The 70,072-nt window shown below is 43.6% G+C and overlaps 1 protein-coding gene, 1 long non-coding RNA gene and 1 other non-coding gene across 4 annotated transcripts in view; 2 read left to right on the top strand and 1 right to left on the bottom strand.

The window, feature by feature from the left end:
- The first annotated feature begins 22,846 nt into the window (after positions 1–22,846).
- On the top strand, positions 22,847–33,007 carry LOC130143363 (uncharacterized). The gene is made up of 3 exons (XR_008819728.1): positions 22,847–23,411; positions 26,652–26,749; positions 31,756–33,007. It is a non-coding gene; the product is annotated as an uncharacterized LOC130143363 (long non-coding RNA).
- A 27,133-nt stretch (positions 33,008–60,140) lies between these two features.
- LOC130143423 (small nucleolar RNA SNORD45) lies at positions 60,141–60,225 on the top strand. The gene has a single exon (XR_008819729.1). It is a non-coding gene; the product is annotated as a small nucleolar RNA SNORD45 (small nucleolar RNA).
- A 6,127-nt stretch (positions 60,226–66,352) lies between these two features.
- The window catches only part of LOC130143361 (casein kinase I-like), a 7,420-nt gene continuing 3,700 nt past the window's right edge, over positions 66,353–70,072 (bottom strand). Inside the window, exons 2-5 of one of the 2 annotated variants that reach the window (XM_056326056.1) lie at positions 68,464–68,527; positions 67,368–67,443; positions 67,053–67,201; positions 66,353–66,547 (exon numbers count right to left, since the gene is read on the bottom strand). In XM_056326056.1, coding sequence (XP_056182031.1) covers positions 66,539–66,547; positions 67,053–67,201; positions 67,368–67,443; positions 68,464–68,527 — 298 coding nt within the window. In that variant the 3' untranslated portion in view covers positions 66,353–66,538. Of the gene's footprint in view, positions 66,548–66,645; positions 67,202–67,367; positions 67,444–68,463; positions 68,528–70,072 lie in introns of those variants that run through there. The other variant, XM_056326055.1, reaches the window with a different exon arrangement.

The raw sequence follows: 70,072 nt of genomic DNA, 5'->3' as shown, positions 1-70,072 counted from the left end.
CAGCTAATTTTGTCTATCTGCTGCTAAACTTCAACAAAAATAGTCTTATTAATAAACTGAATTCCTTTCTGAAAACAGATATATCTATAAAGATGCCTTTATTCCTGCATTCTCACTAATCTGTCGTTATGGAAATGTTTCCTTTGGAATGGTGAAGGTGGATCTGCACTAGCACATGTGCAGTCCCTGACTCACTTCTAATAATGCTTGGTGATAGCCATAGAGAAAGGTATAGAGTAAACGGCACCACATTCAGAAGACAATATGGTGCTGAAAATATCTGGACATGGTCTAACAACTAGTTCCTTTTGTCACCGATGGAGCTGATGATCAGTAATTTGTAGGATTTGGGGCTTTTTTAATCAGTGTTGTCAAACCTGGGATGAGGTGGAATTTAAAACTCTCTCTTATCCAGACCAAATGTTATGATACACCACTTGAGAGACTGACAACATTTTTTGCCTCTGTTATCTTCATACATTAGCTGGTTCCATGTGTGGCAGTGAGTTACCTCACTGATTGCTTATTTCCTTTCCTCAAGTCCAAGCCCTCCTAACAACAGCTTTGAAACTTGTCATCCATTTCTGGTGTAAGTGCAACACAAGGTTTTCTCGAAATCTGACCAGAATACTTTTTTCTCTGTGTGGAAACTATTCTGTTTTGGGGATGAATTCCATTGTTTCTATGGAAAGCTTGAGTTTTCTGAGGTGGTAGCGCCCAAGATATCATTTGAAGCCAGTAAGAGCTGCAGTTCTCCGGTATCACTGAAAATCAGGTTTATGTTCCTCTAAAAATACACCCCTTGCCTGCAAGAAAGATGATGATATTTTTGGCTGTTTAGCACACTGCTGATGTATCTTTAAGAGCAGTGATAGAAGCAAAATTGCAAGAGAGGCCCTAACAAAGAATGAGCAATTTGTTAATGAAATTGCATGCTGCAAGACTGTAACTCTTAAGCTAACCCACAGAACTTATGCTTGAACTTGACATTCCAAAATTAAAGGTACTGTGAGCAAGGCAATGAGGAACCACAGGCATGAGAAACACATGTACTGAAATGTGTCATGTTTTTGCTGTGTTCTTCACAGTTTTTGCCTGTCGGCTTTGTTTTAAGCTCTTTCAAGAGGTGGTTGTCTTCTTACCCATGTGCATAGTACCTCGGGTACTAGAATGTGAGATGTTGAGTGCTGATGGTGAAGTGAATTTTCTTTTATCAGGTATTTTGCTTACTTCATGTCAATATACTTCTTCCTTCTGCCTTCCAAGAGAATTTTTTGGTTAGTCCAACCAGTAGTTTAGCTTTATTAGACTAATTATTTAGCCTCATTAAGCTAATTATTAGCTTTATTGAAATTGGCATTGCCCTGAAGAGCACTGAAAATGAGAGGAGCCATAGCAGACCTGAGGCACTGGCAGGCATTGAAACAGGCCAGGGCACACCAGAGCGTTGTGCTTAGAGCTGAGGAAATGGAATTGCTTTCCTGGACAGGCTCTCTGATTCTTGCCTAGGGTTGAAGTTCCAAGGTGTGGGCCTTTCCCACAGCAATGGTTGCCTTGTTGCTTCCTCTTCACCACAAAACAAGACAGAGCCATCCACCTTGGCTCTTCCCTTCATCTCTGTCAGTTCTATTCAATCTGATTTCTTCCCCCTTTAAGTGCAGACAATGTTAACTGCTAGTTGATGCACTTGTGATCATACAACTGATGTCTAATCAGAGCCGTGCTTGCAGTGTTCAGAGCCCTGGGACCAGAAGTAAGAGTCCTGCACAGGTACTGGGGAAAAAAGGTGGAGGAATTAAACTTCGATATGTCTTTGATCATTCAGACTCTGAAGAAACTCGGAACAAATCATCGCTGCATCTTTCTGTTTTCAGAACAAGGTTTTTGAGAGCAGTCAAATTCAACGATTACTGTTCTGGAAATTTAAACAGATCACTAAAATACATTAATATTTTTGCTTCCTCCTCATCAAAGTATTTGATTACCATTTGATGGTTGGAGGACTTCACAGTCAGAAACCTTTTGCCTCTCACTGTTGTATCGTTTGCAAAGAAAAAGTAGAGTTCAAGACCTGCCCCAGAATTCATGCCTACTTTCTAGCTCCTTTTGAGAGGTCGAGGGGTGTTAAGAGTAGCACATAGCCTACAGAGGGCATACACAGAAGTGATACCAAAAGGAATGTGAACTGTTTCTGAAATGTCTAAGAGCACCTCTGATGCGGAGCACAGTTCTGAGAATTAGGGCATGCTCTTCTCTACAGTTCTTTGCTGTGGAAGAAATGGACAAGTCAGTGGATTAATTATGTAAAACTTGTATTTAGTTTTGCTTCCCATTAATGTGATGAGGATAGCATGCATGGGAATTTATTTTTACATTCAGGATGTCTTACAGTTAGCCTATTTTACCAAAGTTAAGATTCAGTCCATTCTCCGTCTGACTTTTCTGTTCTTATCAGCAATCCTGACACTTTACTGATGAGATATAAATATGAAATGGAAGACTCTACAAGCTCAAATGCAGCAAAAGAGCTTTTTATAGGGCTGTTTTCCCCCTTAAGCTGCTCTGTTCTGCCTACCCTAAAAAACAAGCAAGCACCAGAAGAGAAGAATTAACAGCAAACAAAATGATATAAAGGGAGACATTTTTCACCTGTCCTTTTTAGAGGGGTAATTGAAAGAGACAGAAGTCAACTAAATTTAGTACACTAAACCAATGTACAGTGCTGTGAGTTCCTCAACCTAGTGGATCAAATACAGTTCTTTAAATCCTTCCCATTGCAAATGCAAGGAGAGAGAATAAAAAGAGGCTTTGTTTTCAGAGTTGTTAATCAGTTAACTGTAAAATAATTTCCAAAGATAAAAAGATGTCCTTAATGCTTTACACAGTGTGGATTCAGGTTGGAATCTTTTTGTTCTGCAAAAAGTTTCCATCACCAGAATCTCTTTTCTTCCTTGTTCAGGCATTTGAAACCCACATTCAGACCTGTCAAGTCTTACACTTGGAGAATGAGACTCATTCAGTTGATTCCTGTCTCACATGTTTCTATAGATAGCCTGGATACCAGTCAGAGAGCAGATTTGCTTTACAACAAAGTTAATCTAATGGGTTCATGGGGTCAGTAGCACAGTCCTGCTTCCTTCTGCTGCTCCCTAGTTACGTGTTCCTGCCCCCTTTACCGTGCCAGTGTTGCTCATTCAAGCCTGTGGTGAGCTGGCTAAACCTGCTGAGTGTACATCCCTTTTTTTAAACAGGGGTCAGGGTGGTGGTGGTGTTTGTTTTCAGAAGGAAATTTTAAAGGCCCTTTTTATCTAAGAAATAAATATTTTTCCCTGGCCCGTAATACTTTAATGTCATCTGTTACTGGACTGGACGTGAACCATTCTGGTACTGGCCAAAAGTAGTTGTTGGGCAGCTCTGAATACATGTTCTGTCCTAAGAGCCCTACACTCTCTGAGAAATTCCCTTCTGCCTTCAGACAGTAGAGAATTAGCCAAATACCTGATCAAGCTGCATCATTGCCCCTCATCACTGCTATTTTCCTATTGAGAAATACACATCATAAGTTGCATGTGAAAGTCAATTATGGAAAGCAAACTTAGGCAGGCCGAAAGAAGAAATGAAATCCCCTCAATTACCTCCATTTTCTGGCATTGCTTGTAGTACTGGAGCCTCAAGCATCACTAGGTGTTGTCACTCTCAGCATGGCACTCGCACCACACTTTGCTGCTCTTCTGCTAAGCAGGTCACAGGGTTAACTCCAGAATGTCCATTTCAAGCTATTAACTTTGTAATCAGAAGTGTTGGGGAATATGATGAACTGGTTTAGAAAAATTTCCAGGGCTGTCAAGATGCACTTGGCTTGCCCCATGACTCCTAGAGACATGCAGTGGAAGCTGAATGATTGGGAGGGACAAATTGGAACCAGTTTGCTTCCTGGCTACCCTGTATGGGTTCTTGTATTATAATAAATGTATGCTTATACAGTGGGTGGATTTGATTTTTCATGAAATGGATTACCAGTAAGTCTATGAGGTGGTCATGACATTATCTTTTACAGTAACATTGAAAGGAAACAAAATACACATCCCTTCACAGAAAAGCAGTGGTCCCCAGGAAAGTCTTTTTGTGTTGGAAGGATAATGAGATCCTTCAGAATTTTAGGCCTTCACCTCAAATGTGCGTGCCTGAAGCTTTGTGTGTTATAGTTATGAAGGGAAGGCATTCTTCCCACAAGTGTACTACCTGTTGGAGAGAAAGAGAAATTACAAAGAATGTGGAGTGTAAAATCAGTCTTGATGTTTTAAATAGTATTGACCAGGGACTCTAAAGATTTCCATGGACTGCTTGATAGAGTAGAAGGAGACAACAGAGAATTTTCTGCATGCTGGCTTTGCAGAAACATGTTCTATATTTGAGTGTTTTATTGAGTGCAGCAACAGAGTATACAAAACATTTGGGATCAATAATGATTTCGTACACCTTTCTTCCAACGTTCCTAAGCTATTTTTCAAACATTGAGCCTTATGGCCTTAGGAGGAGGAACTCATATCTAGGTCCCAGGTACCCTCTTCCTTTTAAAGGCAGGGAAACGGGACCAGCAACACTGTTCATATTGCGCAGCACTACATGCTAAGTCAAGTGGTAAACTGCATATGAAATCCCCACCCAGCACGTGCCACTTCATCTCCTGGTCCTTCATACAAGTCCTGAAAAGCATTTGTTCCTTGTTCACTGACCAGCTAAATTATTTAGGAGCAAAGTTAGTGCCCTGTGGAGGCCTTGTGGAGTAAAACAGCCTCAGTCTGTTCAGTCAAAGCTAAGGAGCTATCTGTAGTGGAAGTTATACAGGTTCTTCTCTAAACTCCTTTATCTGCCACGAATGAAGAGCAGTGTGGGTATGTCCTGCATTATTTCTCTTGGTCAGTTGCTCTTAAATACCAGGGGTTGCATTGAACTCATCATGTGGCCTCCCCTGGGCTGGGAATTACATTAATCACCTTAAGATAGTAAATGCATGTGCTGCATCAACCAAGCATTCACGTGGCTGACAATTTCCCTTTACAAAAGCCCTTTAACAGTTAAAATATAATTACCTGGGCAGACATGAGATGATTGACTGACTAGGTTGTATCATCACCTTAACTGTAATTCTAGGACTCCGCTAGCGTTATGAAGGGCAGAAATCAGCACATTTCTGCCTCTTTATCTGAGGGAAACTTCCTAATGCTTACAGCAGGGTGCTGGGAGTCAGCATGGTGCTGGTTTCAGTGTCTGCCTCTGTTGCTGAGACTGGATTTGGTTTGGAGCTTTTCTCAACTCTCTTTAAGAAACAGGGAAAACTCAATAGTCTGTTTCCAATAACTTTGTACTTTATAGTGCAAAAGCAAATTCTGATTCTTTAATTATTTGCAACAATAAGTGCAATCTCTCTCATTACATTCTTGAAACCTTCCTCTTTGTATGAGTATGGACATTGAGCTGGTATATATTTTCTTGGCATTTTGAGGATCTAGTCTTTTCAAAATGATAGCTGTTATTTTATAGGAAGCTGCTAGTACATCATTAATAAAAGATCAGGTATGTTTACCTTTCGAAATATTTGTTTAAAATTTGTCAGTTTTCTAGTAATTCTATGATTGCAATAGGTTCATAAGTTTGTGGGAAGAATTCTAAATATATATTTATAGAGGATGTTTTCTCAAAAAGGGAAATAACAATGCTCAGCATAAGGTTAAAAAGCAATAAAGGTCTTCCGTTGTTTTTACAAGTCTGATTTAAATGAAAGGTGTTTTGTAATGCTAGTAAAAATAGCTTGAGATGTACGCAGTCTGAGCCTCCTTCTCCACAAGGAGCATTTACAAAAATGTAGCTGTGGGCCTTTGCCTGCATAAAGAAATTTCTGTCATTGCTGGACTACTCGCTGACCTTGTAGTCTTCTGTGCCACATTGCAGAAAAGCAGTGTGCTTATTTAATAAATCTTCACGTGTATTCAGGACTTAAAGCCAGGTCCCGCCAATAAACCACAGGCCTCGACTGACTCCGGTGGGGACCAGTGGTGTAGTGGAAAGACCTTTCAGTAAGCTGAGAAGAGCCCAGAGCGGGGGTCAGGGCCGAGTGGTTGTACTGACGGGAGTCTACATAAAGCTGTAGAGATGTGCCACGAGTCGGGTCTGCAGAGAACTCCACTTGCAGCCAGTTTGTGGCAACGAAGAAGAGGAATTTTGCTAGCAAGTAGTAAGAAAGGAGCTACAAACTGTTTTCAAAAGAAAAGCAAGCTTTAAGCAAGAGGTCTTAGTCTTCCGCCAGAAGGAAGAGGGCTCGGTACTGGGTTGGCCCAAGGCCTCAGGCCGGGCTGCGCCCCCCTGGCACGGCGCAGTAAGGGGGCACACAGCTGCAGTCAGGAGCTTCTTGCAGGCCTGGACCTGTCGTGGTTTGAAGGTGTGTTTTTGAAAGAATATTTGCGCTCGCAATTAACCTTCTCAGCTTCTTGCTTCTCTGTTGCGTTACCTCTGAAAGGGTTAACAGGGGAAGGAGCTACACAGCTGAGAGACTTCAGAGGGAAGGGGGCCCCAGGGCTGGGAAGGGCTGTGCCCCCCAGGAGGGCCTGGGCAGAGGTGGGGCTCTGCCAGCTGGGTCACTCATCTGGGAGTATGGTTCAGAGGCCCCAGGCCAGAAAGAATAACCGCCTGCTCGTCCCGTACCCCCTCCTTTTGCCTTTTCAGTGGCGCTAGGGACCTGTTGAAGCCCTGGAGACTGAGGGGTGTCAGCGCAGAAGCCCGTGGGCTGAGCGACGCCATAGGCGGGCAGCATCAGAGGCCTTTCAGCCTTACCCCGCACACATCCATGGAAGAGCTCCTTCTCTGAGGCCCTCTGCACCCTCCCTGTGCCATGGGTCCCGCCACCCTGCCATCGGCCCTGGACACCGTGTGGGAGAGCCAGGCTCATGGGGGGACTGCTGCGCCCACAGCCCCTGCCAGCTGCTCACTGGTCCCTTGGCAAGCACTGCTGTTCTGGAGCTAGTTTGGGGGGTCTGGGGGTTTTTTTTCTTTTGTCTTCAAATGCCTTCAAAAGATAATTACAAGGAGTTAAGGCCATTCGCTCAAGTTACTTTTAATCCTCACAGTGGTTATAATGAAGTGAGTACTGCACATCCATTTTACTAAAACAGGGTACGAGGACACACTTGACTTTCTCTCTGCAGGCGAAAAAGGACAGATCGTTAAGAAAAACAGATCTGCTTTGGAAGAGCTGCAGACTGAGTCTTTTAGATCAGCTGAGATCTTCGGTAAAGGGCTTTTGGATGCTTCCTTTCCCCCCGTTTGGTGCTGATCCCAGCGTCATTGCAGGTTTTATCTCAAAGCAGACGGGCTTACTTCCACAAGAACACCAGTAAAAGCGTGCTAGTGAATAGGAGAGATGTCCATAAGAGAAAAGGAGGTAGAAACATCCCTTACCATGAACAAACACTTTTCTGAAGATTTCCACTTTGCAATACTGGCAGGTGCCATTCCCTCATGGTTCAGGTGAGTGTTGGGGATTTGGGCGTTTAGGTGCTGGCTGGCTTGCCTCAAGCTGAGTGCCCAAGGTACTGGTAGAGGACAGATGTTTTCACATTCAGATCCTCCTTTCCCAGTTCTTGACTGCTCAGAAGTGGCAGCACACACGCAGATGCACACTCACTCACTATTTCCTGAAAAATTGGCTTCTCAGAGCTGCTCTTGAAGGAAGCGTTGTCGTGCAGTCTCTTACAGAGGAACCAACGACAGGGATTTAAATCAAGCCCTTCCTGTGTGTCGGAAGAGTACGTAACTCCCTATCCAGAGTGCATTTTGAAGCTGAGATTACATTGCAGCTTTCAAGCTAGATATGTTTTATATAAAATAATTATGCGGTCTTGTGTTTAAGATACTCACTCAAGTTTCAGCCTTTGGTCTAGGAAATGCTTATTTCCCAAAGTGGAACAATGTCCCTAGGAGAGATTCATACCTCAAATAGCCTTATTGCTTCAGGGCTGGGGTGCTGTCCTGGGAGACTGAAAACAGGGCTGTTCCATTCCAAGTGATCTACCCAAGCACTGCAATTTGTGAATAGAAGTCAGAGGTGACAATGGGGCAGGTTGGCATCAGCACTTTTGTAACAATTTAGACTTTCATTTTCTCTGCTCTTTTTTTTTTTTTTTTTTTTTTTTAAGGGGGTGGGGGGAAGTTACCAAAATGATTCATTTCAGTCCAAACAAAATGCAGTGATTTTATCTTTGCTACAGAAAACACAAAAATATATTTGGTTCAGATGCATTTGATTTTTGTCTATTTATTCTTTTGTTTTGGTTCACCTGGTAAATAATATTCTCAAATATGATTAGAGGAGTTATGCAGAGATTCATTGAGCAGAAACTGGTTCATAATTTCATAAATCTTTGCTCAATTGACTTGGAATTGTCTGTCAAAGCTTTGATTGACATGACAACATTATGATGCATTTTTGTCCATGGTGACTCATCCAACACCCTTTGCTAGGATGGAAGAGAATTACATTGCTTTTTCATATCTACTGAGGGGTACAAACACCAGGAAGGGATGGGGATAAATTACTAATATGCATGAATCTTTTGCTTTTGTGTCATCCTGCCATCCATCATGTCTTTCCCCAAGTTTCTTAATGTCAGGACTCACTAGGATGAAAGTCTTAAGTTAAAGGTAACTGGGGATTGAAGCTCTTGCATCACCTTAACACAAAAGCACCATCGATAAGGTTTTGCTTCACTGTTCTGCAATTCAAGGGGACTTTGAAGTCCACGTATGTAAATGACCTAAGTAAACTCTGAATGACCACTAAAAATAAACCTGTTTGCTATTTATTATTTTATAGCACTACTGAATATGTTTGTTACTTCAGAGATGTGAAAAGAGAAGACCTCATCCTTAGTTGTCTCTGCAGAGCATTTGCAGACAAAGAAGTCAGCATGCACTGGTACGATCCTTATTATAATCATACTACTACTCCACTACATTTTCAGAGTAATGAAAATATATTTTCCTTTTGGAATGACGGGATTCAATCCTTTGCCCTGTGTTAAACAGATAGTAGCTCAGACTAAGTGGTTTTAGTAATCCTTCATCCTTTGAAAAATGTTAACCAAATCTACTACTACGAGTTACAAAAAATGCCATGGCTGTATTAAGGTGTTTCACAAAAGAACTTTTGAACTCTGGATTATCATGAAAAGCTCATTCAGAAAAGAGCAAAATAGTTAATTTTGCAGTGAGAGTGAAACACGTTCTTTGAATTTCCCAAAGAAGGTTTTCCTGTGGTAAACTCAGCCAGGTGAGATCTCAGGAGGAATAGTAACCAGAAAGTGATTCCGGTGATGTTTAGACTTGCAGTTTGCTGGTTTGAAATGTGCCACATAAACTGACTGACAAAAATGTTTATTTTCAATTAGGTGTCACTGATGGAGCATCTGTACTTCTTTGAGAGGGTGCAGTGCACTCCAGTCCTGCATTGTTATGTTCTGCCACCGTTAATTCAGAAGTCAGTGCTGATTTCTGCTTCACGTTCTCCTATGGCAGCCTATTTAAGGCTTTAATTTGCCATGACACAAGACAGGTATCAGTCTATTTCCTTTCCTTTCTCACTGTATCCCAACTTGAACTGAGCTTTTGGTGGGCTCACCCCGTGCTTCCCTTATTATCACATTTAAGGCATCCAGGTGGGGAGACAGAATGGAATAAGACACCAGCCCTCCATCTGTTAAAAAACAAGAAAAAAAAGAGAAATGAAATAGAAGGGTTTATTGTTCTTTAAGTAAGAACAGATACTGTCTGCATGTCAAGGCCAAACTATATGCTACTAAATCTATCCTTTGAAGTCTTCCATTGGGCTGACCAAGGATAGATGGCAAACTGTTATCATTTGATATGGGATTAGGTCAAGTCGAAGTTCAAGTTTGAAGGTAACAGCGAGAGTCTCAGTTCAGCTGTCAAATGTATTAGTTTATATAATGAATAGCACATAGTCAGCATCTTTGCTACTGTTCTGCTAGTGGGGAGATTCATTTAGCCACAGATCTCCACACTCTTTAGAAGTCTAAAATGGCAATACGTATCTGTTCTAACTTAGTATCTGAATATCAATGCAATCTTTATTCTTTTGGAGAAGAAAAGAATTTAGGTCTAGGATGTACTGGCCTAAAATATAAGACAATTATTTTTTGATGCATTTTCATCAGTTGCCTCTGTGTTTCTGTTTTCTTTGCCTATTTGCCAAACGCCTATCACGTGAATTTATCAGGACATTTAAGCTTTTGAAGATACTTCAAGGACAAAATGCTTAAAAGTTTTTATGATGGCTGGATGAAAAGTGGGATGATGCAAAAAACAAGGGTTCCTTTTGTCACTTTTCACTAAGCTTGTAGAATGTAAGTTATACAGAGATATTATAAAATGGCGCATATGCATAGCGTCTTAACCATAATGGAAAATGTGTGTCAAGGTAACACAGTTGATTTGGTAACACATCTGTAGCGAGAATGATGTTGCTGTCTGCTGGGAGAGGGAGGGAGGAAGACATTCTGCCCCTCTACCCCTTGCCCTTAACATATTCTTATCATGTCTGAGACATGACCTCCCCAGAGGGATTCAGGTAAATCTTTGCATTTAATAGCTCAACAGGATTTCCTGTCCAGGCTTTTACACAGTGTCCTCTTGAGATCGTGTAAATGGCCATCATTCATAGCATCCTACAGCAAGGCTTTCCACCAGTTTAAGTACATATTGTATAAAGATTCACCCTGTTTTGTTCGGTGTGAACTTGCCTCCTGCGAGCTTCATTGGCTGAAACCTAATTGTCCGACAGGGAAAGAAAATAAACGATAAGCTTCTCTGGCTATTTATGCTTTTATATGCCTCTGTCACATATTGGAGCTTTTCTGGGCTGAAGAGTCCTGGTCTGCACAGTCTTCCTTCACATGGAAGATACTCCATACCCGTGATCTTTGCTGTTCTCCTATGAGCTTTTTCCCACTCTGTCTTTATGAGATGAGGCAAATAAAGCAACACATTTAATAACTGGGTGTAAAATACATCTAAACAGTTTCTCAGTTTTGTTAGCAGCTTCTGCAGTTCTTGACAGTTGCTCCATCCTGAATAACTTCATATTATTTGTAAAGATTGATACCTCATCTGTCATTGATACCTACTCCTAAGTTGCTTGTGAAGGCGAAAAACGGCCTTCTGACCATTTACTGAACGTTTACCCTTCTCTTCTGTTCCCTGTCTTTTACCCAGTTATTTAACCATGCAACTGCCTTCCTCCTTATAATGTCTGAATTTCCTTAAGAGCATTTGGTGAAGGACCTTGCCAAAAGCCTTCTGGAAAACCAGCAGTCAAGCCCGTATCAATATGCTTGTCAACTCCTAGAACCTGCAGGTTGGTGAGACAGGACTGCTCATCACAAAAGCCACACGACTCTGGCTCAGTATCTGATATAATGGTCCAAATCTGCATTAGATACAAATTAAACTTCTAATATAACACCAAAAAGTCCCAGACATTTGATGTGCGGAAGGAAGAAGACAAACAGGGCAGTCAGTAATCCTATTGGAGAAGAGTGCTTCAGCAGAGGTGGTGAAAAATTATGGAGGATTAAGAAATATTTCAGAGGGAAATAGAAGTAGCAGTGATGAAATTTAACTTGGAGTAAGCAAACACACATTAGCCTAAAATAATCCCATACTTCAATTACTGAGCACAACTACTGTGCTCTGAGTAGGCAGAACCTTTCCATAGGAGCAACATAAATAGCAATATCAATTTCTGCCCAGCCTCCACCAGAAGTTAACAATACAGATAACGTATTTTTTAAATGAGCAGAGCAAAATCAAACATATGACATCTTTATATTCTTCAATGCTACTGTTGTATTTGAAATTATTTGCTAAAGCAAAGATTTTAAGACAAAGGGACTAGCTGAAATGGTAGCAGGAAAAATAAACTTTAGAGGTCCTTTTACTGTAATATTTAGCAGTGTGAATGGAGGGAAAGAAAAGGAAAGATGCAGCGTGTTTTACAATTATTGGGAAATATATTTAACATGTGTAAGTAAACTGTGGGATTCACTGCTGCAGGAGGCAAAATGTCTGTGATGACCTTGAATGATTAAATGACACATCCCAAAATATTGTGAAGGAAATCATATGGGCAAGGCCACAAACAGGAGTCAGAAAAAATTATTCCACATTAATCTGTAATACTAGAGAACTGACTAACAACAATAGGAATTATTGGTCTTTGAAGAACTTTCCACTGGATGGATCAGAACATGGTGGGGGGGTATTGCAAAGTAATAAATATGAAATGTAAAAAAAGTTTCTATTTTTCAAATGCTAGCTTACCCCCCCTGTGGATAACTGGCTAGCTGAAAAGGGTCACATAGACATAGTCCAGCTGGCTGGACAAAAATGCACATCGCTCTCAGCCTATCTGAAGTAAAGCAAAATACACTGTCTTTGGCTGTCCTTGTTACGCAATAACAGGAAGATTTGGGTGGGAAAAGAATGTTGCAGGTGGGAACAGAAAACTACAGAAGAGAAACTAGGGGTGGGCTTGGTATTTAGGCAACTAACCAATAATGAGCGTAACTTTTGTAATATGTATGAGCTAATTATAACAAGGCATAAAAGGTGACTGTAAGGTTCAATAAACGAAGTCTGCTGATCACTCATATTGAGCGACTGTGTCTTCCCTCCGTCGCAACACCCCCCCTAAATTATAGAAGCAGCTAAGCCAAGCAATGTGTGATCAGCCAGCTAGCTGTCTGCAATATTTATGGGTGTCATGGGAATAACAGTAAATGTCAGAACTGAATGTATGCTGTCATGGCCACTAATGCAAAGCCACAGCAACTTAAATTTTTCCGGTCTTCTTTTTAGTGATACAAGGCTTTAAATGGTTTTAAAAGCATTTAGAGAGTTCTTTGTTAAAAACCTTATAAATGTCCAAATTCTGGCATGTTTAAAAGATTTTGCATTAACCTATTATGCTAAACTGTCTGAGAATGGCTATGCATCATTGTAAGTATCAGCCTGGCTTATTCATCTCCCAGACACTGTGAATTTGGACAATGAAGCCAAATCCAGATTTCTCATTTTGTTGTACCTGCCCTGACTTCAGTGGAGGACCTTCTTGAGCATGATCACAGGATTAACTGAATACAGGATCTTAAGAGCACATTCTGCGTGATGGTGAACGCCTTAACTTGGATTGATTTCAGAGGAAATTAACTTTAGGAAGAGCTAAGAATCCTCTAGGGATGACCTCTTTAAAAAAACCAACCACCAAACCAACCACGACCCCCCACCCCCCCAAATACAAAATCAGACAAAATTCCTGACAGTATGTGTGTAGAAGTCCTGATTTGGTCATTCTACAACCTTGGCGAAGAGTGAGCTACCAACTCTTCCTTGAAGATGATCATACTCTGATCTTACAGTCATTGATACATGAGAGTTTCAAAGATGTGTAAAGAGAACAATGAATTTCACTGCAACAATGATGTAGCCAGGAGATAACTTTTAAGGACCAGATTATATGAGCATGTAACAAAGCCACTGACTTCCCTATTGTCATATTTTGTTTGTCATTTTACATATTGTCATATTAAAATAATGTTATCGATTTGTTAATAAGTTAAGATTGATTGACTTTGATTGATTAATTGATTTTATAAAATTGAAATATAGAAGGATAAGAAATATTTTTAATGAAACTTATAGCTGCACAGTAAAAGCTGCTATGAGATCTTCTGTACATCCTGTACCAAGGCTAGAAGAAGGGGCTGGAACCATTGTTAAAACTTAGGTAATGACTTTAGGGTTGAAAGGTTTCTTTGTATTTAACCAGTCTTCTGTATGCAGAGGTGTATTGAAATGTCAGAATATGAGATGAATGGGAACTGGGGAGAGTCGACTGGAACAGCTTGTGGTTACCTGCCAAGAAACCGTGAACTTTAGTAAAAGGTAATTCCGGCAGGGGAGATCGCGACCACCGACTCATACACCACCTACCCAAATCGTACCCCAGACCCATTTCTAGACCTTTCTAAGCTCTACTGCGCAGAATCGGATATAGGAGGAGAATATGTTAATGATTTACGGGAAATATCATGGTTATGCATGAATACTTAATGAATAGGTATGAATAAGTTCTATATATGGTGTCTAATTTTGGGACCTGGCGTGCGTTGATCATGAGAGGACTCGCTCATGCACCCGGCCGTTAATAAAGAAGTGTCTGCTTATCTACATCACATTGGTGTCGATAAGTTTTTCATTCCGAGATTTCGGTAACAATAACGGTAATTTTTCATTTCTGTGATTGGTTTGTGAGGAACAAAACTTTGGGTTTATCTTGCCTGAGGTAGTTCAGATATTTACCTACCTGGATCTGAAATACCTATGTTCTTATGATCCAGCCACTTGTCCTACTCTTGGGAACACTTCAAAATTTTGCCAAAGTATGTCAAAAAAGACGATCTGTTTGAATGAATAATTACAAGAGACAGTCATGTAAGGCTTGTCCTACCCTTAAAACTTTTTGCATCAGAAGATGCTTATCTAGCCAAATTGCCTTGCAACTCTGGCTGACCAGAACACACCTGTGGCTACCGTAGCCAGCTGACAGATAGTATCTTATTAAGCTGCATTAGCTTGGTGGATTAGGACCACCGACTAAATTCCTGCGCTCCGCACCCAAAAATCATGAGAGTAGTGCATGAATTTTTGGGAGCATGAATTTATAGAGCACTCGTCTTGATAAACATCAAAGTCATCAACCCTCTTTCCTCCACAGACAATGGAGTAGAGCCCTATGCTGGGAGCCCTCACCAGCATCTTCTGGTTCTCAAATGCTGACTTAGGGGGGCTGCCTGTCCTTGGAGTGAGTGTGCCCTGGGCTTGGGGGGTGTCACCTCAGTACCCTTCCTGCCCCCCCCCCAGCCCCGCAGACTGCTCACCCATCAGACCCCAATTCACAGCACAGAAGGGTGCTGTCTGCATCCTGCTGACCCCACACCAGGGAACAGCAGGGAGTGAAATGAAACCAGTTTTATAGGGAGTGCAATTAAAGGAAGCAAGAAGTTCATCATCCCCCTTAACAGGTGGTGAGTTTAGGTAAGCTGCTCTGATGACAGAACTGCTGTGCAGCTGGATAGCCACAGACTTCTGAACTTTGTGGAAGATAGGTCTTTGGTTTACATTTTGGTCACAAAGGATTTTTCTTCCCACTGAAAAAACACCTCAGTTATTTGTAATATTATTTAAATGCAGTCATTTTAGTACTGGCAAACACTGCAACAGACTGACAGCATGATAGTCTTAACAGGTCTATCCTGTAGAAATCTTTCTCATTTCTCAGAATATATTTTACAGTATTTCTTAGCGTAATAATATCATCTTAAACCTCAGCTTTTAAAAAGTTTTTTTTTAAAAAGAAAAAAATAAGGAAAAAAAATCCTGCCACAAAAATAGAGAATTCTAACATGTTTTATGGCAACAGTTTTAAATTAAACTGTTTCAGCATTAAAAATCCATTAAAAGTGGAACAAAACCTCCCAGCATAAAGACAATTATCTAGGGATTCAACTACTGAAACTGCTTGCAATCAACTTATTTCAGTGGAATATCCTTTTTTCAAGCTTACAAGAAAAAAAAAATATTGAAATAAATCAGAGAAGTCAACACCAAAGTTTCTCTACATCACAAAGCAATAAGGCAATTTAATATGGTATTAACACATGAAACAGAGGTTAACTATGCTTTTCAAAGATCACTTAAAACAGAACTGAGAAAAATGGGCTGATGATATGTTCTTAGGCTTCCGTTCTAAAATTGTCATGTTCCATAGTTTCAGATGAGTCAGCTGAGTAGGAAAGTTGGTTGTCTTGTACTATGCTCGTGCTTCCGGACCTAATCCCATCCGTAATTAAAAATAGAGATTATTTGTCAAAATTTGTCAAATCTGAAAACAGTTTTGAGTTTCGCCTTATCTGACTTATTAGCAAAGCATCTAGGTCCTTCTTTCCTTCCTAACTAAGATGACATGGATAGAAATACTCAACGTTTACTTATGTTGACTCAGAACAAATTAAAATGTAGTAGTATGAGACTCTGCCTTAGCTGTGTTACAAGAGGTCTGGAGCTCAAAGGTTTGTACTGCTATACATCAATAAGAAAATAATATCCATCCTTCTGTACTAGCTGATTATTTCTTTAGCTAGAAAAAAAAAAGTAAGAAAAATCACGTTTTCTTCCAAAATGTTAATTCTCTAGGGAATGTTTTTCAACGGTTCTTTGTTATCTTCCTAACAAAACTGAAACTAATTACAGCAACACTTCTTACCACTCACAAATCTAACATGCATATAATCATGGTAAGAGCAGTTATTTTCCAGCTTTATAGTATATATGTACATTCCTCTTATGCATTTAGAGGTGGACTTTTTCAGCCCAGGAAGGGTGACTGTACGTAGTGTGTCTGGCCTTCTTCAAATTACAGGCTTGATAATGTAAACTGGTCGCTTCCTCAACTAACTGGTAGCTGAACAAAAGCACACATCGATTTAAATTTTCCAGGTGATGAAAAATCCTCCACTTAACCTGGTAAGACCTTCCAGGGATTAAGTGCTGCCTTTACTAACAGTAGTATGTCCTTGGATGGTAGTCAGGGTCAGCACACCGCATGGAAATGCAGCTGTCCTTGCCCTGACATGCAGTAGACAAGCTAACAATACCATTTTTGTTCAGCTCTGCAGAATCAGTTTGCAAAATGTGTAATTTACATCGTTCAGTTGGTAGGGGTTTTTACTATATATATATGTATAAGCAAGGGAAACACAGAAAACTAGGAGGTTATTACAAAAGGTTGGAATGGAGGTTAAGCACTGGCAGGAGAAGAGGATTATGAATTTCTGGCAAAGGCCCACCTTCTCGTGTGTAAACTAGGGACATCTCTGGTGTCCCGCAGCAGGGAAGGAGGAAGAAAGCTAGCTGCAGAGAAAGGCACAGCTGTGAGAGAGGCAGACACCAGAGAGTAACTGCCATGGTACATGGCAAACAGGGGCGTGCGGGCTAACAGCAATTTGAGTTCACATGGGTGAAAAAGAAGGAAAGCACTGAGTTCATATGTCAATGACACAAATTAGTAATAAGCTATTTCTTCTTGCAGCTCCCATCACCTTTGGCTAATAACAATCTTTGACAGCAAAGTAACGATTAAAGTCCTCAGGACCAAATTTAACCCACTGACCATGAAGTGGCAAATGAATCCGCTCTTGTGGCTGAAGTCAAGAATGGCCAGTGGTACCAAAGGGACCGATGTTTCTGTGTGTTGGTTCTAGGGAGTCATGCTCTGCATTTCACTTATGGACTACGTATTGCTGGCTCTGCCCTGAGTTACGGATGATACACTAAAAACCTCACCTGTCCCACCATCAGGTAGTCATGGTCTTCTGGCACTCTCGCTGCACAGGGGGAGAGAAACCCAGATTCATTTCACTGAAGTAATGCAAAAGACAACCTCAGGAATGCCGAGAAGAATTTTTTTGAAGTGGACATTTTTCTGGATTTTTCAGATTTGCATTCAGTATGCTTTACTTAAGTTTTAGCTGTTTACACTGAGCAACATAATTCTTAATAAATTATTACCGAGGGGAAAAAAATTGCAAAGCCTCTTGGGAAGATGACAGCATGAGCTTACTAGAATCGCAGGCCATTAATTCCTTGGGTAAAGCAGCATCCTTCTGTGGTGCTGGATTTAGCTTTGATGACAACATTGACAAAATTTCTGCTTCTGGTTTAATTTGAAGTGTGAAACTCTGTTAAGCAACCCAATCCAAACATCATTTTCCTCACTTCAGCTATGCGGAAGAGCAGAGGGATATTACTTTCAGTTTAAAAATAGGAACAGTTTCCATCAGTTTATTCAATTTTGCCCCCTTTCTGGAACTTACTGCGCTTTTACTTGCCTTGGTGGTTAGGAGCTGTGCTGTAAACCAAAGCAATAAGGACGACTTTAGTTAAAGAAGAGGTTTGGGTTTGTACCTTCTTGCTAAGAAATCTTACGACAACTCCAAGGTAATGTATTTGAGGTCACGAAACACACAGGTGCTCAGTCTTCTCACTCCTGCCTTGCTTTGAGGGCAGCCAAGACAGAGGAATGTCATTTTCTTCTGCCACTGCTGGTGACCTGTGGGCAAGATGCAAGCAGAGAGAGATCACCGCACTCTTCCTTCCCCGGCTCCCTGCTCTTCTTTGCCTTTCGGTTCATAGCAGATTCCTGTTCTGCAGCGCTAAGGATGGTTCTGCTGGTTCCTGCAGTCTGCCTGCAGTCACAGCTGACAGCACAAGGCAGAGGAGAGGGCAGATCTGCACCAGTGCAGCTCAGGCACCGCCTCAGAGCTGTGCCAGCGCACAGTGCAAGCACTCGCAGTGACAAAGGTGCCGCTTAAGAGTTCTGGTCTTTGTGGATATAGCTAATCTTGTTCTTTTTCTTTTTTCCTCTCTCTTTTCTTCACACACACGCACACCCCCACACCCTCCCTTAGCCAAGTAACATTGTGGTACCCAAAACATCCTGTGGCAATTAGTTCCCCGGTTTCCCTGTGATTAAGTACCTGATTTGATTTCTCCTATTTGAAAACCTCCATTAGTCGTGCTTGCCTCCTTTACACTAACTACAACTTTACTACCTATGTTTTTATACAATAACCGCCCCTCTGAAGATTCCTTCTTCAGTATTTCCTTCCGCTGAAGCTAGTTCTTACCCTCGCTGCTGATTTTCTCTGCCCCATTTTAACCCCACCTGATCTGTTCTGGCGTGGGGATCAGAGCTGCACAGGTCTGGGGGGTTTTAGGGCAAATGTGACACAATTCCCGATTTGTTCCGCGTTCCTCTGCGCTCCTTATAAATTTGCTTTTCCTTTTGTGAACTGCCAGTGGTTTTTAAGCCGACACTTTGCAACACCTGCTCTGCCGGCAGCATTCCTCCCGGCGGGGTAAGCACCAGCCCGGTGCACCCCCGGCACATGGAGCAGCTCCCCAGCCCCCCGCTGCCCGCGTCCCCCTCTGTCCCCCCCGTCCCCTCCGTCCCCGCCGCCCGCACCCTGCGGCAGCGCAGCGGCCCGGGCAGGTCCGGCTGCTCAGCAGAACCCGCCCCCGCCCCGCCCCTCCCTGGGATGCGAGGTGTCACGTGGCCCTGCGGCCCCGCCCCCTTTCCCGCGCGCGGTCCCGGTGCGGCGGGCAGCCATGGCGGGGCGCGGGGCTGCGGAACGCGTGCTCCCCGCTCTGCCCCGCCTGCAGCCGCTTTCCACGGCCCGGCGCCCGCCCGCGCCGTGGTTCAAGGACCTCCAGGCTGCCCCTGGGACGGCTCCGGGCTGGCGGCGGGGCCGCCCCGAGCTTCAGCCGCCCGGTCGCTCACGGAAACTACGGGGGATGCTGGTGGCAGCGGAGCTGAGGGGTCGGCGAGGTGAGGGGACCGGCGGGGCGGAGGGGGTGGCCGAGGGGACCGGCGGGGCGGAGGGGGTGGCCGAGGGGACCGGCGGGGCGGAGGGGGTGGCCGAGGGGACCGGCGGGGCAGAGGGGGTGGCCGAGGGGACCGGCGGGGAGACATGTCCCGGCTGAGGGGACTTGGGGATCTGAATGGACGGGGGGAGCCGAGGGGGACGGCGGGGCTGAAGGGGGGCTGAGGGCACCGGGGAGCCGAGGGGGACGGCGGGGCTGAGGGGGGGCTGAGGGGACCGGGGAGCCGAGGGGGACGGCGGGGCTGAAGGGGGGCTGAGGGCACCGGGGAGCCGAGGGGGACGGCGGGGCTGAGGGGGGGCTGAGGGGACCGGGGAGCCGAGGGGGACGGCGGGGCTGAGGGGGGGCTGAGAGGACCGGGGAGCCGAGGGGGACGGCGGGGCTGAAGGGGGGCTGAGGGCACCGGGGAGCCGAGGGGGACGGCGGGGCTGCGCGGACCAGCGCCGCGGCGGGGCTGAGGGCCGGGGGCCGCGGGGGGAGCGGAGGAGCGGGGCGGCGGTTGAGCGCGGCGTTGGTGCCACCTACCGACACGGACGCGTCGCAGCAGCCCGGCCCCGTCAGTGCCGACACCTTCCCCGCCAGGCTGCGGCGGCTGGTCAACAGCCCGCGCTGCCGCTCCGTTCGCTGGGATGCCTCCGGCCGGGGGCTGGTCATCAACCAGCCGCGCTGTGAGTGCGAGCTGCTGGGCGCCGGCATGGGATTTGAAAATCAACACTCCCCTGAGGGAGAAGGGTTACCTGTCCTTGCCGGTGGCATCTCAGTTCACCTGGTGTAGGGAAGCTGTTGTCGTTTATGCAGGTAGATCTGCTGCCAGTAAGCATGAGTAGCATGGTTCACGTGTATTTCAGGCTGCCTGTAGACTATAGTACAGTCTCCATTGCGTACTACACTAAGAACACCCTTGCCCGATCTCTGTGGAGCTGGCACAGCTCTACCAGGTGAACGTTACTGCTTCTTGCCCGTCGGTAAGGATGCCCATCAGTAGGGGTGCTTAATAAGCTGTCATTAAATGTGTGCGAGACAGTGAGTCATGTGAAGTGATAACTAGAGCATCCTGTTAGTTTTGTGCAAAGGAGGCAAGGCCTGGTAGTAAGATTTTTGTCAGTTGTCTCCTGAAAAAGAATTCACAAGCTATGCAGTTTTTAAAACGGATTGCATGAGTAGGTGAGAGCTAATTGGAAAATAATACTGCTGAAAAGCCCTAGAGCATGTTTTCTTTCTTTCTAACGCTCTTTGAGAGGATCTGAGTTTTCCCAAGACAAGTCTGAGCCCTCAGGATTATTCCACACATTTTGTATCGGCCCGAAAGCTTTGTAGCTGGCGCTGTGTAAGGCAGATGTGAATATCTCGCTTTGCAGTGCTCTTGGGCTGCTCTAACTGTGGGCTGCTGCCAGAAGAGCACTCTGGCTTCCCATTCCCTTGGTGGCATGTTAACTGTCATCTTCCTTGCAGCTGATACAGCAACGTGTTGGTTCAGCGCAACGATCGGAGAAGACTTTAACAGCCTTTTTGTGGCTGGCTCTTGGACCCGGGTGATGCACCCCATGGGTGCAGAGCTGTAAGGCGCGGTGTAGGAGGAGCGGCAGGACTGTGCGACCAGGAGAAGGGGAGAAGCAGCTGACGGTACTGCTCTCTGCAGCACCGGCTGGCATTTAGAGCAGAGTAGGGTATCACCATGCTCTTGGTTACTGTGTCAGGGTAGGAACTGTCATCTAATTCAAGTGGTGTTTTCCGTGATGTGTGTGGAACTGCACGTGCAATACCAAGACAACAAAATGAAGCATCGGAGAAGGGATGGAACTTATTTCGGTAGGGAGGCTAGGAAGCATTTAAATTAATGATTTGATGTGAACGTTGTTAACGCTAAGATGAGTCATTGCAGACTTCAATGACATGTGGTTTGTCTGATGTAATGCAGACAATTGGTAAAGGAAATTATTAGAAAGAGATGTTCATTTTTTGTCCTCTGCAGTTTCAGAGCTTTTGCTCTAGGAGTCTCATTTTCTAGAAAGACAGAACAAGGAAAACATTGGGGTTTCTATGCGGTCAAGTTCTGACAGGCTGACGATGCACTGTTGCGCTCTGTACTGACTATTTAGGGACACGTCTTTGCTGTAAATGTGAGGTGATTTGATAGATAAGAGATACTTGTGTTTGCAAAGCGTCAGTCTGTTCCCAGTGTCTTGCAGCATGTAACGCTGTGTTAAACATTCAGGAGCAATTCCTGTACGGCAACGGGAGGTGGGTAACTTGGCATCCTGTGGTGTCTTGTTTACGTGTTAGAACTAGATAGTCTTCATGTCCCTATCCAAAGGTAAAATATAAACAAAAGGATTTTCATACCCCTGTTCCTTCTCTGTTTATAAATGGTGAAAGTACTGAACAGGGAATAAACAGTCCTATACGTTAAGTCTTAGCAAATCTTCAGGGTCAGCTGGTATTTATTTAGTGATTCTTAACGGTTAAATGTGAACTTGCAGAATAATGACTGTATGTTACTGATTTCTTGAATTAGCTTTCGTCAGAGGAGTGCCAGAGGTAAATGTGAGGCTATTTTTAAAAAAAAATCCTTTTGAGCGAGAATTGGAAACTACAGGTCTGAGAGAGCCTGGCTTCTAGATCAACCCTATTGACGTGAACCATCCTGAAACTTGTAATTCTCATGGCTAAATGCAATCCTGCAGGGGAGTCACAAATGCAGTAGTTCTTAGAGAAATCAATGAGCACAGGCGTTCGGGGTGTTACTGTCAGTGTTTCAAGAAAGGCACCAAAACAGAAATTGGGCTGGTCATGGTATAAAAGCAAATACCATTTCATGAAACAGTAACTGTCTGAGAGAGGAAACTGTAAAATAATAGAGAAGAATGAAAGGACTATCTAGGAAATAACAAAATGGCAAAGTCTGGGATATTTTAGTCTGCACTGAACTAGTTGAGCTGACTGAGGAAAAACTGGCTTTGAATTTTTTTTCTTGACCAAATAAATGACTTGTCATAAAGTACTTGCAAAGTCCTTTGGAGGATTTTGACATTGCCCTTCCCTTAGCTGTTTGTGAGCTGTCAGTAGTGGAGTTTGGTAAAATCTTGCTTTATGATGTCCCTTTTTTAAAATGTATTGTCTGATTTAAGACACAGTACTTTCAAAATTGCTTTTGTTTGGTTTAGTAAGTTACTACACTTTCCGATGTATGGCACATTTCTAAATATGGGTAACTCGTTACTGCCAGTTGAAGGAGATTGAATGCTACGCAGACACCTCTGTGTTGGCGCTTCACTCGTGTGCCACACAGCAGTTCCTGCATGCTCGGGTCTAAGAGTACAGTCTCCTTTCTGGGTTAAGTATGCTGGAGCAAAGGCAGTCTTCCCAAATCATGTTGTAGAGCCTTGGCTCCTCATATTGCCTTTCTTTGCCTGTGAAAACTCCTTTCCTTAACACTTGTTTCGCTTTATTTTGTACCCACTGCAGGACTGCTGACTGGAGGACAGTTTCATCAACTTTACGGTCAAGGTGTTTTCCCTCCTTACTCCTACACGGCAACCTCGTGCCGAGCCCCCAGCACTTCACCGGCACAAAGATTAGATCCGACTCCAGTCCCTTCCACTTGGATCCAGCAGGGGCCACTTGGGTTGCTGCCAGGGCAAGGGGCTTCCCCAGCTTTTCCAGATAAAGGGGCTGCCTTTCCGGTACTCCAGACGCTTCCAACGGGAGCCACGTACACACTCCAGCCTGTGGCTTCTCTTCCGCCACTTCAGCAAGGGACTCAAAGCGTTGCCGCATCCATTGCAAATTGTAGTACTCTGCATCTTCAGTGCCGTACTCACAAGCCTGCTATCCAACAGGTATGAAAAAAAAGTTCTGCATTTGCTTTTCAAAAATGGATTTTAAAGTGAGACTTTCAAATATTTTTCTACAATACTCTGCCATGTGCATATCTCAAGTGAGAATTAGAAAGTGTCCAGTCTAAAAGGAAGATGGACCTTTAAAGCAAAAGGAGTTTCTGTTTGCTATTCGTGTCCTTCCTCCAGATTTTGTGTGTCCCCTGGTGACTTTCTGGATAGCCTTTCTGTTGAGGTGAAAGGGCGAGGAGAAAAACATTTGTCCAAAACTAGTCGGTGTGAGGCTAAGTTTCATTTTTGTTTTTTCAATTAAGCAAAACTTGGACAATGATATTAAAGCGCTGAGACCTTGTTAAGAAGTAGTATCCTAGGCCTTGGTCTCATGTTTTTCCAGGTTAAGGTTTTAAACCTTAAAGATCAGTCAAACGTATTGCGCAGAACAGGGGTCCTCAAACTTTCTAAACAGGGGGCTGGTGCGCGGATTAGGTGGCAGGAAGTCATCTGCGGCTGCTTGGTTTCCCCCCCCAACCCCCAGCAGGGTGGTGGTGGTGTGGGGCTTCTGTAAATACAGGGGGGGCGGATTGAGGACCCTGGGGGGCCATATCTGGCCCACGGGTCGTAGTTTGAGGACTCCTGGTGTAGAATATTTCATTCTGCTCGTACTATTTTTGTATCTAAATTTTTTTTTCTTGCTTAGCTTCTTTATGTTGTATTTTTTTATGCACTGAAGACTAGAAAGTACAAAAAGTCTTGGCTCCTTTCTTTTTTCTAAATTATTTCTGCCACAATTGTCAGTCTCACTTAATCACTTGATTACAAAATAAATCAGTCTCACTTCAGTGTTTTTATTCCTCAGAAGAGGAGTTGAAGCAAATTACTGTTCTTTTCCTTGCCCTTACCTTGAATTGGAAAAATCCCATGATGGGTTATTTTCTGGGGAGTGGTGGTCTGTTTGTTGTTGTTTTGTGGTGTTTTTTGTTCAATTTCCCTAAAACTTCTGAAATTCAGAACAATGACCCTTTCCTTGAACAAACTAAAGCTCAGTTACTATTCTCTCCTTCTGCCTGCTCCTCCTTTGGCAGCCGCACCTTCACAGAGACAGCTAGCTATCCCTGTTTAGAAATCCTACACAGTGAAATCATTACATCTTTTGTGCATCTCTTCTGAGACCTCTGCTGAGAACATTTCAGACAATAATCAACAGTTTCCATAACGTCATTTTTGTCAAGGAAGGGTTCTGAGGAGCTGCGCGTTTCTTGTAGACACACTTAAATGTTTAAGAGACAGGCAACTTCTGCCTTGTGCCCCTTATGCAGAGATTACTGTGGTGGCCAGAGTGTGGAGCCTGCCTCACCAGCTGCTAACTATCAAGTCTTCTCCCAGGAGCAGGTGTCCTGAGAGTCATAGAATGCTTTGGGTTGGAAGGGACCTTACAGATCAGCAAGTTCCCCCCCCCCTGCCGTGGGCAGGGACACCTTCTATTAGTCCAGGTTGCTCCAAGCCTCATCCAGAATCCTTGCTTCATTAGGGTGGCAGGTGGGAGGTGGTCCCTGCTTTGCGTTTCTATTGGTTACAGAGCATAGGCTGAAACTCATCATGATGAATTGTAGTTGTCTCTATCTCAGCTAAGGCCCCAGCCCTCTTCTGTAGTCAAGGGAAGGAAAGGGGCGTCTTGGGCGCGATTCACGTTGCTCGGTTTAGAGTTTGTCTTGGGGTGAGATTACTGGTGTCCTGGAAGTGCCTGTTTTGAAGTACTGCCTGTAGGGGAGCTGAGGGAGACCAGCGTAGATTTAGACATGAATATGGAGATCTCTCACTGGATGACGCTCGTTGCTTTAAGTTTAAAGGATAACTTGGCTATGTTGCTCAGGTAGAATCTTCTGGGGTGGGAGGTGGGTGTGAGAACGCGGTGAAAACATACCAAATTTTGCAAGCTGTAATCAAAACTAAAATACAGAAACTTAGGGAATCTGAGGCGTTCGAAAACTCCAGTGAATTAATCAGCGTTTCTGAGAGTGTAAGTGACATTTCACTGGAGTATGCTAAATCTTTTAATTTTCACTCTCACTCTAGGACTGTCTCAGTGGTTTTACTTCTGTGCCTGTGTATCTCTTAATCTCTCCGCTATCCTTTCTTCTGTCTATTATAACATACAGAATGCTGAAAGCGTGTTTCTTCAGATGTCCACATGAAGAAGTCTGGTTTCCTTCATCATGAGAGCACAGCAGTAAGATTAGTTTGTTTGGAAAGTGATAGTTAATTTTAAGATACGTATTTAATAAGTGAGAGAACTGAAGAATGTATGTTCAATCTTATTCTTGACTCTTTTCATTTCACTTTTGAAGTCCCATTAAATGAAATCAAAGTAGAACTTTCTGAAAAGATTTCTTTTTGTGTGTATTCAAACTTGTTTGTTAACTTCCACGACAAAAAAATTTCCCTGGTTTTTCATTATGATTCTTCTTGAAAAGTCAGTAACATAAAATATGCTCGTCTAAGTCTTTTTTTCCCCACTAGCCTTAGACCATAATTAGTTTAAGGATTTAGTTCTGTTTACTTTCAACTATCTGCAAAACCTTTGACAGTAGTAGAATCGCGTCAAAGAAATGCGTTGAAGCTTCATTATCTGAGAGTGTCTAATAATGAAAAATCAGTCGTGGAGACCATGTGAGAAATATTAGTTATTGGTGCCACCTGACAGTGCAAGTCCAGTCGCACCTTTGGCATACATCTGTGCCTGTAGGGTTCATTTACATATGAAAACCTTTCTGGTGAGTGGTAGTTCAGGAGTAGTCATGATATTCTTCGGAATGACACACTCTCGGTTAAGAGAATTCATTTTCTTTGTAAGTCTTAAAATTCACATGGTCACAAGTGTGTATGTGTGTATGAACACCTAGGCTCAGCTATGTGAATACACTTTCTGTGGTGTATTGTGACAAGAAACTCAAGCAGCCAAATCAAAAAGGTGATATTAAGACAGAAAAGATGATGATGAAGTTTCTGCATGTATGTGTGTGTTTTATCAATTTTGCAATATATATTTTTAATATATCTATACTATCTTAAAATAAGTATTTTTAAGATTAAGAAATTGGTCTTAAAATCACTTGAGAGGTAGCAATAAATTTCTGGAATTTCATTTACTGTGTGATTATTGAAATGTTTAATCAAAGTAAGCAATAGAACTGCACAGCAGACACAGGTTCCGGCAGTCTGATAGCTGTGTTTGAATTCTTGCAGCCACACCACAGAGCTGTTCAGCAGCAGCCCACACAGATCCTCTGGCTGGCTGTGCTGGTCCTGCTGCTTCAGCGTGCACCCACGACAGCTTTGTCCAGGTGAGCGTAGCCTACTGAAAGGAGGTGAAAGCGAAGGAGACCGTATGAATGAACTGCAGGTTTGTACACTTGTGAAATTAAGGATATAAATTTGAAAATTGATCTGCTTGATAAAGTGAAAGTGATGTGGTTTACAAATACCTATTTCAAAGAACCACTGAATGTTAAACGGGTAGTTTTGTAATTCAGGTTAGGTTTCAGGGTAGCAGCATAGTGGGTGTCCTCATCAGTGGAGTGTTTTTTTGCTTGACTTCACCAGAATCACTTTTAGTTAATGAGCCTGCATTTGTATTGGAAGAATGCTCTTGCCTGGACAAAAAGAGATTCTTTAATATTATGAAAATACTGAGAAGCAGCTCCACTTCTTTGTCACAGATTCCTGCAGTCCTGAGTTTGATTTGATGAACGAGAAAAATTAAGGTGACTTTTTGGAATGGGCCCCACCTCGGAGATCTCTTATTGAAGATAATTCCAGTACTTCCTGTAAACGCTTTGTGTAATTTTAGTGGAAACTGCACCTTATTTGGAGGGCCTGGCTTATCAGATATCAGAAGATCTGAAGTAAGAATGCAAGAGCTTCCTTTTTTATTACAGCATAACGCATATACTTTTTTCCCCCTCACAGAGGACAAGCGAAGCAAGTTATGCTTATGTGTGTTGAAAAAGGGTTGACCTACTCAAGCTTGATCATCCAGTTTCCTGTCTTGCAAATTTCAACCTTTGTCTTTTATTCGTGACTTCTTTTAAAAAATAAGCTTATCCAAGATGGGCAGGTTATGGCCTGGATAACACGTTAGTGTAAGGCTATAAATAGCCAACGGCCAGTCATGCCGTTGATATTGTAGTATTTATTTTTCACACCGTGCATCTTTGTCCTCTCACTTTGATCGTGAGCTGCTTTTTTCATCCAGGACGTGAGGATCCGTCTGAGCGATGGGAAGTCACAACTAAATAGCTTATCTCGGAAGGCCGAGATCCATGGGGTAGTAAATCATTCCAAAGGAGTTGTCAAAGGTGGTGTTGTGGCTAGATTGAAGGATAATATACAGTGTCCAAAGGGTCTAGTAAAACTCAGTTGTTTGGAGAAGCAAGTCCGTGGGCAGTGTGTGGAGTCAGAAGAGCTTTAGGCCACTTGCTAGTGGTTGCTTTGTTTCCTGGAAACCCCCAGCAAAAAGCTGCCGAGCATCTGGGCAGACTGCGGGAAGGCGATCCTCTGCGTGAGAAGGCCAAAGGCGAGCAGTGCCCTGTATCAGTTCCACCAGGTCAGTAACCGGCTGTCTCTGAGCAGGGTAACACAGCTATCGTACCGCGTGGATCAACGGGACTTCTAGAGATTTCTGAGTCTTAGCATAGCATAGGTCATTTCTCCTGGAACGTGGTGACAGGCTGTGCAGGTGGTACAGAAGACAGCAGTTTGCCTGCGGTTCTTGCTGAGCTGTGGGGAATAATCAGTTTGCCTTTTGTGTGTTCTGGGGCATATACTTCCCCAAACGTCTGCTGGGGGATGTGGCAAGCTGCAGTATTGAGCATCCTGCCCTGCTGGTGTATTGATCATCCATCAGTAACCACTTGCACAAATCCTCAAAAGCGGTAAAATTCATCAGCCCTGGCTGACTAAGCATTTTTGTTGTTCCTCACAAAAAATAGAACTATTGCATGGTGTATTTCCTATCGTTCCACTCAATACCTTCCACCAGTTGCAGGAATTCAGTGCGATGCTGTTGAAGCGTGGTTTGCGGGGCGTTTTAGGCTGTTTGGTCCCGCTGTGTGCTGCTAGGTAGGAGTGGCAGAGCCTATACGAAACTGCTGGACCAGTCCCGAAGACAGCGAACCGTATCGGCGCACTAGCAGTCAGCAAGCTGGTTACCAGCCCCGTTTCTGTTGGATCCAGACGGTGCTTTGTGGTCTCAGAAGGAAAAGCTGGCACTCTCGGACAAGGAAGCTTAAACCTTGTGCTGTTCCTTACTGGGTCTTGCAGAGAGCATCGCTTTTAAGTTTAGGAGAGATTAAGACAGGCGGAGTTTCTGGGTCTTGGAGGCCAGCTGCTGGGCTTGTACAGTACGCACCTGAGCTGCTGAAAGTGTTAGGTGGCCCTGCCTGGAACACAGGCAGACCAGGCCGGTAACTAACTGGTTGGTTGGCTGCAGTTTGCTCTCCAGGAAAAGCTGCAGAGAATTACTGCGTGGAATGGCAAGGGGGCATAGGTGGTTATACCCAGACATGGTGGCTGATGATGGTGTATCTCACCAGGTTTCTGAAATCGGGGTTTCAGAGGTTTGTATTACACTCTCATCACAGTTGGTTACAAAACAGGGAGCTCGGGTACAACTTCTTACCCATTTTTCATTAGGGTTCTCTTAAGTGGGGTTTGGATTAGTGTGATGAATCAGTATCCTTGGGTAGGAACGAGTCTTTTGAGAGACCTCCTGCTATCTTCTGCAACAGCAGTGCTGGCAGCTCACAACCATTAGCTCAGTACTTCCCCGCTGCTTTATCATAGATGTGAACTGAGGCTACATACTGGATTTCAGCAATATTTTTTTTTTCTGCCCCCACCTCGTTTTGTTTTTTTTTTAATAGCAGCCCTGCTGTTTGATTATTGCTATTACCATGGTTATTAAGCTGTCAGTATTTCCTTGTGGAACTGAAGCAAGAGGTAACAGGAAATGGAAGAAATAAACGTGCAAGAAAAAAGAAGAAAAACTTTCTGACCTTAGTTTGCTTTTATTTGTAATAAGGAATGATAATCAGCCATGTTATTTCAAAAAGAAATCAAGTCTGAACTAATTCCGATGGCCCAAGCACTCAAGCCAGATTTGTGTAGTGCTAGCAGTCCCTGAAAAGGTGTGGTTGTGCTTTAATTCCTGCTCACGCTATGCTAATCTTATAAGTGAAATGCCCATCTTCTCTTTCACCACTTCTGCTAAGTCAGACCATTTTTCCTCTTGAGCTTGCATGACCAGCAAGCTATTAGTCTTTCAGGCCCTGACTTCTCAATCTTTTATTGGTTTTCCTTGTTTCGTTGCTGCCTCCCCTCATCCTTGTCTGTCATATCTTCTCCAGGTGAACTAAAAGGATTTAAATTGTACCTTTGTGTTGCCACTTTCTCCTGTTGGAAATACATACGAGATCCTGTAGTGCATCCAAGAAGACAATATGTGCTATAACAGCTTCAAGCTGAGGTCCCCTAAGAAGAGGCAGAAGAAGATTCAGTATGGGTGGGTGGGTTGGTTGGTTGGTTTTTGGCAGGGATGATCTTATTCCTGGACGGTTTGGTAACCCAGATCTTAAAATCCTGACTACTTATGACAGTAAACAAGCAGTGCAACAGAAATGAAACACCTTGTTAACATTTTAAAAAAATAGAACTGAAAAAAAAATCAAATGAGAGGAATAGTGTTTGAACCTATCTCATAAAAACATAAAGGTGGCTTAGCCTTTAATGAAAAGATTTAGCTTAACCGAAATTTCTCAAATTCCAGGTTTTATTTCCCCCTCCGTTTCCCCCCACCCTCCACAGTTTCTGGCTATCTACAAACTGGCACATCTACACGAATCCACACTAGGACTTGACTTCACACACCCAGAAGACGGGATCTCATCTCTTTGTGGTATCTCCATCAGGGAGAGGCCAAGTCCTTCACTGGCATTTGATCTGATACGGCTTTCCTAGTAGGTGATCCTGTAGCTTCCTGTTCTCTAATTTACTTGTCTCTGGAAGTAGCTTTTCATTAACCATGACCTCAGCTAGAAGGTCTAAGGATAGTCAGGCACTAAGGACTAATCCTTCATACTGGATCTCTTCCAAAAGAAGGCTGTATTTTAAATAGACCTGAGTTTCTGTTCAACATCATTGTATGACTTGTATTTGTCAGAAGAAATGACCCTTCTAGTGTCCTTTGACAGAGTCACTTCCGGAAGAAGTAGCAGTACAGACACTGGCTGTTAAAATGTCATCTATCATTTCACTTGGGTGGGACTTGCTGCTTTTGAAAAACTCTTTCATTGTCTTTGTTCTGTTTTAAAGGTTATTTGATATATATGAATGCTACTAAAAAAATCATCACTGGATTGCTGATTGTGTCCTGTCGTCCTGTGATGTCATTACAGTGAAAAATTTTAGTAGTGTTCAGACCTGATCTGTGATGGCAAAAGCAGTCTCTGTAGGTTCTACAAGAAGGGTTTCTGACCTGAAATTCTGTCAGGTTTTTATGCAGATTGATGCAGACTTTGGGTTGTGCCTTTGTGGGACCCTGTCATGACAGGAGAGTCCAGATGTGAGGCTGTGACAGGCAGGGCAGTTTTACAGTATTTGCTGTCATCGGTATTTGAACTCCCACTCCTCCTGGGACTGGGGCATCCCTGGGGGGCACCCCTTGTGTAGATGTGCCTATATAGGGACAATCACTTGAGGAGGAAAATGGTATTACTGGTTAAGAAGCGGTGAGTTCCTCAAGTTGTGTTGTCCATATGCACATTTACAGCACGTGGACCTTTTTCTTTTGCTTAAAAATGTTGTGGTTTATACTGATTTATTTATACTACAACAACAGGAATGCTTGAGTTTCAGAAGGAACTGAAGGCAGGTGGATTTTCTCTCTCATTTTCTATTACGTATGTGGCAGGTGAAGAGGGTGGTTCTAATGTACCCCCACAGGTCCTACTAAGACCAGAAGTCTCTGATTTGAATGCTTGGGTATATTTAACACCTGCGGTGCAAAGGGTGTGCAGACAATGCATCTGCAGGCATACACCAGCTCCTGGTAAGTAACCTTCTCTCCAGGATAGACCATGAATAGAAGAAAGGAAGCGTGCCAAGAGTAAGGTGGTTAATGAAAACCAAGACAAAGTAGCAGTTGTTTTTTTTCTTCTGGTTAAACTTGCTATTTTAACTGAGAATAACAGACAATCTTTCAAGCTTTTGGATAAATGGATATACAGAATCAATACACATCCTGTCATGGTAATTTTTTATACAAAAGTTCACTGTATTTTGTTTTTTCCAGAATCCTCCAATGCAGTCATCTTATGAAGCTGAACTGATGCCGTCTGACTGGCTATGTAGTACATCTGAAGAAAACAAGAAGGCAGAAGTCAGTCTTGAAGCCATGTTTCAGGTTGCCGCTGAGGTGCATTCATCATGCAAAGCTGAAAAGGTGGGAGTGGCACCTGTAGAGAGCCAGAATTCAATCCTGGAGCTTAATGGAAATCAGGCACTGCCTGTTAATAGTTACACACCTTCTTCAACTGAGGAAAGCCAGCTGGAACGTCTCACTCCTGTAACTTCAGACAATTCATTTCTGGTGGCAGCAGGTGGAGCACTGGATTTGTCTCCGTTACAGCCTTCTGACATTCTTTGTGCTGCCGATACCACTCTGTCTATAGAAGCTGCTGCTGCTGCTAAAATACTACAAGAACTTCTGACCACACAGGAAGCAGATGAAGAACGGAGCAAAGAACCACATCACCGCGCAGCTGAGTTCTCCCTCATGATTTTTCAGGAAGAATTGTTCAGTCCAGAGCAGGTAAGGGGTAAAGGGAGGTAAACCAACATCTTTCTTGAGCTAACTATATTTGATAGTAATGCTAGGGTCTGGACCGATAGCTTTTCAATATTGTTGCCTGCTTAAGAACCGAAGGCTTCTTTAATTAAGCTTTTAATGGACAGTGAAGGGTTTGCTTGGTAAAGCAAGATATAAAAAAGAAGACGGAATGAAAAAGTATCCCATGTTAATGAGCATGACATGTGTCAGCCTGTTGGCCAAGTTAGGGTGTTCATTTGCATGGGAAACATGCGTAGTGCAGGTGTATTCGTGGTGATGACGTGGATGCTTTTTTAGGTTGTAACATACCATCTTTAATCTCCAACAAAGAAGAGTATTTTGAGAATTGCCACTGGAGGCAGATTTTTGCTTAAATTTAGATAAACGGTTAGATTGTTTCTGGTAAATAGTTGTTAAGCTCTGTTTTCTGTGGAAAGTATAGTTTATTGACATTTGACTGGTATAAAGCATCTTCATTGGCTTATACCTTGTGGTGTACAACAAGTTGTAATTGTACTTCAGTCTACCTGTAGCTGGTCTTCCCGGTATGTAAAGTTGTAAGTCTCATGAGGAGTGAGGGGCATTCTAGATGTTACTCTGTTAAGGCAGCAAATGCATGCTCTGCTTTTTTTTGGTCTTATTTTGAAAACAAAGTAAGCTCAGGAGATTGACTGCATCTGTTTCTGCTGCATGAGACCTACCTTGCATGTAGGCACTCAAAATCTCATTTTTGTGTATGCATTGAGGCTACTGTTTTATTGCTCTATCGGTAGCTTGACGCCTTCACTGAAGTTTCTAGATCGGAAATCATCAGCTGGTGCAAACCTCCCATTGTTGCTTTCAGCCAGCGTTATAAAGATTAGTCATCTTCCTCTTGGGTATCTTTCTAGAAAGGGATGTGTATTCTGATCAAGCCTCTGCATAGCTCAAGCCTAGACTAGACTGTTCTGCTCCGTACTGTGTAGGGAAGAGCACATCCCTGTGCTAGTGCATAGAGTTGGCAGCACTCCTTAATTGGTGCCCACTCAATATATTAAGCGTTGACCGCACTTTAAATGTTGTCAGTTTCGAGAATTTTTGAATTGCATTTTTAGAATGATAGGTTGTCCCTTGTTGAAGGCCTTTGGAGTCCGTGACCCGAACCTCCTTGTCAAGAACTGGGGGAATTAAGCGCATGAACCACGTAGTTGTTTGGGAGGGAGGTTTTGTATATTTGTGAGAATCCTGATGTTGGTCCTGGACTGTAACTGGTTAAATAACTGGCCTCATTTTTTGAGCAATTGAAGAGCAATTCAGGGACTGTTGAGCGTTTTGTTTGACAGATTCCCTCTTTCTGTTAGAACTACTCTTTAACTAGTCTCCTCCTCCCAAACTCGGGAGAGGGAAGGTTAACTTAACCCCTTGCTTGTCCAGAACCTGGGGTCATGCTATGGTGCAGAACTCTCCAGAGGAGGCTTCTGTGCCTGTACTCCTCACATCAGGCTCCAGCACAGTTTTCTTCCTCATCCCTGAATCTGGAAGCACTCAGGCTTTCAGTGGCTGTTGGTACCATGTGTTTTAGAGCAAGCTTGTGACAGAATAGTGGGCGTGCGCAGAGACCGCTCTGTTCCTCTCTATAGGAGCAGAGGGGGAGCAAATTCCTCCAGTGTTCGTACAAGAGCATCAAAACAGCTCTGCTGGGTCAGATCAAAGGTTTGTCTTACCCAGCGTCAAGTGGAATGAAAAGAAAAGCCGCCTTTGCTCCCAGTTACAACACAGAGAAACACCCGTGTCTCGTGCACGTGCCTGCACCTTTTCTGACAGAAAATGGCTTTGGGGTACTATGGAAACTCCTGGGGAGAAAAAAAAACCCAAACCATTAAAATAAACGCTGCTCAGCTGATGTTGGAGACCTTGGTATTAGACACCCAGACCTGTTCTCCTCCACGCAGCTGTCACTCCTGCACCAGGAACTGCTTGCTAGTGGGTGAATCTGACGGCAGCAGCTCCCAGGCAGAGCTGGGAGCAGCCCCTGGGGACACCTTTAGGCTTTACAGCAGTGTTTGCTGCCCCAGCACGGGTCCCCTGCCCCCTGCAGGGACCAGGCAGGAGGCTGGAGGGAAGAGTCCCACCAACAGCTTTGGCCTCCAGGCTGGAGAACCCTGTCCCAGGCTCAGGCACCGCTGCCTCCGGGCTCCCCTACCCCATCCTGGGGCAATAAGGCAACTCTCTTCCTTCTACAGAACAACACTCAAAGCTTAAGGGGAGTTTCCTCTTAAGGCATTTCCTCCCTAATGCAGGTTTCCCCCAGGCCTAGAGGTTGCCACAGGGCTCTATGGTCAGTGTTCAAAGGTGTCTCAAATGCCAAAAGGAAAGTGGCTTTTCGCAGGCAACAATGCAGTGAGATTTCTGAAGCTGTGTAAAATAACGTGTTCACCTTGCCCATCAAGTGCGTTATCGTGAGGACCTGGCAAGGGCCCTGCTTTTGTACAGCAGCAGAGATGCTGTTGTAGCCACAGGACTCCAAGTTCTGGGGGCGTGAAAGGAACAAACTCAAACATCTCAGAGCTCGCCATGACATCAAAATAGCTGGCCGGGAAACCCTTCTTCGAAGCTGCTAGATGAAATGACAGGGCAGAAACGTAGAGGGAGCAAGTTTTCTCAGGAAGGGAAAGAGAAACCCCACTTTTTTTGAAACACAGATTTAGCCCCCTTAATATTTTTTCTTGTTAGATTGTGTCAGCAGTCAGACTGCAAGCACGTGATTAAACTGTTAAAACACCCAGATACTTGAGGATTATTTCCTGTATTAAATCCTCTTACAAGCAGGGCGGTCTGTTGCCCTGCGGGTAGGGTAGTACAGTGGTATGACTGGCATGACAGGCGATTTTCCTTTCCTAGTACAAGGATGCATTTATGAAGGCAACTCTGGGGTGTAAGCGGTGCCGCACAACAAAGCAGCCTGTGAAACCCAGACGTTAGCCGTTAGAAACAGGAAGAAGAGGCAATGGGCCTTTGCTTCAGACTCGGCAAAAGATTTACCAAACCCGAGGCAGGTGACAAAAAGGGAAGAGTTTCCGTGGCGTAACTTTGGTGTGGCAGGTGAGGTTTCCATCCATGTTCCTCATGCCTCCGCCTCGTTTTGTTTGCAGATGCAGCGTTGGATCAAACTGCAAGACCAGTTTTCTTTACTGCACATGCTACTGTAGTGCAAATACCCTGTGGTTTCTCAGGACGCACCCCTAGTGCCTGATGGCTGAGATCCCCACTGGCTCCAGTAGCTGCACTCGGACCCCCCCTCACTCCACTGGCTGCACTGGGACACACACCAGTAGCTGGCACCACAAGCCAGAGCTGCCTACGGCCTCGCCTTGACTCCAGTAGCTGGCACTCAGTCCACCCCCGCCACGTCCCCCATAGCAGGCACAGAGTCCCTTCAGCTCACAGACAAACAGGACAGGGAGTGAGATTACACAGAGAGGTCATTAAAAGAGGTTTAATGAGAAGCTCTATGAGAAGACAGGACAGACGTCATCTATGCCCTGCCACCAATCACTTGTCTCTGGGGAGACTGTGGTGTCATCAGGTCGCCCGTCACCTGGAACTTCCTCAACGAGATTAGAGGGGATCAATCCCCTTGTGCCGTCGGTCAGCTCTCCCACGTACCAACCGTCTCCATCCACGTCTCCAAAGATGTAAACGTATTGTCCAGCAACTAGCGGAAGCTCCAGCTCAGGCCGCTCGTTGGGACCGTCGAAAGGATCATAGCTGTAACGAGCGATGAATGCTCGAAGCTCTGCCGGTTGTTTTCTCATAGCCTCCAGCAGGACGGACTCCTTGTCTGCTCCCAGGTTAGCCTGCTGCGGCTCGGAAACGGTGCTGTTGGATCTTTCTCCTCCCAGCCATTCCAGTTCCTGAAACAGCTGCTGGCAGCATTTCTTTAGCTTCTCAAACCGATCACTCAGTTCCTTCAGCGGGGCTGGAAACGCTCGCAGGGGTTCTCTGTGCTCCCTGTGGGCCAGCTTTGTCTCCTCATGTTCCCTCTCCAGCTGTTGACTCCTTTCTGCCCTGTCCCTCATGGCTGTCAGCTCGCGCTTGGCCGCTTCCAGTTGGGTAAAAAGACAGATGGTTGCTTGGATGGCAGAGTCTCGCTCCTCTGCCAGTCGCGCTAGCTGCCCTTTCAGGTTGGCATTTTCAGCCTGAACCTGTTCTGTCAAAGCCATCTGCCCACGCAGGCGAGCGTTTTCTTCAGCCAGGTGGGTGTTTTCATTTGTCACCTTGGCGAGCTGCACCTGCAACTCCTCACAAGCTTGCCCGGGGGTGCTCACATCAGAGGATCCCTCTTCATCTGCGGCTGCTCGGGCCTCCAGCCCCTCAGCTGCCTTCTGTGCCAAGTCGTGCCGCTTGTCCCGTGCCAGCAGAGCTCTGCTGGGCTCTCCCATTTCTCCACCCCTGGGCTGAGGAAGCAATGGCGGGCACAGTTGCTCAGCGGAGCGCTGGATGGGCAGTGGCCCGCGAGCATTGACCAGGCGATGGATGGTCACCTGCAGCTGCCTGGCTCGCTCTCCCAGCCGCAAGGTGAGGGCAGCTAGTTGAGCATTCTTCTGCTGCAGTCTCCCTGCCTCCTTGCACGCTCTTGGAGAACCGTCCTTTCCCAGGAGGCGGCTCTCCATCTCAAGGGCACTCTGTTGCCTCTCCAGGTCTTTCAGAAGACGCTGCAGGCGTCTGCTCTGCTGCAGGAGATGGCTGTATGCGCTGCCAGGCAGCATCAAGTCCTCCCGCTCCATCACCCGGAGCTGAGCACCTCTCACAGCCTGGCACGTGGCTTGTGGCCCAGCACTGTGGCTTTCTGTTGGTCTTTCCTGCAGGGCCGCCAAGGTGTGGGGCCTGTTTCTGCCAGAGGAGCAGGAGCTCTGCGTCCCCTGATGGCCCTGGTGGCCAGGAGAGCCCTCGGGCTGGGCCGTGCAGGGGGAGGCAGGCAGCTCGCGCTTGAACCGCTGCAGGATGGGTTGGGTGGACAGTGCCATCTCCTGCTGCAGCTGGTTCTGGAGGCAGCGGGTGCGGGTGGGCTGGGAGACAGCTGTGGCATTGGCTGCAGGGCTGCGTGGGGCATGGCTCCTGCTCTGCCCACTGGGGGCTTTCCCCTGCTCACCAGGGATGCCCCGAGTAGATGAGTCAAGCTGTTGGTGTCTGCTGGCTGTGGTGATGGTGGCCATCTGATCCTCCGTCTTCCCTGATGGCATGGCCACATGCTCCTTAAGAGCCTCTTGGTGCTCCCGCAGCGACTTGCCTTTGCAATTGGTCTTTATGAGAGACAGCTGTGTTTTGGGGTGTGGTACTGTAATAAGTAACTAAAGGTAATTTGCTGATCGACCAAGGTAAGCAAGAGGAAGGAACCCATCGTGGTGGCCTTAAGAACGTCCTGTTTAACAAGAAGAGACGTTTCCACAATGTTATCTTGCTGCACCAAACATGGGAACGTCCTGTCTGACGAGAAACCAGGATAACAGAAGCAGCAGAGGGGCTACTGAAGGTGTCAGAAGCGACCTCGGGGAAGAGAAAAAGAGCTGCTCAGCTTGCTTGAATTTGCGCGCCGCTGGTGGAGCAGGAGACTCCCCGGCCGCCCAGCGCTGTTTTGCTTACTTGTCGCTTGCTTTAATAAATCACATTTTCTAATTGGCCAGTCTCTGTCATTTCATTGGACAGGTAAACTCTAACAATTTTGGTGCCGTGACTCGGATAAGGGCAATCTGGCCTGAGGTCCGTGGCAGGGGAGGCGCCCCGCTGGATAAGCGGCCCTTGTCAGGGTGCTTCTACGCCAAATCCTTTACTGACGAACCTCAAATGTGACAGTAGGCAAATAAAACCGGTTACCCCATAACCTTTGTGCACGAAGCCCGAATGAAGATGCAGGACGCGTGAGTATAGGCCGGTTCACCGTTCGGTTGGGGCTGGGCATCCTGAAGCGTGCTTGTGTGCGACGCCCAGGGAGGGCGAAGTGAGTGCGGACCCTCAGTAGTGCGGTTTCCAGACCCCGCGAGGGGCTGCGCCACGAACCAGGGGAAGCGAGTGCGTGAGTGAAAGAAGGCGCCTCGGAAGACGGGACAGAGGAAAAGCAAGCCCTCTGATCCCATGGGTGGTTCTGGGGTCCAGATTAGGCTCCCACAGATACCACCGGAGAGTCCGCTAGGACTCATGGTAAAATTTTGGGATGCGTACCCTTCTAGGCAGGGTAAGAGTAAAGTAAGATTGATACACTACTGTATGGAAGTTTGGGGTGGGAAACAAATCAGGGGCGACCACCTCTACCGACCAGTCTTCGGGGCACCTGAAGACTGGATATGCCGGGCTTTGAATATATTTGTGAATTCAAAAGACCCCTTTAGCCCGGAGGAAAGTGAGTATGCTTCCTTATGGGTAGGGTCTGAAACTAGGGCCCTTTTGTTCCCGTTAAAAGAAAACAACGGGGGGGAAAAGAAGAAGAATAGAAGTGAGGATGAGATCCCTACCTCTCCCCCTGCGTATATACCTCCACCGCCCCCCCTGCCCCCCCCCCGCAGCAGCCCTTACCACCTCCCTCCCTCCCCTCCCGCTGCTATCTAGACCCTGTGAAAGTGTTAAAGTATCGGGGTGAGTTTGTACAAAGCCCCGTCGCCCCTCGAAGGTGCGGCTGAGCCCTGCGGGACGCATGGCAGGGTGTTTGCTGTTTGCCTGCGAAGGCATGGTATGTAAGAACGCAGACTTAAAGCAACAAGGAGCAGATTTGCATTCAGGGTCAGAAAGAGTTAAAACAGAAGTGCTGTAGCAGAGGCAGGCTTGTGTAACCTGCAGAGCAGGAGGAGCATCTCCTGCCCCGAACCCTTCTGCTGGTGGGGAGGAGGGGGTTGCTCTTGCTGACAATTGAGCAGAAGGACCTGACAATGTCACCCCGATTGCTGCAGCATTTGCAGCACAACAGGACCGGTAACGGCCCCTCTAGGGCAGGCAGCGGGTCTGAGGAGAGTAAAGGTGAATCTCGGATGGGGAAATTTAGATGTTGGAAAGTTGGTTGTGAATAGGCCTGGATAGAGGTTTGAGTTGATTTTTACTAAGGTAATCGTGATGTAGAAAAGTTGATAGAAGGAACAGGGAACACGTATAGAAGGTAAGAGAAGAAGAGCTGGGCAGAAGTGAAAGAGTGAATCCCTCTCCTATGGGATTGGATCACTGTGCATATTGTAGGGAAAGTGGACACTGGAAGCGAGATTGCCCTGAGCTAAAGAACCAGCAAGGCGTTCTGGCGAACTAGGGACTAGGAAAAATGAGGTGGAATTTTTAGTGAATGCAAAACCAACTTATTTGATGTTAAACTTCAGTGAAAAGTATTTGTTACAGTTGTGGGGGAGCTGCTGGCCACCAGGAAAACATTCTGAAACCTTTAAAATACAAACTAAGAAAACAATAAGAATGCTAAATTCACCAAAATCTTTGTTGGGATGAGATTTATTAGAAGATCTGGACGTTTAAAGAAGGAGAAATGAAACTAAAGGCTAAAAATAATCAATTAATTGAAATCTTGAGCTTATCTTTAATTCAACAGAAAAGTGGAAAAGAAGACCTCCCTGAAGTAAAGGAAATCTATAACCAGGTATATCTGGAAATAAATTCCAGGTAAGGCAAAAAAAATTCTTTACCTGCTACAGTAAAAATGATAAGGGGAAGGCCTGTCTAGTTCAGGTAAAACAATATCCCTTGGTCAGCAGGGCTGTAGGGGATATTGGCATGAAAACTGAAATAAAATACACTCTGTAGTAGTTCTACTAATGTAAATCTGTGTGTTTTGCCATGACAGTGACTTGTTATGGGATGTGCAGATGAAACTCTGCATTGACAACGAAGTCCAAGGAATAAGGTTGGTCAGGTGCCTCCTACCATAGTCAAGGGCAAGACTGGGTTGGCCTCTGTGTTTGCCACCAAGAAGAATCTTGAGCTCCGCTGTTGGCTGCAACCCAGTAGGCGTTGAGCAGTGGGAACATGTGCCATGCCAGACCTTGATGTGAGGAATGGCCCCCGCTGTTATAAGAGGGTCATCCAGGAAGGAAGAACGTAAGATGACCCATTGAGGCACTGGTTTGGAGATTGGAAACTGCCTGGCTGACCACGAGGCCAGACGAGCAGCAGAGAAAGTAGGAAAAGAGGAATTACCCTTAATGCCAGACGGTAAATTCCAAACTGTAAGTGCAGATCAGGAACCAAACTATTCTAAAGAAGACCTAAAGCTAATTCAGGACATGAATCGTAAAATAAAATTAAATAAGTGGGCTTATTTGGCAGATGGCCGTATAGTGGTACCATCCAATTTAATATGGACCACAGCCCTAACAGAATATAATAAGACTCATTGGGGAGCAGATACTTTATATAAAAGGCTAAATCAAAAATTGATAGGGCAAAACTTATACAGTACAATAAAGCAGGTGACTCAGCAACGCGAAGTGTGTTTACATAATAATCCCAATGTAACAAATAGAATAAAACTAGTGAACATTAGTAGACGAAATTATCCAGGATAACAGTGGCAAGTTGATTTTTCTGAACTCCCAAGAAAAAGGGGGGTGCCAATATTTATTAGTTATGACTGATACATTTTCAGGTTGGCCAGAAGCTTTTCCTTGTCAAACAAAGCAAGAGAGGTAATGAAGGGATTGTTGAATGAGATTATTCCCCGTTTTGGGGTACTGGCAACAATCTCTTCTGACAGAGGCTCACACTTTTGTGACAAAACAATACAAGTGAGTACAGTGTTAGGAATAGATTGGCAATTACACACTCCTTATAGGCCTCAAGCAAGTGGACAAGTTTCCACTTTTCCAAAATGAACCGTTTAATTAAAAACAAATAGCAAAAATAAGGCAAGAAACAAATCTAACTTGGCTACAATCTCTCCCTTTAGCATTATTAAGAATCCGAACTAAGCCAAGGACAAAGGAAAATTTAAGCCCTTTCGAAATAGTATACAGGAGACCATATCAGTTACAATTTGCTGAACAAGATCTGAGACAGCTGGGAGAGGGATATTTGTGTGAATATGTGAAGGCCCTCCAGGGACAATTAAAGGTTATAAATAAACAGATATTGGGAGCAAGGGCCAGGGGGTTAGATCAACCAATCCACTCCTTTAAAACTGGTGACTATATGTATATAAAGACTTCTTCAGGGAAACCTTTAGAAGAAAAGTGGGAAGGACCCTATCAGGTGCTGCTGACAACCTTCACCGCCGTCAAGATAAGAGAACAACCAGCCTGGATTCACTACTCTTGGACAAAGAAGGCTTCTGAGAAATCACGGGCTGTCACCTCAGCAGGACCCATGAAACTACGATTTATTAGATCATAATTGTAATAGTAATAATTTTTTAAATTTTAATAACTTCTAGAAACACAATGGACTGTCAAAAGGATCAGGGATATTTGTGTAGAGTTATTCTGATCTTAATTGTAATAGCTGTAGAGATGTTAGAAACTGAAACATGGATAAACAATACCCGTCTTCAACACTCCAAAGAATTGTTAATGCCACGAAAGCTAAGGAATGCTGGATACGTACCTCTCTTCCTAAGGGAGGCCTGATAACACCCCTGTATGGGGTGGCCTCCCAAAACTGGAATTATCTAGATGGCAAATGGCCTACATGGCCAGACTTTTGGAAAAAACCAACCTATGGTGGAGGATATTACCTATTTGATAATAAAACTTATAAGTTGGGTCCCAGGTTTGATTTACAAATATTAAACCTAACCACCACAGTAGTTATGAAAAGTGATAATAACTGTCATTAGAAAGCTAAAACAAGACAGGAGGAACATGTCCTGGAAACCCAGGACAAAATACTTGTTCCCAATCTGATGGATGGAATGATTAAACAGACATCCATAAGATATGGAACACGGTGCAGATCCTGCATGAAATTACTAAAGACAATTTCTCATGGAGTTTTGAAACTATATGGAACAAACTGACTTCGTGGTTACCTAATTTGGAATGGTTAAAGCATGCTTTTGTTATAATACTTATTGTAATAGTTTTAGGAATAATATGTATATTACTTCAATGTTTTGTTTGGTGCTGTCAAGGAATGATCATAAGGCATAATGATTTTTGTAGTTGCAAAAGAATTTGCAGAAGTTGTTAGAAAAGGGGGGAATGAATAGCGAATGCTGTACCACTTATCTAAAGGATGACGCACCTACGTTTAGTTAAAAGTCGGGAGATGTCCGAGGACCCTTACTGCCACATGACGGATGCACAGACTGCTAAGTCCTTGGGTTGGTTATCTTCAGAAGGGACATTCTGTCTTAGATTCCTGTTGTACATGCAATGTGGCGAAGACAAAGACTTTAAACATGGCCCCTGAGGAATAGACTCTGCAGGCACGAGATACGTAAATGAATTCCCAGAATTGGAATGAATATGTAAACAATTTCTTGGAAAACTAATGAAGACGTCTGAGTAGCTTGTATAAAGGGGGGACTGAAAAGTCACCTCGGGGTGCATGACTTTGGCGGAGCGATCCCCCATGCACCCAGCGCTGCCGAATAAAGATAACCTCCGCTCGCCTGCGTATTGCTGACTGATTCTTCAAATCAGTAGCAAGTCTGGTACTGCCTCTGTCTTAAATAGAGGACACCATGGTCAACTCAATGTCTTTAATCAGCATTATGTAAAACAAATCCAGGAAAATATAAATTATTTACTAAATTTTTCCATTTCCTGTGTTTTCTGTTTTTTTTAATGATGAAAGCTAGATTTAGATACACCATTTACTTTCCTTTGTAAAGGTTGCTTCCAGTTTGTTAGGCTAAACCACAAGCAGCCAGAATATGAGAGAATGGGGACTTCCCGATGATGACAGCTAAAAATTTAGTTAACAGAAAATTAGTTAAGTGAACTGTCACTCAGTCTGTCTCTTCATTTGTTAAGCTAAGACAGAACATACTGATAAGCAGCTTTTTTTCCTCTTATTAACTCATAGGATAGTGGTACATTATTTAACTTTTCATTAGCCCAATACTGTACTTTTGTGATAGAGTCCACAGTATAAACCAAATTTTCCACTCTGCGTGTTTAAGGGGTTAAATTCTATGGTGGAAAGATTCTAGACAGCAACCTTAATCCTAGAAAAAAAAAATCTAAGCTTAAATTAAGCTCTGAAATTCACAGTTAAGGTACCTAAACAACATTTGAGCTTCGTAATAATGAGTATTAAGTCTACTATAGTAGCAGCTACTAAGAAGTTTCAAATGCTATGCCAGGTACTTACCTGTCCAAAAAAGGTTGTTAGACAATTATTTTTTAAAATCTTTGTTTACATTGAATGCCATTAATTACCACCTTCTTCTGCAGATATACTTCATGAAACTAAAAAATGGATTAACCATTCCTGCTCAGCATTAGTCACTTGTCCAAAGGAAGATGAATACAAATTCCATGTTATAATCTTAATGAAGAAAAAAATTATATGGATTTATGGTCAACTGTCAATTCCCATCTTTATTAAAAGATATGAGAAGGAACAAACAGATAACATTTAAGATCTTATCAGTTGTAATCCCATACACTCCATACAGCCCCTTGGGGTGGGGGATGGATGTGTGGGAACAAATGTTTTCCTCTAAGGTGCAATTTCAAAGAGGGAACAGCCCTCATTAACCATTAATCAGATGGCGTAAAACCAGCCTAGATAAAACAAACATTACATCACCAGCCTAAAAATCAAGTTATAGAATCATAATATCTAAGGGATATTAATTTTTATTAATGAGAATGTTCTGATAACAGGCCAGACTGACAGAAACCAACGCCTAGGCTGGCAGACACATGGTGATTCAGACATGCGCCCAGGCACCAAGCTACTCAAGGGGCTGTTCTTTTGTCTCAGTATTTTGACATGCTGTTGGAACGGAAAGTAGTCTTAAATGGCGGTAATGGCCAATTTTTTAAGAATTTTTCTTTCATTATTACATCTCAGCATTTCCACCCTACCAGAATTAAAATGTACGATACGAGGCTGTTTCTGCAGGTACATACTTGTTCCATATCAAAAAAGTACTGCACAGATCATGTTTTTAAGGCATTACGATTATTGGAATGAAACTATCTTAAAGCCTTGTCCTCTCCCATATTTACTTTCCAATCCAGGCCTAACTCTTCTTTCCTTATCTCCAAGACACCATCAATATGCATTGCTATGCGTTTGGCATATTCCAGGCACAACACTCTCCAAGCTGCTTGTACCTCTCTACTGCACCGCCAGCAAGGGGATATATTATTACATGAGCTCCTATCCTCACCACTGCCAGGTGAAGCCAAACCACCCCATAATTCTGCCATAAACACCAACACATTTTACTTTCCTGAAAATGCAAAATATTTATCTATATCTTGTCACCTGTAACTTGCAAGGTACTTCTAAATGCCGCACTGCGTATTTACTTATATATTGTACCTATGAGCATGTCTACCTTTACATGTAGCACTTCCAATTTATATTCACAAGGTTTTGTATTAGGTCTTTCGCGTTAGGTCATTTCTCCCTGTAAATACCAAGAAAATGTTACATTCCAATACTACCTTCCTAAGCCTCCAATATTTCTCCCAAGATAATACCATGTACATCGTTATTTCTTCACACACATTATTAATGAAATTACAAAATCAAAAGAAGGTGAAACTTTTCTGCTTCTTTAATTACCAATAACATATTTTTCATCACCATGTTGACTAGGCACAAAGAACGTGCCTCACTATGCTAAACACTATGCAACAAACAGGTAATCCCTGGAATAAAGCAATCCGTATACACCAAAATAACAAATGGATACAGACCAACACATACACACACACACACACATCTTTGAAAAGTGTACTTTATATTTTTTTGTATATCCGCACATCACTAGTCTGAGATACCAAAATTCACACATACAGAAACAGAGACCCAAGAGCAACTAGTATGTGAACTTGCAGCTTATCTGTTGCCACACTGCATTGGCCTACCTACATACACTCACTTTTTTTTGAAGAACAACTAAGGAAATCTGCCTCATATTTGTAAATGAAGAATTCAGCAATCAGACACCTTTGTTATGGCACTTGCCAACTATACAGGTGAAATAACTTCCCATCCACCTTCACACAAACTGTTTAACATTGACTTTTGTCTGATGTTAAAACCCAAAAGAAGCAAACAACCCTTACAGGCACTTACTGTGTTTACAGATGGATCAGGCAAATCACATAAATCTGTTCTCCTATGGTGGGATGATCAACGGAGACGATGGGACTCGGACATAGAGACAGTCTCCGGTTCACCTCAAATAGTAGAACTGAATGCAGTTGTTCGTGTTTTCCGAAGATGGAACGTACCACTCAACCTTGTTACTGATTCCGCTTATGTTGCAGGTATTGTTACACGAGCCGAAGCTTCTGTGCTGTGGAGTGTTTCACATTCACAACTTTTTACCCTGTTACAGGAACTTGTTTTCCTTTTGGACTCTCGATCTGCGCCTTATTTTGTTATGCATATTAGATCGATCTCACACCTCACTACCTGGTTTTCTTGCAGAAGGCAATCGACGAGCTGATCTATTGACGTTACCAGTTCAAGTACTGCCAGACCGCATTGCACAAGCTAAACTAAGTCACTCTTTTTTCCATCGAAATGCTGGAGCTCTTAAACGACAGTTTGACCTTCCTTCTCAACAAGCGTCAAATATTATTGCTGTCTGTCCTGATTGTCAAAAACATTCTTTCCCATCAGTTGCTGCAGGAGTTAACCCTAGAGGATTACAAAGCCTACCATTATGGCAAACAGATGTCACACATTATTCTGAATTTGGTAACCTTAAATATATCCACTCTTCCACTGATACATTTTCAGGTGCCTTGTTTGCCTCTTGTCACACAGGAGAAAAGGCACGAGATGTTCGTAGACATCTAATGCGTGCTTTTGCTACTTTGGGTATTCCCTCAAAGATAAAGACAGATAATGATCCAGCTTATATTTCAACAACTATAAAAACCTTTTTTGCCCTATGGGGTATAACTCATATTACTGGCATTCCTCATTCCCCCACTGGTCAATCTCTCATTGAACGGTCTCATCAGTCTCTAAAACGTCTATTGCAACAACAAAAAGGGGGAATGGGAATGGCTATTCCGGAGGAACGGTTACAGAAAGCATTGTATGTTTTTAATTTTTTAAATTGTTCTTTAATAGATAACAACCCACCGATAGTTCGACATTTCACTGCAAATACCTCTTTCGAGGCACGGGTTAAAGCCCCAGTATTGGTCCGAGATCCAGAAACAGGTAAAATTATGGGACCACATCCTCTTGTTACATGGGGAAAAGGTTATGCTTGCGTCTCCACAGAAAAAGGACCCAGATGGATCCCAGCAAAGAATGTACGACCTTTCCGTGAACCTTTACCGCAGACAACTGATACCGACACCGACCCTACAGAATGAAATAAAAACTGCGTGAGGATTTCTGTTTTGCATTAATGTCAGGTAAACAAATTCAGGATATAGCATCTAGATTTCGCTTTTTACAGCGCTTGGAACGGACAATATCGCCCTGGATTAAACCACTTAACAAAGGTAATACGTTTGGACCAGACCAGATCCCCAACGCGCTGACGGCACCACTAGCAGATATTATCTTCCCTTACATCGACTTTCAACGACACTGTCATGAGCCAGATTGGACAGCGTCTCGATTTCTACAGTTATGTTGCTATGAACACGGACCATTCTGTCGACCGTGGATCAAGATTCATTGTGAACTCTGTGATCACGATCGCTGGCGAGTTGTAAGACTAAAGGACAGATGGGGTCATCGGATGTGTTCTGAGTGTAATAATCAAATATTAAGGTTTAATCAGATACAGTGGGCTGAATGTTTTATGGGAAAACCTCTTTTGGAATTAGAGGGAGTTATAGGGTTAGGTTCTGAGATTTTGTCAAACTTAGTGTTTGCAAATTTTTTATCATTGATTGAAAGCCTAGAAGTACGGGCTATTGCACGGTTGTTGTTTCAATATATTGCATTAGCAAGCAGAATTTATATTATTAACAAGAACATTATTGTAGGATTAGAGTGTGGACAATCAATTGCAGTGCCTCGGTCATGGACAGTACGACCAGAAAAATGGCTGGTTGTAAAAAGACGATGGAAAAAGAAAAGGAGAAACAAGCATTGTCAGTAATATGGATAATGATGTTCACATCTGGACCTTGGCCTATTGAAGGTAGCTCTTATCCCCCTTTTCTACCAAAGGTAAATGTTTGGGTCACGTTGGCGAACTTGACTGGACAGGATACTCTGTGTCTTGCTATGGCCACTCCGGATCAGCCTTTTTCCACCTGTCTTGTGGGCTTACCATTAGATGAATGGCCTGTATTAGGGACCTTCAAAGTCTTTTTCCACCCAAAAACGTATCAAAAAATGTGACAGACAATTAGGATGTATGGATACCCCATCTCCCATGGCCACTTTGGAACCACAAGAAATTGAACTCCTTGGTTCAGTAAAAATGGATTTTTGCATAAAATTTAACTACACGGAAAAGAATCAATCTAGGGCATGGGACGTTTCCCCTATTCATCCTGTTTTTAGAAGTGCAAGTATCTGGTGTAATTACACTGCTAACAACTTGTCTAAATCTAGCAATGCTCCGCTCTCACTACCTGCTGGAGTATTTTTTATTTGTGCTGATCGAGCATGGCCTGTCATTCCTTCTCATATAAAAGGAGGTCCGCGTAGTTTAGGGCGACTTTCCATCCTGACTCCTAACACATCTATGATTTTACAACATCGCTACTCTCGAAGGACAAAGCGTGGCGTTCATGCATTTGCCTCCGATTGTGATGATAACGTGCAATTTTGGTCCTTTGGCCAACGCTTTACTGCATCTCTTCTGTAGCCTGGAGCTGCTGCAGGAAAGGCTCTAGCGACATTAGATAAGCTTGGCTGTTGGCTTGCCAAACAAACTAATGCCACAAGCAGTGCCCTGTCTGGTCTTTTATTAGATGTTGATAGTGTTCGCCACGCGACATTACAAAATAGAGCTGCAATAGATTTTTTGCTTCTGGCACAAGGTCACGGTTGTGAAGAGTTTGAAGGGATGTGTTGCATGAACCTTTCAGATCATTCGGAATCAATTCATGCTAGCATCCAAAGATTGAAGGATGGAGTTTCTCATCTTCAACAAAGTGATACTTGGGATTGGTTAGATAAACTGTTTAGTGGTTGGGGCATTTCAGGATGGTTAAGAAGTTTAGTGAAGATGATTATATATGCTTTAGTTGCTTTTTTGTTTGTTTTATTACTTATACCTTGTCTTTTACAAGGCTTACAAAAATTAATAACTCATTCGATTTCAGGGGTTCTTTTTGTGCAACAGGAAGGGGGAGATGTAGGACAAGGCCTCAAGGACAAGAGTCCAAGTACTGACAGCCTGATGAATAGAGACTTGTTAGAACTTGTAGGGCACAAGCCCTGGGAACAAAGGAGCAAGCTAACTGCAGACCCCTGAGCCGTCACAGTTGAGGAGGCAACCAGACAGACAAAGAGGAACAAGTAGCCAGATAAGGGAATGGATAGTGCCGATAAGGAACTTTATTAATTAAGAAAGTCACGTAGGAAGAAACCCCCTAATCTTAGAACAGGAATTGTTGCTATGACAAGGTAAACTAATCAGTTCCTATTGTTCTAACGGTGTGCCTTAAATGTCAACCAATCAGTGTTTTTACGCTTAAGATTTAACCAATCAGTGTGTAATATGTAGAAGGTAGAAACGTATATAATTGTAAGAAAATCACTAATAAATGGACAACTTGCTTGCATCAAGCTGTGTCCCGTCTCTTCATTCGCCGCAGTGTTGATTTTTTTTTTTTTTTTTCAGTTCAATAACTGAAGAATCGACGACTAATTCTACCTTCTGAGGACTAGACTAATCTATAACCTGGTATTATACAACTGGAAAAATGAAATGCGTGCGCCTGCCTTAAAGTGTCTTTCAGTTCATTTTATCGTATCATGGCAGCATATGAACTTAAAACAGTTAGTGCCTAATTTTTTTTCTTTTACAAAACATAGCACAATTCTTTAGCTATGATTCTAAACAACGCTTCCTAGAATCACTGAAAAAAGGTACCACAGTTTAAAAAAAAATATCTGAAAGGCTATCTTGAAGTAAAGGGGTCTTCAAAGCTTTCACTGCATTAGCTTGAACCTTAAGAAACCGTTTCCTGAACTATCTTGACTAAAAAATTAGATCAGTTTTAATTTCTATTCTCCTGAAGAGGCAGAAAGAAGACTAATGCAGTTACCTGTTACCACTGCTGTTACCACTAGACAAACTTCACCTTTTTTTTCTTTCATCAGCTTTTGAGTGCTTGACTCCTCGACATAGTCTTCACTGATCCAACTTAATTCTCTCAAGAACAATGTCCTCCACTCTCACATCTTGCTAACTCCTCTCCTTGGAGAGACAGGAAAAGGAATATAGTGCACTGAGGTCGCCTTTCGAATTATTTCATAATAAAAAAAAATAATATTGGTGTGAGGCATTAAAAAACCCACATGTTTTCATTAAGTACCCTGCTTCATTTACAAGAACGTAGCTTCCTTTTGATACTGGCTTTTTGGCCATTTGCAACTGAACACTTAGAAAGAGAAATCTGGACAATTGCATTCCTAACCAATATTCTTTTTCATTTTGCTTTCAAAAGGTGTCTCCGGATTGGAGAAGTTACAGTTCAAAGTTATAATGAACACTCCTGATAGTCTGTAAAAATTTCATCATTATCCCAAATCACATCGGCCACACTTACATTTAGGAATCCCATTTGAAGTCTGCCATGTAAACCTAAGCATGTTTTCCTGAGGCATTGCCTAACTACATAGCAAACACCGCTATCATATGCAGTTCAGTGTAACACCATGTTTCTTGTGGTTTTGACATTTCAGCACTTGTTCATTAGGAAATTCAAACCCCACTGCCATTAGATGCTACAAGATAGAAGAATGCAGTTTAGTTACACTGTGAGTGACAGACAATTTTTGATGTCTTGATTCTCTGTTACTAATCTCTCAAATGAAGCATAACGTAGAACTCCACAGTACATCACAGTACTTCAGTGATTTCATTTATCATAAAAACCCCGTTCATTGTTTTAAAACACATTCTATACATAGCTTTTTAGCAAACCTGTGGTTTGAAACATGACATTATGAGAAAAGGAAAAGCTAATTAGACTTCATGTTAAAGTAAGCATCTTTAATGAAGCCAGTTTAAAAGTTTTCCCTTGTCTGGATGTTGTGATCTGGTTCTATCTCAGTCAGCTCATAAGGTAGAAGAGAGAAATCATAATTTATTATGCCAAATTACAGAAAAAGGCATAGCTTGGTCCTAAGACAAAAGTCCCACATATGAACACTAAAGATCACAAGTTTGATTCTTTTAATGAAAAAAATTAAAATTACGATAAAAGGAATAAAGATCATGCTAGACTGACAAGAAACTTTCAACCTCCAGAGATTTTTGAATGTTTTAAAATTTTCACTTCCACATAACCAAACAATGTGACCTCTTTCCCTCTCATCTCAGGAGCTACACAACCATCATTAAACACACCCTAACTCATTGCAGGGGACACTACTTCCACCTGAAGGGACAGAGTGCTTTTATACAAGTGGTTCTGTTAAGGAAACACAAATCAGCATTCTCAGAAACTCCAACTACCCTTGCAGTCTGCATCCTGTGAAAGTGCTACCTGGAGTGTCATGTACCTCCAACAGTGCTGTGCAGAAGCAACACTCCAAGAAACCCCAGTGTTGTACCAGCTGCCTCGTGGCTTCCTGCTAGCAGATATCCAACAGATTCTTTCTAGCATCAGCAGGCATAGGATTCACGAGAAGAAAAGCAGAGAAAGGTGTATTTCCATAACCCTGTTTTTCCTGCATACTCTTTTTATGCATTCATAAAGAAGTCAGATCAAGCACAGAAACGACCACAGAATTCGGAGAAGAGGGTGGAATACATGAAAATAAAGATGCTTTACTATGTCTAATATTGCTTTCCTTTTCATTGAAGGCTTATAAATGCTGTCCCATCTACTCCAATAATACTCAGAACTAAAACACTACCTATTAATATATTCAACATACATTTCATTATGCAGAGATGATATATTCTAAATTAGTATTTCTGAGAAGCCAAAACAATTGTGACTGTGCATAGTTGGACTTCGTAGCTTGGCTCCATGAGAACTGAATGGCTAAGTGGTTTTGTTCCATCCTTATCAGGGACAAGATTCATTACACCATCTCTGCTCCTACTGAGGTTTCAAGTAGGAAATACAGAAGCCATCCATGACAACAGCTAACTGCTTTCCAGAGCAACGAGAAATTTTATTTGCAATGAAACACCGCAATTCACAAGAGATAGCCTGATATTTAGGGATCATAGAGAATACTATGCTGGATCAGGCAAGGTCCCACATGTGATCAAGTGGATTACTGCAAAAGCTTCCCCAAATGCTCCAGCATATTCGGTCTGGGCCTGCACTTTGGCCTCCCTCCATGACTCTTCTTTACACATACATCATCTTTTCTCTAGGCACGTACACTCGCATTTCATGCAGCTTTGCTGGACGTTTAGCTGTTTGACTACATTTTACATAGCACTTTAAAGGATTTCTCCATCATAATATAAAAAGATGACATCTGGAATAAAATATATAAGTCTCAAGTGGAAGTACTGACTGTAACGGAAACCGTCTAAATATTAGCAAGTTTCCTATTTATTTTATTAGCTTTCCCCATATTTAACAAATAGAAAGTTGACTTCCTTGAGCAAGAGAAACAGATGATACCATCTTTTATAATCAGGCAACCTTCTGATTTCTAGAGTTCTCTGTAAACACAAGAACATTAAATTATCTATGGATCAAATTAAACTAATGACATCCAAGAGGTCTCTGAAGTTTTTCTTGCCCAACAGACATGTATTTATTTACACTTCAACATTCAGTTTTAGAATTTCCTACACTATGACAAATTATCCTCATTGTTTACCTTCAAATATTACCCACTACAGAAGATGAAATCCATTAACCAAACACTGAGACTTCATGAAGACTACTGACTTCATTGCATACTGTGTAGCTACAGAAATCCATCTGCTTGCAGACTTCCAAATGCAGCTCTGAAACTTGCATGACAACGTGTATTTATTTCTTCTATACTATCTAAACAATTCCAAACATGCACACATAAAAATTACGTGCAGAAAGAAACCAGTGAACACACAAAAGATTCCCCAATTAATTCAATGGGCCAAAGGTTTCATTGTACTTCTTCAATAGACTTGTCCACTAATTAAGAAGCACAATAAAAAGACAGAAGACAAGGAAAGGGAATGGAGGGGAGGAGAGGAGGAGGAGGAGGAGGAGGAAAAGAAAAAAGGAAGAAGAAAGAGAAAAAAAGCACGAAAACCCTCAACAACAAGGTACACAGCGCATGGGGTGAAAGGCTGGATGAATGGCTCAAGGAGTTAGTAGTGCACGGGGCAATACCTGACTGGTGACCAGTCCCCAGCGGTGTTTCTCGGGGCTCAGTTCTGGGGCCAGTTCTCTTCAATAGTTGTGTCAGTGACGTGGATGCAGGATTTGCAGAGCGCTCTGGATAGACGGGGGCAATGGGCAACCGTCAGTGGCATGACATATAACAAGACCAAATGCCGGATCCTGCACCTGGGAGGGAGTAAAGCCGGCCACAAGTACAGCTTGGGAGAGGAGTGGCGGGAGAGCAGCCCTGCGGGAAGGGCTCTGGGGGTGCTGGCTGACAGGAGGCTCAGCAGCAGTCAGCAGTGTGCCCGGGCAGCCACGGGGGCAAACCCCACCTGGGGTGCACCAAGCACAGCGTCACCGGCCCGTCCAAAGGGTGATCATCCCGCTGCGTTTAGTGCTGGGGCGGCCTCCCCTTGAGCATTGTGTGCAGGGCCCCCCCATTTAGGAAGGCTGTTAAGGTCCTTGGTTGTGCCCAAAGTAGGGCTCGAAGGCATGTCCCACATCCTTTGTGGAGTGGCTGAGGGCTCTGTGTTTGCCTAGTTTGGAGAGAAGGCAGCTGTGGGGTGACCTCGGTGATCTCTACGGCTGCCCGAGGAAGGGACATGGAGAAGGAGGTGCTGAGCTGTTCCCCCCGGTGCCCAGTGCCAGGATGCCTGGGAATGGCTCAAAGCTACGTTGACAACACAAAGAGGGTGGTTAAACCCTTGAACAGGCTTCCTGGCCAAGTGGACATTACCCCATTCCTTTCAGTGATTAGGAGATATTTGGATAATGCCCATTAATATATAATACCATTATATAACACCGTGCTTTGCTTTTACTCATCCCTGAAGTCATCAGGCAGTTCAAGGAGATGGCTGCTGTAGGTACCCTGCAACACAACTAGTCTACTCCCATTCCATTCCATTCCTTGCTCTCACCCTGAGTTCAATAACAACGAGACTGTTAGTTCCCTAAAATGCCAGGGGTTTCTTGGCTCCCTAAACACTTTCAAGGACACAAATCAGAAAGGTTACTTTTTTCTTCCGAAGCTGCTTTGAAGCACGTGTTCACAAGCATGAAGACAAGGCACATGTGTAGCCAGGAGCAGGCTGGTGCATCCCTCGGTTCAGCTGGAAAAGCCATCCCTTGCAGCCTGGCACAGGAAAGGCACAGAGCCACGGAGAGGAGCAGCAGGGACACAGGCCAAGAGGGATGCCAAAGATGGAATTCGGTTTTAGAAGCTCTTTTAATATGCACCCAGTACTTCTTCTATGCTCTAATTGTGTATGATAGCATTTGATGGTATATAAATCCTTAATGGTACTGAACAAAGACTGGGTTATAAGTGGAAACACACAACACATTTTCATGGATGGGAAATGAGTTCATTGGGATGGGAGCGATTAAAATGCATTTCAGATGAAACTAATGGCTGGATGCTTACAGTCTTACATTTTAAACTGCTGTCCCTCATGGATTTATTTTGGTATATTTTCTTACGGTGCTATAGATAAGGATTCATTTGGCATGCATGTGCACCTTATCCCTATTTCCATAAGCATTCCGTTAGTTAAGAGATACTGTAATGCTTGTTACTCCTCTCCCTCCTCCCTGCTGTTTGTGGACTATTTCTAATGCATGGTTTGTCTCTGTTGCTATTAGTTTGCTTAATTTAGCGTAGCACAGAGACTCTGCAAGTGGAAAATGATTTCTTCTTTCTTGGGCCTTAACACATAGGATCCTGAATCATGTTAATAAACTAGAAGTACTGTGAATAGATTCTGCGGATGGATACAAGCTCCCCTCTTGCATATCTTTCAAAAGAGTAGTATATGGATCTATCTTTGGCAGGTGTTTAGAAGTTGAATTCACCTGGGGACAGAGCTGGAGATGATTTTCACAGAAAGCTGGTCGTTTGCACGGAGTACAGGGTTAGATTCTAGATTCTCCTCTAAATGTATAAGACTATTATTTCAGGACCAAATTGTACTTGTTAGTATGTATTTATATTATAATAAAAGAAATAAATACTGTAATTGCAGGTGTTTGCCCTAGCTTCTAGATTTAAGAGACCAATTAAGCAGCACACCAAATAATAACTCTACTGAAGATTTCTTTAAGGAATAGTCAGTTCCAGATATTTGCATTTTTAAGCTTCTTAGAAATGGTTGGGTGTATTTTGCAGATACCTTGCCACATTTTCACCTTTTATATGGAAAGATAAATTGTCTTAGAAACTCCTTCTAAGCCAGCTTTTTGGGCTGGAAAGTAGGTTTCTGGAGACATTCTGAGATGGGTTGTTTGTGGGGGGTTTTTTGTTTTTTCTTTTTTTTTTTCTTTAAGTGAGAGAAAGAAACAACAAAGCATTTTAAGCTAGACAGTAACAAAAAATTGCACCGCAGTGTTTGCGTAACACCTGTAATAGTCTGTACATATAGTACAGCAATGACTTGTGTGTTCATAGGGAAGAGGCCAATACATTTTCTTTCTAAGCTATGTATTCTTGGTTTCAGTCTATAGCTTCTAAGCTAAGGAACTAATTTTTCATACCTTTCTGTTTCGGGGGGTTTTTTTTTTGGTTTGGTTTTTTTTCCCCACCCCGGAGGATTCCCTTATTTGCTAAATATGACACCTTATTCATCTCACAGCACCGCTCCAAGTGCTCATATGGCTTCTTCCACCACAGAGCTTTCTATATAAATTTTTCCATTATGGTGCCCACACAAGCAAATGAAAAAAAAAAAAATCTACATTTTTGTATTCCTCAGGAAGCGGAATCCTGGTTGTATTGAAGCCAGTGGTAAAACCTCTATAGATTTCCTGGGGTCAGGATAGCATTTGTGGCCTTGACCACCGGTGCTTTTCTAGGTTGAACCATTTCTGTTACAACTTTCAGATGTTCAATCAACCACTTAGAACAGACTAGCCCTTTTGTATAAAATTGCATCAGAGAGAACAGAAAATTCAGAAAATAGTGCAGCAACTCAACTTTTTGCACCTTTTTGTCTCTTGGGGATCATGGCATTTTGCAAAATCACTCCTGCTCAGGGATAAATTGCTCAATTTACATATTCAAACAAATCAGAATCAAAGCTGTTTATGGATCTATTCATAGCAAGTAATTAAGTAGCCATCTGAACTATAGCTTTTGCTGCTTTTAGTTATGCATTTCCTGATAAGGTAAAGTCATACACAATTGCACTAATATATGTTCTGCTGCTAATAACAGCTTAAATAACTTTTTTGTATACAGTGTATGCTGCATCAAAATGCAGTGCTTGAGGGAAGTCTGCACATTAATAAACCTGTTTTGTTGTGGGTGTTTTTTGGCTTCATGCACAGTGGTTAAAGAATTCTCATTGCCGGGTACTTTGAGAGCCACACATGAAGAGCAGTTTGTACAGGCTAAGAATTCTCATTCTTCTGTTATGAGTTTTAGACTTTGAGTCTTTATTCCTCCAGGTCCATGTCTTTTTTTTTTTTTTTTTTTTTTTTTCCTAATCATGGGCTTTCATCCGAGAAAAAGAAGATGTACATCCCAGAGAACTGATTAAAATCCTTTCCAACAATATATTGGGAGTGATTTTGCAGGTCACAAAGCCATTGACGTTCCACTCAGTCTGAAGGAAGCCAGTAATAAGATATTCCATGTAAATTAAATCATAAGGGACTTCTGAAAACATACCCAAAACCAAGAATCTTGTAAGACTATAGGGTAACCCAGGTTTGAAGGAACTGCAGTAGGCCATCTACTCCACTATTCTGCTCAAAGCTGGATGAACAGTCCTTGTCTAGTAGCAAGTAAAGACTATCTGAAATTCTATTTTCCTTCCTTACAGTTTTGGGGTTTTGGGGGGTTTTGGTGGGGGTTTTTTATTATTATTATTTTGAACTTGCAGCCCAATATATTTAAATTACGTTTGGAGCTAGGGATCTGTTTACAGGCCGTAACAAAGGGTGATTAGAAAAACAAAATTAGTCGAAATAGTTTGGAGACTTTCTTAAGAAAGTGCAAAACCAGACACCTCCGTGAAAATACACTATGTTATCACAATAAACAATAAAGCTATAGGTACACTGTAAATTTCTGGGGAAGCCGTTTTCAAGCAGGGACCCTGCAGTTCGTGCGGTTGTCTCACAGTCTTTATGCCAGTTAACTACAGTCTAAGGAGATCTGTGTCCTGTTCCTGACTGGTACAGATTTTGTCTATGATTTTAACAATGTATTTGATTTTATTATCATGCTCTTTTTCAGTTAGGTCAATATGGGGCTGATGCTTCTTATTGTCTATATTGTCTGTTTAGAATCATGGAATCATGTAGGCTGGAAAAGACCTTTGAGATCATCAAGCCCAGCCATTAACCCAGCACTGCCAAGCCCACCACTAACCATGTCGCTTAAGCGCAGCATCTATGTGTTTTCTAAACGCCTCCAGGGATGGTGGTTCTACCACCTCCCTGGGCAGCCCGTTCCAATGCTTGGGCAGCCTTTCAGTGAAGAAACGTCTCCGAATATCCAATCTAAACTTCCCCTAGTGCAGCTTGAGGCCATTTGCTCTTGTCCTGTTGCTTGTTACCTGGGAGAAAAGAGCAACCCCCCCTGCCTACAGCCTCTGTCAGGCAGCTGTAGGGAGTGAGAAGGTCCCCCCTGAGCACCCCCCCAGCCTCAACACCCCCAGTGCCCTCAGATGCTCCCCGTCAGCCTTGTGCCCCAGCCCCTTCCCCAGCCCCCGACTTGTCTCCGGACACGCTCCAGCCCCTCGGTGTCTCTCTTGCAGTGAGGGGCCGCAAGCTGAACGTGGCATTCCAGGTGCGGCCCCACCAGTGCCGGGTATAGGAGGACGGTCACTGCCCTGGTCCTGCTGGCCACACTGTTTCTGATACAGGCCAGGCTGCTGCTGGCCGTCTTGGCCACCTGGGCACACTGGGGGCTCGTGCCCAGCCGGCCACTGACCACCCCTCCAGGCCCTTTCCCACCAGCAGCAACCCAGCCCCTGCCCCCCGCCTGCAGCTGCCTGGGGCTGGTGTGACCCAGGGCAGGGCCCGGCACAGAGCCCTGTTGAACCCCATCCAAGTGGCCTCAGCCCCTCGGCCTGGCCTGCCCAGCCCCCTGCAGAGCCCCCTGCCCCCCCGGCAGATCGACGCTCCTGCCCAGCTTGGTGTCCTCTGCCAACTGACGGAGGGTGCGCTCCATCCCCTCGTCTGCGCCCTCGGTGAAGATGTTGAACAGGACTGGCCCCGCCACCAAGCCCTGGGGACACCCGCTGTGCCCGGCGCCAGCGGGATGTAGCTCCATTCCCCACCGCGCTCTGGGCTCGCTCCAGGCAGCTCCTAACCCCGCGCAGAGCGCCCGGCCCGGCCAGGAGCAGCCAGGTTCTCCGGGAGATGCTGTGGGAGACGGTGTCAGTGTCCAGGTAGACACCACCCACAGCATTTCCCTTGTCCACTGGGTGGGTCACCTTGTCGTAGAAGGAGATTTATTTAAATTGATTTATTTAGAGAATACATCTTGTGGAACAGGAATTCCTTTGTGAATATGCAGTTGTTAGCACGACTGAAGCTTGATCTTGGCAATCCAAGTAGCTATTACTGTCAATAAATGAATGAAATGATAAGCCTATGGATCATAATTGCAATTTAATAAGTGTACGTGTATATGTAAATTAAAAAAATAATACCACTTCTTTCCTTTTTTGCTCTTTCACATTTACATTTCTCATATCCTCTTTTCTTCTTGTTTCCTTGGAAACTTCCATTTTGAGAAGATAACGATAGGTTCAGTATTAAGTATATGCAGAACACTAGCTGTTTTCTGCATTCTCGATGCCCATCCAGTTTCCAGTTGGTATGGGAGGTGATGGAACATTTCCCTCATTTGCAGAAAGGAACTTACTTGGAGAACTTTCATGCCCGCTGGTTACTAAGAGGGGAAAAGGCAATGCAGGATATAGAATCACTTTGCTTTTATAGGAAGGATCTTTCCTTCTTTGCTGTAAGAAACAAAGTGATATAGAGGACAGCGATACAATATACTAATAGAATGTCGGAAGTTAGTTGACAAAATTATGTATCTTCATCCACTGTTGTCATTCGACTTCCTAGTAACTCCGGCCTGTGACCTCCTTGGTATGAAATTTTCCATGGGCCACTGATCTCAGTCTCTGAAGTGGGAAGGGAACGGCACGCTGGTTCTGCAATTCTTCCGTTCGCCCTGAGAACGAGACCCTGAAGGGAGGAGGGCTGCTGTTTTCAGCATATTTGTGAGTCTGTCATTTCCCAGAGCTGTAGGAGCTCTAACAAATAATCAGAGTGTGGGAGCTAAAAGCATAGATACAGAGAACAGAACAAGATCTGTTGGTGTTGTGTTCCCATTTTTATTCCTGTTCGCTGTGCCTGCAGGCAGCATATGAAAAGCGTAAAGCAGAGTTACTACAGGACATGAATTACTGTTTCAAGCCTGTTTGTCTTTGGAGGAAAGCAGACCGCAGCTTCATGAATTCAGGAGTTTCACAAGTGAAATCGAAAACCTTATTTGCTGTTTGGTTGGTTTAGTTACAATAAAGCAATTATAATACCAGTAGTAAAGAATATTTATGAGTAGATGGAGAAAAAACAAAGTTAAACATTGCAATATGGAAATATGCTATTTTTCCTAAGTAGCTATCCAAATCAGAACTTAATATATAAACTTTCACATTGCTCTACAGCAACAGATCAAGAATGTTAGTTGCAGTTCAAATTCCTACTTCATAAGAATTTTTCAGAAAGAGTCTGAGAGAGGAGTGGGGTTTCTGCAGTTCTACACAGATGAACAGAAGCTGCTCCAAAACTTGCTCAAGCTTCAGCATTCTATTCTCAGTGTTCCTTCACAAAACATGCCCGTAAGCTCTCATGTATCTTGTCCAGCCTTAAGAAATTAACTCGGATCGCAACTGAAGAGGACGTGTATTACTTGTGCTCGTAACAATCTCCAGGCAGGGTGTCTTCTTTTATTACAGTCCCGGGCATGCAGGCTTTTGCTACTATTCTGGTTTTGCTGTTCTCCTTAAGTGCCCAGTGAGGTTTGCTCTAGTATCAGCCATGGCAGTTAATGTTCTCTCGCTCACCTGTTGTGTTTTTAGCACCGGTTTCTGTGGGCGCAAGGGGTCCATTTTAGATCTTTGAGTCACTGCGTCATGCCGTTGTGGCTTTTCCATTGGCGAACTGCTGCTGTAATTCCCTAAGGGGCTTCCTAGGTCAGGAGGTAGCGGATGGGAGCAGGTTGCCGCCCTGGGTCAGTGGTGAGTGCTGGCATGTATCATCTGACCTAGAGCTGATGTCTGTCACCACTTTAGCTCTGGAATGACTCTGAGACCCAGGGAACTCTGGTTCCCTTAAGCTGCAACCTTGGAGCTTTTCCAAGCAGTGGATGAAATTCCTGTCACAGGCTCTAAGGCACCTTAAGGAGAAGGGGGCACAGTCTGAGTTTTCCCCCATGTAGGCGCCAGGGAGGTACAGTTCTGAGCTTAGTGCTGGCCGCTACTGGGAGACGCTTTCGAGTGATCTGAGTGCAGCTCTGGCTACCCAAAGCTGGACAGGGTTGGCAAATGGTGATGTAGAGTTTTGGTGGTAAACTTGACCAGCCTGTCTTAACGAGCAGGCATGTTCTGTGTTCGCAAGCACCGTTTGGTCCCGCCTAGGCATCCCGAAAGTTTGAAGGGCCGCGGTCACGTCTTCCCTGGGTCACACACAATGAACGGTTGCCTGTGCAGAGTTGCTTTTTAAGGAGCAGGCTGTGGTTCTATTTTCTCTGTTTGGCTTTGCATTTGGGAAATAATGTAACAGTTACAGCTCAACTGAAGGAGCACGATACCTGACGCGGCAGAGAAGGAGGTGCGTTTTACTAATTGTTTGGTGTGCGTCAGTTTGACCCCAAAATGACATCGTGTCAAAGCTTGTGGCCAGGTTCCGCTGTAGATGTTGACTTGGGGTATGAATGGCTCCAGGTGTGCTTTAGGAGAGCTCTGTTGGTGTAGGTGTGCTGAGCAACTGCTCTGCTGTGTGTGCAGCTGTTCTGGTTTGGCTTCCTGGTGCGAGCACGCAGAAGAAAACTCGCAAGTGTGGTCAGCCTTGCCGTAAAATCAGAACGCTTTCTGCTGCTGCCTGGATATCCGAGAGCCTCCTGAACGTTTCAGGCAGGCAAGAGATGTGCTCCAGTACATCTGAGAGTCCACAGCTCTGCAGTTCCCTAGAGGGGCACTCACTACAGGTAAGGCTGTAAGATGGCAGAGCTCTCTGCAAGTGACGCTGACGGAGTTTCTTTGGGTATATATTTGGATACGTGTGCGAGCTGAAAAGCTATTGTTTGCTTTCCTGCTCAGTAAGCACAGGTCACTTGGGTGGTCATGGACACTTGTCATTTACTGAGGAAGTTTCCACCCGTTGCATGGAAAGGGAAACGGTTCAGAGGCACTGTTTAGGGTTTGGGGTTTTTTTGTTTGTTGTAAAACCTGGAGGTTTAGCATTTTGTTCTGTGGTGTCGGTTAAAGAAAAAGTATTTTGAATTCAGAAATGTAAAGTGCTGAAGCAGCTAAGTGGCAGAACCAGGCCTCGTTCCTAGTGTAGCCATAATCCAAGGCTGGTTTAAAGCCCAGCCCAGTTACGTCAGTGGGAGAACAGAGAAACAACAGATGATCGAGTTGTGTACACGGGTGCTCTCAAACTCAGGTACCTGTTCTTGGAAAAATTTGTCTACGAGAATAGTAATTGCTTGTTCAAAGACTAAGTGTGCTTGAAGGAGTGTGTGAGTTAAAGCAGGCAGAAAGAAGATCAAGATCTGAGGAGCAGCCTGGAACTGAGGAGATGAATCACCTGGGACAGTCAGGTGATGGATTTGCAGAACTGACAGGACCAAAGGAAACTCCTAAAAACTTCAGACGTTGACTAACGGTTTGAGAAGCATATCTAAGCCGTGCTGTATCCCTTTGCTCTCTGCCACTCGCTGGGGGGGCAGCCCGGCTCCGAGTTGTGACTAAAGCAAACCCAGCGGTACCCGCATCTATTTAAATGTCTCCCGGAACAACAGCAATCGCTGGGGCTTATCCGTAGGACCTCACCGCCCACTGCCCCCCCCTGCACCTTGTGCCGTGGGTTCCCCACGCTGCTGCTGCTCCCTCCTGGTGGGCCGGGGGCGCGGACAGAAAGAGCCACCCGACTGTAAAGCTGCCAGATGCAAAGGATTTAGCCGCTCGAGCCACGCGGGTGCTTTTGAGTCCGGAGGCAACGGGTAATAGTGGCTGGGCTGCGAGTGGGCAGAGGGCAGAGCGCAGGGCACCCCGCAGCCGCGGCGAGCGTTCCCGGCGGCCGGTGGCGTCAACTGGGCCGAGATCCCGCCCAGCGCTCGCCCGGCCAGTGCTCAGCACGGGGCTGGTGGGGACCTGCTGCCACTGGCGACCAAGAAGGGGGTACTGCAGCCAAGCTATCTAACAGAAGCTGCAAAGTTTATTGTAGCAATGGAGTCAATAACAACAAATGCTGAGAAAGAAAAACAGCTGAGCAGGTTTTCCTGAATTATGGTGACTGAATTTCATCCAGAAAGGAGGAAGCAAAAAAGCCATTTAGCAGGCCCTTGGTATCACCAGATACTCTTACAGAATGTGGCGTTCCCCCTTGGCTAGCACTAGCTAGGATAAATACTGGTAGCGATTGTTGGCTGTTTCTGTCGCCTAAAGTCTGCTCTGAGGACTAAGTGAGACATTCCTCCTCTGTGAATATCATTAACGGTATCTGGCTTTGCTTTGGTTGTTTCCGTGTTTTATAAAAACTGTACTTGTGTATGTGAAAAGGGAAAGACATGATGCTTACTTTTTAGTTTAATTGCCATGGCTGAAGTGGAAGAGTCCAGAAAAATGTAAGCTGGCTGAGGAAATGGGTCGACCTCAAAGCTGTGTCTATCTCCAAACAAGGGAAATCCTGTTTCTCCTGATGAGGAAGGATCATTGTTAAATAGCCATCACATTACCACATCACCAACATATAATGCCTAATGTTATGTGTTTGTATATGTAACAAAATCATACGTGCATTTATTTCTCGTTTGAGAATGCGGTCTGTGGAGGGTTTCTCTGCGCTGTAGTTCAGAGACCTGTAACTTAGGCTTAATTTAGACCTGAATACACCACCTAGAAATGAATCCAGTTTTGATGCAAAAGCAAAGGGGACAGATGTTCTACTTCTTTTAGAAGTTGTTCCAGTGGCTAACTGCCTTCACTGAGACCTCAGTTTCACTTTTTTAAAAATGTGAATGGTTTTAGTGTTAAGCAATAGGTTCTTCACATGTCTTTTGCATAAATGTCAGTTCCTGTTAAAATCAATTTATAAAATATGACACCAACTAACTTTCAGACAAACTAGAAAGACGCCGATTTGAAACTCTTACATTGTACAACCTGCTTTCCCAAGCTCAACTTTTCTGCCTCTTCTCTGTGTTACATACCGTTTTCCAAGAACTTAAGATTCTGAGAACTGAACTAAGCATAATATTGCAGCATCTGTCTCATTAATGACATGAAATCATGTCTCCATTGCTGTTCATTACTATACCACACCTAGATTCAAGGATGAAGTTACTCCCGTTTGTCATGACATCACACCAACCTCTCCACCATTACACCTAAAGCCTCCTCAGCCAGCGCTTACCACAGATACAGTTCCCACATACGAGACGTGGGCTCCACTTCATCATCCTAATGGGGGTTTGGAGTACTGCAGTAACGCACATTTCATTTGAATAGGCTTTACCTGACTGCTCAACTTGAACGTTCATCACTCTCAAACATCTCACAACTTGCTTGTAGCTGTTGCATTCGCTTCCATATAATCAGAACTACTGAATAACGCGTGACATCGAATTTACATAATTTCCTTATAAACGCTGAAGTTTCATGAACCATTTTGTAGACCTGCTAGCTGTTACTCCAATAAACCCTCATTACTACTTAGTGTTTCAAAGCGCTAGCCTTTCTCATGAGAAAAATTTAGGTACTGCGTGGACAGTACCTTGGAGGTGGGGAATAGACGTGACACTTTGCTATCCTTACCAATTACCATTCTTCTGAGAGTACTAAATTTCTCTGGGAGGAATGTATTTTCCATAAGGGAATTTTCATTCCTATTAGCTACATTCCCAGCCTCAGCTTTCAGTTTCAGACCGAACTAATCTGAACTCATTTTAAAAAAAACAGATAAAAATGCAGAGTCATCTTTAAGAACTCTACCTAGAAGTAAGCAGCTTTCATTATTTCTTTGAGTAACTTCTGCAAATCTCCATTGCCTAGAGTTCAACAGGCAGCAGCCCTTCCTCTAGACTATGAAAGGTGGGGATCGCAGATGCAGCATTGACTTAGCAAATGAAGGCATCCACATAAAATAACAAAACTGGTTTATCAAGTTATAAATAAAAAACGTAGTCCTTAACATAAGACATCAGTAGATCTGCATAGCAAACTTTGCTTTCTACCAGGAGTATGGTCTAAGCACTTCCTGAAACAGGAACAGCAGCAGCGTATTTACTTAGGACTTACCACGGAAACTGACACACTTGGAACGGGTATGGACAAACAGCTGCTGTTCTTTACTGTTCTCCTGGTAAGAAGCGGTATGAATGATTTTCTATAGTCTTACACTTAGCCAATCAAAGTTCTCCTTAATAACCTTGCCCCATGACCCAGATACTTGAGGTTTTCCTGACTAAGAACAAGGTATAAAGATAACGGGAAAACCATGACTTTAATTGGTAACCCGGTTAACATCTAAGGGTGCGTTTTGATTATGGAAGAATTACTTTAACATTATGAAGGTAGTAAGAGCACAAGCTATGAAAACTTGCAACAATTTGAGCCATCTTGCCCGCTACGGAGTAAGCAAGAACTGGGAAAATGAAAAGCAAATTTTCTCTAACAAGCTCAAGTCTTTCTGGCTGAAATTATATATTAGTAATTTACGTTAAGATAGAAATTCTAACAGAGAGCACAAGAAAAGTTGATTAGTCTTTCCTGCCTGTTAACCCCAGAGAAAAAACACCGTTAATGAATGTAAAGGAACACCTATGAAGGCACAGTTGAAACAGATGGAAGCCAGTAAGTTTTCACACAGCCATGACAGAAACCATAGTTCCCATTGTCATACCTAGCTGCTGAAGCCAAGAGCGTGGACAGAATAGGGACAGCACTCTTGGTGAAAGATCATCAATATTCCCTGATGGCAGCGAACGTTAACAAGTTTTAAAATCGATTTAAGTATCATTTTGCAGGGCTCAAAACCACCTCATTATTACTGTGGCGTGAATACCAAGCTGAGAAACAGAAAAGCTTTGAAGCACGATGCTAGGATATAGGAGGGTTTCTTACACCTCTCACAGATGCTGACCATCAACAGGCCAAACTACGTGAACCTGGAATGACAATTCTCAAGTGAAACAACTGCAATAGGTGCATCTGACTGCAATCCAATTAATTCAAGAAACAGTACCCACCCATATGAAGAAATGGGTAGTTTCTCAAAATGCTGTTTGCTGTCAAGAGTCATCCAGCCAACACCGACGCATGCACACACAACACAGTGCAAATCAGATGTACTAAGCTACCCTTTGAATTGAGGGCACCTCAGGGATTGTTTACTAATAGTTAAGACAAAGGATAATTAGAAACGGTCTATGAACAGAAAGATCCCAGTCTTGAAGGCACAGTATCTCTATCACAGACACGCCCAACCATGGGCAGGGTTGGGGGAATTCAGAAAAAAAGAAAAAGGGGAAAAAAAAAAAAAAAAAAAAAAGAGAGAGAGACACACACACACACAAGTAAAAAGACTGGTAGGATTCAGCGTAAAGCAAAAAGAAATCCCACTAAACCATGAACACGTAAGCCTAGTGCCGCAGAAAAGTAACTTACAAGAATATCCTTTTACACAAAACCTCAACGGGTGTAGACATTGTCTTTTCACCGATAACGTTCCTATTTCTGCCTCTTTGTCGCTGCTTTCAGTCCCTGCCAGGGGAGGGAGCCCAGGTTAAAATACATCAGTACGTAGCCCAAGGACTCCAAGTCATCTCCGTGAGATTGCTCTACAACAGTATAAAAAAGGAGTACTGGAAAAACAAAAGACTGTGCAACAAGACCCTCATAAAAAACCTTTGAAAAACAAGGGATAGCTGAGTTACTATGCCCACGATAAACAGTACAAGAAAAAGCCTATCACCCTTGCAATTATTAAAAAAAAAGGTGCTAATTCCTGAGAATTACAGTCGGACCAATTCCCACCCAATCAAGAGATAAGAGGCCAAGCACACTGCGCTGTTAAGTGCCATAAATAAGGATCATACTCTATGCCTCATTAAAGCAACATCTACTTGTGCTAAAATTAAGTGCATCGACACTTTCAAAGTTTTTATTTATTGCTTTCTCCAGCTCGCTGATTCCAAGATGCGTGTTGATGGATGCATAACAGGCGGTTCCTGTTAAGTTTTTATTTTCACGATATGGGATATGTTGGTGAGTTTGAGAGTCTCGCTACTTCTTTGCTAACCCAGAGTCTATTATGTAGACAAGATTGCCTTTCTTCCCAAGGCCCATTAAGAAGTTGTCTGGCTTCACATCTCAGTGGATGAAGTTCTCAGAGTGAACGTATTCAATTCAACTAATCTAGATAAAGAGGAAAAAAAAACCCAAACCAACCATAAATCACTCGAGAGAGACTAGGCGTACACTTTTTTCCGTATAAAAACACTAGCAAGATTGTCTTAACGATAAAAGAGGTAATGAAACTTTTTATTGTAAAACGTAAGGGCATTAAAGAGAACATAATTCGACAGACAACACATAAACCTCTCCAGCTCTTTCCCCGTGTCTATTTTACATTTGTTTCCAAAAACTTTCTCGGGCGAATTTCTTTTGTCTTTGAGCAGTGCAACAGACGGTTTGCAAACAGCGCAAGTCTGCTTTTTAAAAATCAATTAAAACTTTGTAATCACTTTAGATGGGGCACTTTGTATTTAAGCGCAACAAAACCAATGTTGAGTCTTTTCTTTCATGATAACAGGCCTATTCACCTCTAAATTACAGAAACAACGTATTTGGTTCTGATCTCTCAAGGAATCTGAATATTCCAACACACTGCACCGTCAAGATCAGCAAAGCAGGTTCCTACCATTTGGTCAGCGAGTAATAGGACTGTCTCGAGACTAAACTTCCTTGAACAAAAACTGAAGAGATCTTCAAGACTCGGTCCAAACGGCTCCATCCCCATTCCATTGTAGTCCCCTTCAGCTCCACACCACTTAATTGTGGGAACGCACACTAGAGAAAAAGAAACAGTTTATCCAGTATAACAATTTGATTTATATACAAGTCTTCAAGGCTCCTAAGATGAATTCTAAGAGGGTCACGACTGTGACTGTTTGTACTCACAGTGAAGCTCAATATTTGATGCAACCGTCAGCCAAGAAAAAGGTGAAAAACTCACCATCGCTGAACATTTCATCATCTGTAAGCTGCCCACCCTTAGCATAAAGGACTCCAAATTTAAAATTCACAGGTCCCTGAGAAATAAAACCAAATAGTACAGGATAAACAGACAATCAAACAAAAGACCCAAAACAATGTTTCCTCTAAGGACTTTTTTATACATCTTTTGTATACGCCCTCACACGGGAATATACACTTCATGCCAGCTCTATTGCATGCTCAAGTAGCAGATACCTAATAATTTACTTTTGATCATAGATTATGAATTTTATGATAGCACTAAGTTGCTCATCTATTAATAGGATATATTATGCCGGTGCTTTAAATGATTTTCCATCTCATATTTGCACAGAAATACCACATTTTTTTACTGCAATAAGCAGTCAGTACCGAAGTTGGTATAAGTCACTAAGTAAGTGCTAGGAGTGAAAAGTTTACATTTACCTCTTGCTCTTCAAGAGCAAATAAATCCTGTAAACAAATCAATATCTTTAGCACACTGGTACTGAAGACAGCACAAAACCCCCTGGAACATACTCGTATATTTGTTTAATTTCAAAGTAGCCAGTTCAACCGATAAAGACAGCTTATTTTGTAACTGTAACCCTACTCCTCATTATTATCTGTCGCGACGGAGGGAAGACACAGTCACTCAATATGAGTGATCAGCAGACTTCGTTTATTGAACCTTACAGTCACCTTTTATGCCTTCTTATAATTAGCTCATACATATTACAGAAGTTAAGCTCATTATTGGTTAGTTGCCTAAATACCAAGCCCACCCCTAGTTTCTCTTCTGTAGTTTTCTGTTCCCACCTGCAACATTCTTTTCCCACCAAAATCTTCCTGTTACTGTGTAACAAGGACAGCCAAAGACAGTGTATTTTGCTTTACTTCAGATAAGCTGAGAGCGATGTGCATTTTTGTCCAGCCAGCTGGACTATGTCTATGCGACCCTTTTCAGCTAGTCAGTTATCCACAATTATCCTGCTACCGAAAGGAACAAACCACTAGCATTCATACCCAACGACTTATTTTTCCAGAAAAGAATAAAAAGCCACAACCAAACAAAAAAAAAAGAAGTCGCCTCCTACCTTCTGTATCTCAGGATGAAAAATTTCCCTCGGGCTCTTCCCAAATTTGTCAAGACTCACAGCACTGAAATGCAAACGAAATACTGCTTTATAGGAGAGCAAGTATACATTTCAACATTAAACTGCTAACTGGCTGTAGTTAGAACCGATTTCAAAAAGAATTGTTCAAAGAGCCTTGCTGACGTGGAATTTTTTGTGGAAGAGCCATTTATTTCCCACAATACTAACCTCTAAGACTTCCTAAACTTCTTTTGGATTTTAAAAACAGAAAGAAACCTGATCTCCGTGCAGGGTCCTAGTTAAGTGTACTGCATTTACTTGTAAAGCACAGAATTTTATTCCATCATCCTTCACTTTGGCTTTATACATAATCCTTGTGAGCATTTTAGGAAGACTCAATAACCTATTCTATTTCATAAGCTTCTCTTCTATCTCTTTTAAAATAATTCTGGCATGTCAAATGAAAAACGAGTCGTTCAGCATCAAGTTCACACCCCAAAGATCCACAAGCAAGATCAACTGCCTCAGTCAACAGAAATACCTAATTTATAGCATTTCTTCCTAAGTCATGTTTCTACATGACTATTATTTTTGCCCATTTTTTCCCTAGCATGAATTTCTGGAGCTGCGCAGCATGCCACGGAGTGCCAAACGCAGTCTGTCTGAGGCACACTGAGCTGACACGGAGGTCACATCTGATGCACCTTTCCATCATTGCTTATGCTAGGTCACCATGCGGACAGGAGTTCCCATAGTTCCCTTTGAAATTAAAATGCTAGACTTAATTTACAAAAAAGCAGGTTTATCGTGTAACTGAAGTTCTTTGAGATAGTCGGTACCTAGACTCACGCTGGCTGTGAACAGGGTGAAATGGCAAAGGGCTATCAACCAGGCCCAAGGGAAGGCTCAAAGGCTGTAAAAGCTGAAGAATAGTCAGGGAAGGGATTTTAGCCCGAGCCCAAGCAGGCAAAAGGAGATGACCTTAGTCCTGCTGCCTGCAGGTGTGTGGGAAAATCACCCTGAGGGGCGGGAATTCGACCAAACTGCGTCCTAACAGAAGCGTAGCATTACAGAAAGCTTTTTTAGGGTAAAATGCAGCTATGGCCTTCAGGATGGTTGGCATGCACAGAATCCGTATCACCACAGTGCCCTAAGCAACACCTCCTGGCAGCTCAGCGCACGTGGATAGTGGTGACGGAGGATGGTGCGGAGTGGAGACACCATGGCCAGGCCGTCGCGCTCCCTGCAGGAAAGGGAACCAGGTGGCACCACACAGCCGATAAGCTGCACACCAGCTGGCACACGAAGATCCAGGAGATGTCTGTGGCTGAGCCAACCGTTATGGTGAAATTACTTTCCTCAGCTGAAATAATCCCATTGTAATACTAACGCACACCTCCACCTCAAAGCTGCCTGCCTCCAAGGTACTACTACACCTCGCTGGGCACACAACACCAGTTAGTAACAACAATATGCATGACCAAAGTCACTCAAGCTCCGCCTAGATGTGATGGAAATGGACCGGTCCTGAACTGAAACGAGTCCAAAGGGGGGGGCGGGGGGATTGTCTAAACTCCTCGGTTACCCAACTCTGATTCAGTGCTCACAA

Source organism: Falco biarmicus, unplaced genomic scaffold (genome assembly GCF_023638135.1).
Source record: "Falco biarmicus isolate bFalBia1 unplaced genomic scaffold, bFalBia1.pri scaffold_27, whole genome shotgun sequence".
In the NCBI taxonomy this organism is placed as follows: domain Eukaryota; kingdom Metazoa; phylum Chordata; class Aves; order Falconiformes; family Falconidae; genus Falco; species Falco biarmicus.
Note: the sequence above shows the minus strand (reverse complement) of the source record. Positions and strands in the feature narration are given on the sequence as shown.